The 64895-nt window shown below is 39.3% G+C and overlaps 4 protein-coding genes across 4 annotated transcripts; 3 read left to right on the top strand and 1 right to left on the bottom strand.

Moving 5' to 3' along the window:
- Nucleotides 1-22900: 22900 nt before the first annotated feature.
- LOC149962992 (speckle-type POZ protein-like) lies at nucleotides 22901-23575 on the bottom strand. Its single transcript, XM_090164485.1, has one exon. It carries the CDS (start codon nucleotides 23573-23575, stop codon nucleotides 22901-22903), a length of 675 nt encoding a protein of 224 aa, XP_090020611.1.
- Nucleotides 23576-26696: 3121 nt separating this feature from the next.
- On the top strand, nucleotides 26697-28276 carry LOC149962991 (speckle-type POZ protein-like). Its single transcript, XM_090180315.1, has one exon. The coding sequence runs from the start codon at nucleotides 27145-27147 to the stop codon at nucleotides 28123-28125; it is 981 nt and encodes a 326-aa protein (XP_090036441.1). The 5' UTR covers nucleotides 26697-27144; the 3' UTR covers nucleotides 28126-28276.
- An 18607-nt stretch (nucleotides 28277-46883) lies between these two features.
- LOC149962990 (uncharacterized) lies at nucleotides 46884-48195 on the top strand. Its single transcript, XM_090164484.1, has 2 exons — nucleotides 46884-48139; nucleotides 48186-48195. Exons 1-2 carry the CDS (start codon nucleotides 46884-46886, stop codon nucleotides 48193-48195), a joined length of 1266 nt encoding a protein of 421 aa, XP_090020610.1.
- On the top strand, nucleotides 48191-49844 carry LOC149962989 (uncharacterized). Its single transcript, XM_090180305.1, has one exon. The coding sequence runs from the start codon at nucleotides 48204-48206 to the stop codon at nucleotides 49746-49748; it is 1545 nt and encodes a 514-aa protein (XP_090036431.1). The 5' UTR covers nucleotides 48191-48203; the 3' UTR covers nucleotides 49749-49844.
- The last annotated feature ends 15051 nt before the right edge of the window (nucleotides 49845-64895 follow it).

Here is a 64895-nt window from a genome sequence, read left to right as displayed (position 1 = left end):
GCGCTCTTCTCTTTTTTCCCTAAGAGTGGAGCTCGCGCTCGCGCTCTTCTCTTTTTTCCGGAAGAGTGGAGCTCGCGCTCGCGCTCTTCTCTTTTTTCCCGAAGACTGGAGCTCGCGATCGCGCTATTCTCTTTTTTCCCGAAGAGTGGAGCTCGCGCTCGCGCTCTTCTCTTTTTTCCCGAAGAGTGGAGCTCGCGCTCGCCCTCTTCTCTTTTTTCCCGAAGAGTGGAGCTCGCGCTCGCGCTCTTCTCTTTTTTCCCGAAGAGTGGAGCTCGCGCTCGCGCTCTTCTCTTTTTTCCGGAAGAGTGGAGCTCGCGCTCGCGCTCTTCTCTTTTTTCCCGAAGAGTGGAGCTCGCGCTCGCGCTATTCTCTTTTTTCCCGAAGAGTGGAGCTCGCGCTCGCGCTCTTCTCTTTTTTCCCGAAGAGTGGAGCTCGCGCTCGCCCTCTTCTCTTTTTTCCCGAAGAGTGGAGCTCGCGCTCGCCCTCTTCTCTTTTTTCCCGAAGAGTGGAGCTCGCGCTCGCGCTCTTCTCTTTTTTCCGGAAGAGTGGAGCTCGCGCTCGCGCTCTTCTCTTTTTTCCCGAAGAGTGGAGCTCGCGCTCACGCTCTTCTCTTTTTTTCCCGAAGAGTGGAGCTCGCGCTCGCGCTATTCTCTTTTTTCCCGAAGAGTGGAGCTCGCGCTCGCGCTCTTCTCTTTTTTTCCGGAGAGTGGAGCTCGCGCTCGCGCTATTCTCTTTTTTCCCGAAGAGTGGAGCTCGCGCTCACGCTCTTCTCTTTTTTCCGGAAGAGTGGAGCTCGCGCTCACGCTCTTCTCTTTTTTCCCGAAGAGTGGAGCTCGCGCTCGCGCTCTTCTCTTTTTTTCCGGAGAGTGGAGCTCGCGCTCGCGCTATTCTCTTTTTTCCCGAAGAGTGGAGCTCGCGCTCGCGCTCGCGCTCTTCTCTTTTTTTCCGAAGAGTGGAGCTCGCGCTCGCGCTATTCTCTTTTTTCCCGAAGAGTGGAGCTCGCGCTCACGCTCTTCTCTTTTTTTCCCGAAGAGTGGAGCTCGCGCTCACGCTCTTCTCTTTTATCTCAGAAGCTGAAGCTCGTGGTCTTCTCTTTTTTTTCAGAGGCTGATTTCGCGCTCGCGCTCTTCTCTTTTATTCTTAGCGGCTGAGCTCGTGCTCACACTCTTCTCTTTTTTTACAAAGGTTGGAGCTCGCGCTCGCGCTCTTCTCTTTTTTCCCGAAGAGTGGAGCTCGCGCTCACGCTCTTCTCTTTTTTCCCGAAGAGTGGAACTCGCGCTCACGCTCTTCTCTTTTTTCCCGAAGAGTGGAGCTCGCGCTCACGCTCCTCTCTTTTATCTCAGAAGCTGAAGCTCGTGGTCTTCTCTTTTTTTTCAGAGGCTGATTTCGCGCTCGCGCTCTTCTCTTTTATTCTTAGCGGCTGAGCTCGTGCTCACACTCTTCTCTTTTTTTACAAAGGTTGGAGCTCGCGCTCGCGCTCTTCTCTTTTTTCCCGAAGAGTGGAGCTCGCGCTCACGCTCTTCTCTTTTTTTCCCGAAGAGTGGAGCTCGCGCTCGCGCTCTTCTCTTTTTTTCCGAAGAGTGGAGCTCGCGCTCGCGCTCTTCTCTTTTTTCCCGAAGAGTGGAGCTCGCGCTCACGCTCTTCTCTTTTTTTCCCGAAGAGTGGAGCTCGCGCTCGCGCTCTTCTCTTTTTTCCCGAAGAGTGGAGCTCGCGCTCGCGCTCTTCTCTTTTTTTCCGAAGAGTGGAGCTCGCGCTCGCGCTCTTCTCTTTTTTTCCGAAGAGTGGAGCTCGCGCTCACGCTCTTCTCTTTTTTCCCGAAGAGTGGAGCTCGCGCTCTTCTCTTTTTTCCCGAAGAGTGGAGCTCGCGCTCGCCCTCTTCTCTTTTTTCCCGAAGAGTGGAGCTCGCGCTCGCCCTCTTCTCTTTTTTCCCGAAGAGTGGAGCTCGCGCTCACGCTCTTCTCTTTTTTTCCCGAAGAGTGGAGCTCGCGCTCTTCTCTTTTTTCCCGAAGAGTGGAGCTCGCGCTCACGCTCTTCTCTTTTTTCCCGAAGAGTGGAGCTCGCGCTCTTCTCTTTTTTCCCGAAGAGTGGAGCTCGCGCTCGCCCTCTTCTCTTTTTTCCCGAAGAGTGGAGCTCGCGCTCGCCCTCTTCTCTTTTTTCCCGAAGAGTGGAGCTCGCGCTCACGCTCTTCTCTTTTTTTCCCGAAGAGTGGAGCTCGCGCTCTTCTCTTTTTTCCCGAAGAGTGGAGCTCGCGCTCGCGCTCTTCTCTTTTTTCCCGAAGAGTGGAGCTCGCGCTCTTCTCTTTTTTCCCGAAGAGTGGAGCTCGCGCTCGCCCTCTTCTCTTTTTTCCCGAAGAGTGGAGCTCGCGCTCGCCCTCTTCTCTTTTTTCCCGAAGAGTGGAGCTCGCGCTCACGCTCTTCTCTTTTTTTCCCGAAGAGTGGAGCTCGCGCTCTTCTCTTTTTTCCCGAAGAGTGGAGCTCGCGCTCGCCCTCTTCTCTTTTTTCCCGAAGAGTGGAGCTCGCGCTCACGCTCTTCTCTTTTTTTCCCGAAGAGTGGAGCTCGCGCTCGCGCTCTTCTCTTTTTTCCCGAAGAGTGGAGCTCGCGCTCGCGCTGTTCTCTTTTTTTCCGAAGAGTGGAGCTCGCGCTCACGCTCTTCTCTTTTTTCCCGAAGAGTGGAGCTCGCGCTCTTCTCTTTTTTCCCGAAGAGTGCAGCTCACTCTGAACGGCCTTGAAAAACGCCAGAGGGAAACGGGCGCGTAGACCTCTATAAAAACGCGGATTTACAATGTTGGAAATTGCGGGGGTCCGTATACGCTGCCTAAAAAACCTTACTTGGAATTAAATATAACTTTCATGAAAATCGGACTTAAATTAAGGAACGTTATGTCGACTTTCAGGCGGAAATATAAAACCACGAAAATTGGGGTCCCGTAAATTACCCTGAAAACTGTACTTAAATTTAATATTTACTGATATAACCGAAGTTGTAGTTCAACTGAATCCTAACCTATCCAATAATGTTTTTTAACGTTATCGGACTTAATTTTAAATAAAATATCTACCACATAAAGCGAAACCACCGAAAAAAGTAAATTGGGCAAATGCCCAACTTCTTGGGATCCGATTTGAAAACTTAATGAAAGGCTATCAATGGCGATGCATGTACACTCGAACGAAATATCATTGACTTTTCTAGCCCTAACCGTTGAAGAGATATGCGCGACACCGTGGCCTCAGCATCGGCATCGGCATCGGAATCGGCTACACTGTACGTGAGACTAATACACACAAATCCTTAGGATTGTGTGTAAAAATCGATAACAAGGTATTGTTTATAAATTATATCATTATTTCTTATACGTAGTCACAAGAATCCATTTAGGTACCATAAGAATATGGGAGCATAGCTTTAGCCTCTGGTATCGTCCTCGCAAACTTTGTAGCGAAAATTCGTCTGCAATTTTCACACCACGTACACAGCGCACTCAGGCGTTAGAATCTGGAGTTTTAATATTTTTTTTTCATTTCGTTAAAATGGCGGAAAAAGCAAATATCTGTCCAAATGGATTTAAATCGGATTTATTCTCTTCCTTGGCAGAAATTAGTGTAGATAATTTTATTAACGACAATGGGTTGAAAGATCTTAATACTAGTTTGTTATTAAATAATAATTCCGAAGGTAATTTTTCTCTAATAAATAGAATTTGCTTCAATAATGGCTTTTGATTTCGTTTCCTTTTTAACATTTCTACGCGTAGTTTTTTTTTGGTCAGCTACATTATCAATTTCTCAAAAAATAATATGTCAAGGTAGCGCGGGTTTATCATAGATGGCAGAAGTGAGTTACTCGAAATATCGAAGCAGACGAACTTTCGCTACAAAGTTTGCGAGAACGGGTATTGAATCGCGGTCCTCCCATATTCTTATGGTACCTAAATGGATTCTTGGTAGTCATTATAACAATATTTATATTCTACGGAAAGATGCCACCGAAAGCACCGAAGAACGTGGGCGACACAGTGTATTGCACAGTTCCTTCCTGCAGTTATAATAACAACAGAAGTGGCTTATCTTTCCATACTTTTCATCGAATGAGGGTCTTAAAGCGTGCGAAAGCGGGAAACTCGGATCAAAAGAAAGCTATGGGAGTAAAATTTCTTCCTGTAATCCCCTAAAAATTCTATCTCCAGCTCGCTCTAGTAGCAACCAATAAACATCAACCTATCTCTAACGTAGACAGTATGTGATAAAAAAAGTTACGCTATCTTTCTATTTTATAATTTGAAATTAATCGTGAATATTTATATTTATACAAAATTTTTTATAACTATATTTTTCTTTAATATATTTTTCAATAATTGATGAAAAAACTTCATATACGTAGAAAATTCTGACACTATCTCTTTAAGAATGGTTTATCCGATTAATTAATTTTTTTAACGGAATCTTCGTTTGAGAGTAGGTTGTGTGCTTTTGTATATTTTATTAAATTAATTGCCAAATAAGTCTTTAAAAATTAATTTACAAACGTTCTTGTAAAAATTAATACCACCAGATGTCGATAAAATTACAGCTCCCAATATTTTAACCTTGGTTGTCTAGCCTCTATTGATTATGTCTCTACTCTATCATAAAAATTAAAATTGCGTATCGCGGCTATCGCCACGATGCACTAGCTCGTGTTTTTCCTAAGCCTTACACTTCGATTATTATTTTTTTTTTACTTTCATGTATGTTGTCCGTGCGTGGTCGAATGGTTAAATGAGAGATATCTGCGCTTAATGCGGTTGAGGGATTAACGAGTTCGAATCTCGCCAAAAGATAATTAATGTTTTTATATTAAAGATTTTAATTTGATAATACATATTAATTTATATCCTGTTTACTATACAAGACGGAATAATATTATTTTAATTAATTATTGTTCCGTGTCGTAGGCAAGGGGGTTTTCGAGGTCCAGACTCCCGGTCCTTGGGTCTAGCTTTGACTGTACTACATTTTCACCCCCTTCTCGACTTAACATTCACATACTTAGACCCCCTTTGTCGGATTTCTGGCTACACAGTGTTGGGTAAAATACTTTCATTTCGGTATTAAAAAAAAACTGAATACTCAAACGATAAAGTATTTAAAATAATAAAATACTTAATACTCCTACGGTAAATGATTCAAAATATAATACTAAATACCCACAGCATAAAGTATTTAAAATAAATAAAATACTTTATTTTAGTATTTTAATATACTAAAATACTCAAAATGCTGTGATTTCTTGAAAAGCGGTAAAAATGAAAGACTGTTCGAAAGATTGAAAATATTCCACTTTTATGCGCGATCTAGGCAGATTGTCTCGTAAGTCTCGAGTCGTCGCTACTCCAACGCCACGGAATTTTTCACCAGTTTTTGCGTGAGTATGAATTAGGCGTATTTCCTCCGCTTGATGATGTTGTATCAAAGATAATTTAAACTCGTATCCTAGATTCGAAATCACTCTCTCGCGCGTTGCCGATAGCGTTTACCCACTCCCGCTTTAACTCAGAAATAATCCGCTCCATGGTTTTGCGCCTTACCGCAACCGATTGTACCACGGGTTACATGCTGTCACATGGAGTAGTATAAGATAGGTTAGGTTAGGTTAGGTTAGGTTAGGTTAGGTTAAGTTAGGTTAGGTGACAGGGGGTTCCCGGTAATAGACTGTTTTGGTTCTCTACCCAAAGCCCCTGTTTTTATCCCTCCTACGAATTTTTTTGATATTAGTACATATTGAACTAATAAAACAGCTCTTCGTCAGTTTTACTTCGCCCAATTTTATTGTTTTTGTAACACATAAAGTATAAATTGAAATCCGGCCAATTTGGCGAGGTTTTCGATCGCACGGGAATCGATTGAATGGGATTCGGTTGAATGGGCCAGGAGCGTTTCTAATGCAGTTAAATGCATATTTATTAACTTTTTTAACTGGTAAAAATCAGAGGTACCAATGCCCTCCTTGCCCCACCCGAATGACATCCCTGTACATATGATACATTCCCTATTGAAAATAAAGTGGCGTAATTTAGTAGTAGTTACGGTATAGCGACATCTTTTATGGCGTTAAAAACCTACACTCAGTAATTTGCCACTTGGTTTTTTAATTTTTTTTTTGCTCAAGTGTTGGGACGGGCTAGGGCTAACAAGCCATACATAAATTGGAAAAGTTATAAAGTCTAGATTTGATAAAGTCTAGTTCAGGTGATCATGACTGTTTATAAAAATAAGGAGATTCCTCTTGAAAAGGTTGACAGAGGCAGCACTAACAACATCTGCCGGGAGGGAGTTCCAGGGGATAATGGTTCTACGGAAGAATGAGTATTTTAAGTAGTCCCTTTTAGAGTGAGGTAGATGGAGTTTCCTGCTATTCCCACGAGTGACAAGTGTAGGAGAAGTAAGTCTGACCAGAATTGCGTAACAGTTTGTACAACAGTACCAAATCCAAGTATAGGCGGCGAGACTTTAAAGGCATCCAATTTAGGGTAGCAAGTCTGTCAGAACGAGATAAAGTCTGGAGAAGGAAGGGAATTTTAAGGGCACGAGCTTGAACATTTTCGAGTAGATTGATGTGGTGATTTTGATAAGGGCTCCAAAGACAGAATGCAGACTCCAAAAGCGGACGAACAAAGGTGTTAAAAGCGTGGTTAGATTTTTCAGTGAGAGGCCAGGCAGTTTATATTTTATTACAGCCAAAAGACTGTTGGCACGATTACAGATATTGGAGATATGACGATCGAATTTAAGATCCGAGGGGATAATGATGTCAAGGTCCCTTTGCTCTGTAACACGCTTTATATTGTTGCCAAATAAATAATAGGGAGAGGGGATGGAAGGGTTTGGTTTCGCCCGTTCTATGCTGAGAACGACGGATTTAGACTCGTTGAATATTAACCCATTTCTCTTTGACCAGGACTCCAGGGTTGTTAGGTCAGATTGTAGATAACTTATGTCAGAGTATGCTTCAATAGTACGAAATTTTTTCAGATCATCAGCGTATAGACGTAGTTGGGATACAATAGTGTTGTGTCTCCATATATGCTGAAAACGTTCTCTTCCGGTTCCGGATTTTCGAAGTTGTCCGACGTCAACGGAAGTCTGCTGAGGGCGTCGGCATTTGAATGTAGCCTGCCTTGTTTGTAGTGAATGGTATATTGGTATGAAGACAACGTTAAAGCCCAACGCTGCATTCTGGATGCCGCCATAGCTGGAATGGCTTTATTTTCTGAAAAGATGGTGACTAGTGGTTTATGGTCAGTTACTAACTTGAATTTTCTTCCCAGCAGATAATTTCTGAATTTGGTCACTCCGTAGACGATGGCTAGCGCTTCTCGCTCAATCTGTGGGTAATTTTTTTCAGCTTTGGAGAGCGTTCTAGATACAAACGCGATTGGCCGCTCGTTTCCCTGCTCTCCTTCATACGACAGTACGGCTCCGATGCCGTAAGGTTTCAACTGATCATAATGTACTAACAAATTTGAGTTTTTTAGCGCTAGTTTCGCCTTTTTGAACGCTGTTCGCTGTACATCCGTCCATTCCCAGGCCTTTTCCTTCTGTAATAACTGATACAAAGGTGCGAGCGTAGTTGAGTTGTTTGGAAGGAAACGTCCGTAGTAGTTTAGCAGGCCAATGTAAGATCGTAGTTGGTCTGGGTTCTGCGGTTCTGGAGCATTGGTTATGGCTTGCATTTTATCTTGGAGTGGGTGAAGTCCTTCAGCGTCGATTTTGTATCCCAGATACTCCAGTGCTTCTTTAAGGAATTCGCACTTTTCCGTACGTAATTTTAAACCCGCTCGTCGAAGCGTCGTAAGTACTTCATCCAATCGCTGTAAATGTTCTTTACTGGTTTTGCCACCGATTAGTAGATCGTCTTGGAAAGCTGCTGTACCATCCATACCTTGGACGACCATATCAATGTGACGTTGGAAAACAGCGGAAGCGGACGATACTCCGTATGGTAATCTGTTAGGTTTAAAAAGACCTTTATGAGTATTTATAACGACAAGTTTTTTTGATTCCTCATCGAGTTCGAGTTGAGAATAAGCCTCTCTTAGATCGATCTTCGAAAAATATCGACATCCGGCCAGATTGGCGAAGATATCTTCAGTCTTCGGCAGTGGATACTTTTCGACATCAATGGCGATATTTGCCGTAATGGAAAAATCCCCGCATAGACGTATTCCGCCATTTGGTTTTGCTGCGGTGACAATCGGTGCGGCATATTCTGAATGTGGGACGCTGGTTAAAATTCCGGCGTCTTGTAAGCGCTTCAACTCTTTGTCAACCTTGTCTTTGAAGGCGTATGGTACGGGTCGTGCCTTACAGAAACGTGGTACTGCATCGGGTTTCACATGCAGGTGAACCTTTACATCCTTGGGAAGGCCAATTCCGGGCGTGAACAATTCCCGGTTCTTTTCCAAGATTGACGCCAAGGAGTTGCTGTTTTTCTCCACATAGTGTACGGAAAGTTGGTGAATTTCCCGAATTTGTTCGATGAGGTTCATTTTTGAGAAGATCCACTGGCGTCCGCACAAAGTCGGCCCTTTGTCGTCATAAACTAATAATGGAAGAGTATCTTTAGTGTTTTTAAATTTTACAGTTACTTGTACATATCCCAGAATTTTCACTTGGTGACCAGAGAAAGGGGTTAAGTTTTTATCGAACGGTTTGACGGACGTCAAATCCCCAATGCTTGAGTAGGCTCCTGCCGGCATTAAAGAGAACGCTGAACCTGAGTCTAACTCCATACGTGTTGCGTGTCCGTCAATCGATATATGAACGTGGATTGGTTCCAGTCCTCCACGTTGCTGAAAAGGATCTACGTGCTGAACGTGAAAAAGCGCGTATTCCGCCTGGAAGTTTGCGCCTTCTGTCGGAATACTGGAAACTGGAACGATGTTATGAACGGTGTTATGTCTCGAGCTTACATTTTTGGTGGTTCTAGCCCTTTGTTTACAGGCTTTGGCTATATGTCCCGACTTCTTGCAGAAATGGCACTCCGATTTAATAAATTTACAAGCGTCCGACCTGTGTTCCGTGGATGAACATCTATAGCATCTGGCGTTTTGGGTTGTTGAGCTGTCTTTTTGCGTCTCAGATTTTGCCGGTTTCTTTGCTCCACCACGCCTGTGATGACGAATTTGATTCACAGGGTTTGATACTGATACGCCTTGACCTTTCATGTCAATTGCGTTTCTTGTAGCTGCCTCATATCCCAGAATTTTCACTTGGTGACCAGAGAAAGGGGTTAAGTTTTTATCGAACGGTTTGACGGACGTCAAATCCCCAATGCTTGAGTAGGCTCCTGCCGGCATTAAAGAGAACGCTGAACCTGAGTCTAACTCCATACGTGTTGCGTGTCCGTCAATCGATATATGAACGTGGATTGGTTCCAGTCCTCCACGTTGCTGAAAAGGATCTACGTGCTGAACGTGAAAAAGCGCGTATTCCGCCTGGAAGTTTGCGCCTTCTGTCGGAATACTGGAAACTGGAACGATGTTATGAACGGTGTTATGTCTCGAGCTTACATTTTTGGTGGTTCTAGCCCTTTGTTTACAGGCTTTGGCTATATGTCCCGACTTCTTGCAGAAATGGCACTCCGATTTAATAAATTTACAAGCGTCCGACCTGTGTTCCGTGGATGAACATCTATAGCATCTGGCGTTTTGGGTTGTTGAGCTGTCTTTTTGCGTCTCAGATTTTGCCGGTTTCTTTGCTCCACCACGCCTGTGATGACGAATTTGATTCACAGGGTTTGATACTGATACGCCTTGACCTTTCATGTCAATTGCGTTTCTTGTAGCTGCCTCATATCCCAGAATTTTCACTTGGTGACCAGAGAAAGAGGTTAAGTTTTTATCGAACGGTTTGACGGACGTCAAATCCCCAATGCTTGAGTAGGCTCCTGCCGGCATTAAAGAGAACGCTGAACCTGAGTCTAACTCCATACGTGTCGCGTGTCCGTCAATCGATATATGAACGTGGATTGGTTCCAGTCCTCCACGTTGCTGAAAAGGATCTCCGTGCTGAACGTGAAAAAGCGCGTATTCCGCCTGGAAGTTTGCGCCTTCTGTCGGAATACTTGAAACTGGAACGATGTTATGAACGGTGTTATGTCTCGAGCTTACATTTTTGGTGGTTCTAGCCCTTTGTTTACAGGTTTTGGCTATATGTCCCGACTTCTTGCAGAAATGGCACTCCGATTTAATAAATTTATAAGCGTCCGACCTGTGTTCCGTGGATTTACATCTATAGCATCTGGCGTTTTGGGTTGTTGAGCTGTCTTTTTGTGTCTCAGATTTTGCCGGTTTCTTTGCTCCACCACGCCTGTGATGGCGAATTTGGTTCACAGGGTTTGATACTGATACGCCTTGACCTTTCATGTCAATTGCGTTTCTTGTAGCTGCCTCCATTGACTGAGCTATAGACAGAGCTGTTTTCAACGTCAACGTTTCTTCAGTGAGAAGGCGCTTCTGTGTGGTGTCACATCTTATTCCCCAAACAAATCTGTCACGTAATGCTCTTTCTAGTGACTCACCAAAATTACAGTGCTCGGACATTTTGTGGAGTTCTGCAATGTACGTGGCTATGGACTCCCCTTGTTGTTGATCACGTTTATGGAATCTGTATGTTTCCATGATCTCGGATGGTTTCGGGCTCAAGTGATCTTGCAAGGCTTTAACCAAGTCCCCGCTAAGAACGGGAAGGGGGTCACTTTAAGTGTGTTCTACTCGCATCCTTTGTAGACGGGAAGTTAAGAAGTGTGATATCCAAGAAATTAAGTTGTTATTGACCCCGTACATTTTTAGTTTAGTAATAAGACGACTGTGAGGTACAGTATCAAAAGCCTTGGAGACATCCAAATAAATGACATCTGCACGTTTCCCATTCTCAAGAGAGTCAAGCCATAGTTCCAAGCAAGACAACATATTTGTAATGGTAGATTTGTTATTTAGAAAACCATGCTGGTATGGAGTGATATATGGTTGGAGGTGATTAATTATGGCGAGACGAATACATTTCTCGAGGACTTTGCAGATGGTAGAAGTAAGACTGATTGGCCTGTAATTCACAGCACTTGACTTTTTACCGGAATTTTGGTAAATAGGGGTAATATGACTCATCCGCCAATCAGCTGGAAGAATGCCTTTATGTAGGGAGGAAGTGAACAAAGCGTGAAGAGGACGAACGATTGTAGAAGAGCAGGATTAAGTAGACGATTCGGTATTGCATCCGGGCCAGAGGAGGACTTTACATCCAGCTCTTTAAAGTTTGGCGGACATCAGATAGGGAAGGATAAAAATCAGCCATATGAGGGATTTTTAGATCAGGAAGATCGGTGTGCGAAATATTGTCCTTGTTAAAGTTAGTGGTGAAAGTCTCATTAAAGCAGTTGGTCATTCTAAATTCAGAGTCTGTTAAGTGATTATCATCCACCATAATGTTTAACCGAGATTTAGGGACACGAATTTCCTTCTTCACAAAACGATAAAAGGCTCTCGGGTTGGTTTTCAGGAGTTGAAATTTCTTCTGAGTTTGCAGAGAACGAGCTCGAGAGACCAGAACTTTGACCAGCTTGACCTGCTCTTTATACTCAGGAAGGACAGAGTTGTAGGCGTCTAGAAGATTAGCCTTAGATAGTGTTGTGTTTGTTGATCAAAATTATCAGGCAGGGTTATAATAAATGATTAACGACATTTATTTAGTTATCATAAAACAAAAGAACTATTTACAATATCTTCGATATAAATCTGCGTTGCATATTACATAGTTACTGTCAGCTTTGCCTACCATCGGGAGAGGGAAAAAACTCTGCCTCTCTTTCCAAGGTTTATATACTCCTCACCCTAATCCAACTTATCTGGCGCCCTCTATTGTTATTCATATACATTTGGGTTTGGCGCGTACATTACTATATTTGAATTTAGTTTATAACAGATAGGTGGCGCAGTTTACCCCAGAGCTTGCTTTTCTTACGAATTTCGCGCTGAATGTTCCTTGGAAGTTTGATACGTTTAGATGGGACAGAGGTAGATAAAAGTGGGACACATTTGTGAACCAAATCAAATATTTTAAATTTAAAAAAAGACCAGGCATCTTCTATAGGTAAACTTCTTAGGGAGGTCCAATCCGATTAAGCAATCAAAGAGTTTAGTTTTACATAGTCCCCTTTAGAGTAGTCATAGTCTTTTTCAAAAGAAAGCGGAGGACCGCTAGTGGAAGACAGGGGAAAAATAATCTTCAGAGAGTGATGATCACTTCCACCGATAGTGGGAAAATGAGTAACTTCTGGAGACACCATATTGGATGTAATCACGAGATCGAAAATATTAGATTTGGAGTGGCGAACTTTGGCTTGAGTAAAACGAGTAGGGCAGGTAACATGTTGTGATAGGAGATTCTCTCGTAAGCAATCGACGAAAAGTTGGTGATCTTTGGTAGCTTTTTTGAGCAAACTCATTGCTGGCCATTGAATGTGGGGGAGGTTACAGTCCCCAATAACCAATATTTCAGAAGAATTTTGTGCAACAGTATTAATATCAGTAAAAATAACATTCGAATCTTCGGAGGAGGTGGACGGAGGCCGATAAATGCAACCCATAACAGTCCAATTGGTTGCCGAAGGCGCTTTTAAATTAATCCATATTGATTCCGGGAATTGGTCCTCTATTCCCAATTCATGAAAAATGATGGTAGATTTTATATATACAAGCACCCCACCACCAGAGTGACCAATCCTGTCCTTCCGACAAAGGGTAAAATCATTAATCGACAGAAGAGCGTCACTACAGGTGTTATTTGCCCAGGATTCAACTACACATATACAGTCTGCATTCCAGGTAGGCACAAGCTCCCGAAGTTCCGATAACTTTCCAAAGAGAGACTGGGCATTGAAAAAAATTACATTGAGAGAGGAGGCAGCGGGTGATATAACAGGAGAAAAGTCGGAATTTCCATGTTCGGTATAGATGGGTTGTGAGAAGGGACGAGAAAGAGGAGTTTATAAGTTTTTTGAAGCATGGGGGTTGGGGAGAGATGATGATGATGATGAGAATTCAAATGGAGGTGCCTGTGCACGAAGTTGGTTGGTGAATGCGCTTATTTGAGCCGAAGAAAGAACTTGGCATGTTGAAGCTTGAGCCTGGGAGTAGATAGGAACATTTGTTTGATCATGAAGTTCAGGTCGCCAAACAGACATTGGTACTGTCTGTGAGGAAAGTTTTGCAGGAGAATCAAAGAGATCTTTTGGAATGAGATGGAGAACAGTTTGAGAGGGGTGATTATTAATTTCCGGGTTGGATGAGGTAGAAGGTGAGTTATCCCGAGATTTTATAACTCCATTATTAATAAACAAATCAGATTCCCCGGCATCTCTCCTGCGTCTTAGCTCAATTACAAGATTCCGACGTTCATCTCTTTGGCGTTTTGTGCGATCAGGAACAACTGGGTAATCAAACTTGTCATGGGGGTCACGTCTTAGTTCCGATGGACAAATAGTTGACGATGGGAAACTTTACAAAATTTAATACGAAGAGGACGCCGGTTGGAGGATTCAGTGGAAAATTGACCAAGTCTGTCAATTTTTAGCCTCTGACAGTCAGAATGTGAGAAGGATTTGGAAGATCCATTTTTTATCTTCGGAAAGGTTATCATCATCAAAAACATTGAACATAATGGCGTTGAATTTACGGTCGTTTATTTCAAGGCGCTCATGAAGTAAACGAGTTAGAGCGGCCGGGTCCTGCTCTGGAAATTTTAAATGAGCGACATTCTCATTAGTCTCATTAGGAACATTAGATTCGTTAGGGACATTCACACAATGACCTTGGAACTTGGCATTTAGGTTTTGTAGATCCTGCGTGAGACTAGAAAGCTGATCCGGGGCAGACGATAAGAGCTCGACCCTTGAGTTCAAAGCCGATAATTCAAAGCGAACACCATTTAGAGCTTCCATATTAGTCTTCAAATCATTGGCAATAGCTGACATTTCCAATTTAATATCAGAATTGCCAGGAGGGATTGTAAACAAGCTTAGTTCATGGCTATCCACCGGTAAAGCAGCTAACTTTTCAAATTTATCGTTGAGGGCTTTGAAATTGTCAGTAAGCTTGGAGATAAAAGAGAGAACAGTTGGACCGGTTGAGCGACAGACTGTGCAAAAGAAAATAAAGTTGTCTGACCCAGAGTTGACATGTTCCTGATATAGGGAATCAGAAATATTAACACAGGCTATGTGGCACCAGAATCCACATATTTCACAAAGAAGCGCTTTATGATTGGCAGCAACAGTCTGGGAACACACTGAGCAGCTAGACAAAACTTGTTTGGCTTTTCGTTTTATAGGTTGTTTGGAAGACATGGTAGGAATCTTAGCTTTTGTAGACTTTGGAGGAGACTTTTTAATCAAAGGCTTCTTAGCAAGTAAGCGTGCAGAGTTTCGGAGAGTAAAGTGCACTGCAAAAAAAATTGCACAATGGTCATCCGAATTTGCCCTCTTCCTACAAAGTATGCACGCATCTCAAAATGACGCGCCAAGTTTGCACACTATATTCCAAATCTGCACATATAATAAACTGACTTGGCAAAATTGCATGGTTTTGATCGAAGATGCGCGGAAAGTACCGAGATTGCCCGCTTCTGATTAAAATTTCCCAACAAAATCTACAAAGTTTGAACACACAAAATTACCTACCAAGTTTGCACAATTCAAAACAATAAATACCTAGTTTGAGCGCTAGTGACCAAAGTTGCACAAAGTGAATGATTCGTGCAAATTAGCGTAGTACTAACCAAAGCTGGCCAAAATTAAATCAACTGCCAAGTTTGAACCCTTCTAAAGCTACCCCCCAATTAGATGAATAAGAGAAAACGTCCTGTCACTAGCGGTAGTGGTCGAGCTAGAGGTACCCGTTTGAAGGTTCTCCGTCTTCAAAGCACGACTACCAGTAAAATACATACGAGTTAAAAAAACCACTCGGCCCCAAGTGATTAATCACGGTCAAGATATGTGTTAAGCCCACGCCAACGGGGGGATATGTCGGGACAGGGACGGGGCACCCATGGCGGAAGTTTGATAACCACCCGTTGGGGGGTTGATGGTCGTCCTCACACAGCCTTCCAAATTCTCTGCCTTCCAGACGCATGGGATTACAGGGGCTCGCCACACTCCCGGCGCCCCATGACCTTCTTTCGGCCATAAACGAAAAGTATTAGATTAACCAACGTTACTGTCATACAAAGAGTTTACGAAGGGAAAACAATTTCATCAATTTACGTTGAGTTATTCATTTTATTGTTACTACACAATGCAGAATAGCATTGACTAACCGATTTCCTTCTTGTTGGCTCTCTCAAGAAGTAGTCACAAAACGTATCAATTTCTCAGGGTTTTAAAAATAGTGGTGTAGACGGGCCAGGGCGCCACACGGTGCTTGGTTTTTCCGTTTTTCTAGGGCGCGCCATGAATCCTTTTTTTCATCTTGCCAGGGTGCATTTGGTTTCGGTTTCGTAAATAATTTTTCAGGACTAAAGGGTGTTTGAATTTATTATGAATTTGATTCACAGGAAAGTACCATAGCAATTTTAAATCGTTTTCGAACTAAAATTTGTTTTTTTATTGAATTATTTATGTTATTAATTTTCCTTTTACATTTTTGAATGGAAGGGTAGTAGAAGTTTTTTGTGTGCGGGTAAAACGTAGAAAACGCCCAGGGTAGAAACAAAGGTTTTCGTCCTGGTAAATCAAACTAAACATTAAATTTGGAAAGCTATAATAATGTTATTTTCAACCTCGTTGACACCGTTCTAAACATTTAAAATTTGGGAGCTTTCAGACCGTGGTCCTTCGTCAGCCGATTCGTCGTTAATACAGTATTAACGACGAATCGGCTGACGAAGGACCACGGTCTGAAAGCTCCCAAATTTTAATAAACACATTTTATATACATGAAGTAGCAGCTCCTTTAATATATATTTTGTTAAGTTTTTACTATTTACTATTATGTTTTTTATTCAGAAACCAAAATTGTCTACCCCGATGATGGTATTTTCAAATGCAGACGTTTTAAGTGCTTCCGTCGCAGTCGAAATCGAAGGTGTTACATTCGACGTTAAAAGTATTCCTGACGCTGTGGTTTCCTTGTTTTCTGGTTTTTAGTTTTTTTACACATTTCAATTGGAATATCCTGTAAAACTGCAAAAGACTTAAGAGTATATTCAAAAAATTATATTTAATATTAGCAGTGAAAAAATATCTGTTGGCGTTATCAATGCTATGAATAAACTATGTTAAGAGTAGACTATTTTGGAATTTTTAAATAAAATTCATCTGGTTTCCTAGTAAAGTTGTTTGGCTTTTTGTATAAAACTGACCTCTTCTCTCAGTTATCTTTATCTGTTTTCTGTGCAAAGTTGTCTGACTTTCTGCACAGAATTGACTTATTTTCTGTGCAAAGGTATCTGTTCTCCGAGTAAAAGTAGTAGGTTTTCTGTGCAAAGTTTTCTGGTTTTCCAAGTCAAGTTGTCTAGTTTTCAGTGCAAATTGTGCTTGTAATCCGTGCAAATTTGTCTAGTTTTTCAAATAAAGTTACTCGTTTTTTAGTGCAGAAATGGCCTGTTATTTGTACTAAGTTCTGCGGTTTTCCGTGTCAAGTTTTTCGATTTTCAGTGCAAAGATGTTTGGCTTTCTGGGCAAATTGTGCTTGTAATCCGTGCACATTTGTCTAGTTTTCCAAATAAAGTTACTCGTTTTTTAATGCAGAAATGGCCTGTTATTTGTACTAAGTTCTGCGGTTTTCGGTGTCAAGTTTTTCGATTTTCAGTGCAAAGATGTTTGGCTTTCTGGGCAAATTGTGCTTGTAATCCGTGCAAATTTGTCTAGTTTTCCAAATAAAGTTACTCGTTTTTTAGTGCAGAAATGGCCTGTTATTTGTACTGAGTTCTGCGGTTTTCCGTGTCAAGTTATTCGGTGTGAGGTGAAACGTTGGCCGGTTATCTGTGCAAAGAAGTTTCGTTTTCTTTGTAAAGTTGGTCGGTATTTTGTGCGAATTGGTTTTGATTTTTATGCAAAGTTGTGAGGTGTTCTAGCTTTCTTTGTCTGGTTTAAATGTTCAACGTTACACAAATTTTATACAATTTTGCACACTCACATTTCTGTGCATTTTAACTCGTAAAAAATGCTGTGCATAATTGGTCGAAAAACTGTGCCCTCTCAGAGTCAGCCCTCTGCACATGATTTTGCGCAAAGTTGTATACATTTTTTTTGCAGTGTGCTTTCGATGTCTTGACACAGTTTTAGTAGCATATGGTAGTGGAGCAGATAGCAATTCTTGAGAGCTTGAAGAAGAGTTAGTTGAGGTTGGAGGAAAATTATCTTCCAGCTGAGAATGTAGAGTAGAATTTAGTTGAAAAACAGAACGATTTAGCGTTGTTTTAGGTTTGAAGGGGTCCAGCACAAAAAGAGGAGGACCAGGCGAAAACGGCACCAAATTGGACGGAACAGCGGCCGAGGCCATAGTTCAAAACACAAACTAGACCTATCCAATATTGACTAAAATACTAACTAGACCCTAAGAAATTAAATAAAATATCAAATAAAATTTAGCTAAGCCTAATACTTTTAACAGAAAATTCAAAAACGAAATTGAAAAACGGTGCGAGAAAACTTTCATGCGACTGCGCGTGAACAAATCTCAAAAGTGTTGGTTGCCCGAAAAATCGATAGTAATAAAAACGAATGAATGGGGGCTTGTTTTGAAGCCCAGGACGTTCTCTTTCCAAAAAATGTCATTGTCGAAACAAATTTGAGTCCGAAACTGACCTTTTTCGCTCCCCAAAATCCTGAAATTTTCGGCGAATTTTTCTCCTCCGTAGCACGAGCAATTTGGGGCAAATCAAAGCTGTAGTTTTATTCCTAAAATAGAAGGAACTGAAGTGGAGGGATTCTGTTTACTTGTAGAAGTTTTCAAACCAGAGGTTTTTAATCTTAATATTAGGCTTATTATCGACGTTTTAAGGAGAATTTACAAGGAGCCTTTGATTTAATATCGTTTTTCTACTACGTAGGCTTGTGTATGCCTATTTCAATTACTACTACTACTGGGTGTTAAATCAACCTGCTTTTAATCCCAGATGTAAAGAAATGTATTACAGACAATTAGCCAATGATACGCTTCGCATTTTCTGACGTCATGGGTGCCGAGAAGTCTGGAAATTCGCCGAGAAACTCGTTTTCCACCATTTCGACCTCTTTTTATAATAATTCAAAGACCAATTAACCGATTTTGATGAAATTTTCTGTACTTGCTATAAAATGTTTGCTCATCCTAATGAACCATTAATTAGCCATAGCTAAAATTTCGTGCAACCAACACTTTAAATATTTTTTAAAATGATAGCTTTGAAAATAACACTGGTGGTACGCTAAATAACCACACTGGTGGTAAAAGAAATAATCTTGATATTCATACGAGGAATGGCCCCAGTAGTTTAAATTCTGAGTATAATAATAATGGGAATTTTGAACGGATAGTTGTTCGCAATTCTAATGGTAATACAATGAACCAGGGCCGTAAATTTGTTCAGCAACAAATTTAACTAATCAAATGAAAACATACATAAAAAATTAACCTTCCATACCTTAAAAAAAGAAACTGACTTTAGAAAATCAATTAACGATTGAGTGTGGTCAGTGTCCTCTTATTGTAAATGCTGATGAAGGGAATGGTGAAAAACTAAAAGAGAACAAACATTGTGGCGCTATTTGTTATATTAGGCTTAAGTCTGTAGAAAGAATTGTAGAAATTTTCAAGACAATAGGTAATTCCAAAAAGGATGTTTGGCTTGAAATATTTAGCACTATTGACAAGTGTGCTGGTTCTCACCAAGTTAGAATGGGTCACTGCCTTGATTCTAAGAAATGTACGAGTTATTTGAGAACTCTGAGGGAATTAGCTCCACAGGTTAAAGCTTGGTCTGACCTTTAAAATAGGTAATTTTGATAAGCTACAGTGTCTAATATAGTACATTGCGGCGTTCAAGGTAAGTTTACGGAAATCGAATATTGAATCATTAGATTAGTCTGATCTGCTATCTAAGTATGGCAAGCAGTTAGTAAGTTGCTATAAAGATATGTACGAGTTTCATGATTCGCATTGCGATAGTTGTGAAAAGCTTTTTAAGAATGGCAAACTCAAATCTGTGGGAAATTGTTTTACACACATAATTTAGATAGCAATGAAGGCTTAATGCTTTTAATTGCTGCCTGGCAATTCAAAGAGCCTCAAATTACAGTGGCAGATATTTTAAAGGTTAATATTGCAGAGTTCGTTTTATGTTTGACGCAAAGCGATTATGCGTGTTATGTACGCAATATCTTAAATCGGGTAAAACACCGCCGCAATGTTTTCTTAATGGCCTTCAAGTAGATCCCGTGCCAAATGATATTTCTAAATTAATTTTTATTGAGAAAATGCTAATACAGAAAGTAAAAATGTTTCAAACTATTATTCGTCTACATACACTATTGGGGAAAAATATTGTTAACCATTCTGGATTCCTCTTCCCTTAACTGAAAATGTGGAAATGACTCCTAAACATTTACCTACTGATCATCAATTATTTATTATAGTGAATGGGCTGCCTACCAAGAATAAAACTGTTTGACAATCAGTGGTGGATATAAATTTAGTTAGGAATGCTTTACTAAATTAAAACCATTCACCCACTATATAATAATATAGATATTAGGGAGTTCACTGAAGAATTGCTTTATGGTATATAGCGCTAACGCTAAGGATATAACAATTTCTTCTAACGAGAAGTCTCAACCGAAATAATTATTTGACCGCTATTCAATACACCATGTACATAGCAAAAATGCGGAGGGTGTTTTAGATTATTTCCAAGTGAAGAAAATTGAAGAAAGTGGAATGAGCATTTGGGAAAAAGCTTTCCGGACTTATTTGTAATTGGTAATTATGGAAAATACTCTGAAAGACCATTTGCCAAGCTGTTTGAATCAAATTTTTGTCCTCAAAGAATTTTAAACAAGGATAGAAGGTTCTCTAAAAATGAACATTACCTCTTTCATCTTCTTTATGACAGTGAAATCAAAGGTTTGTCGAATAGTATCGAGTTGCCGTAACACGACATTTTCATAATAGGTTTCAAGCTGTTTGGCAAAATCTCATTATGCATGAGTAAAGAAAACCCAGTTTTGGGGGAAGTTGAACATTTTTTGGAGGGTAGAATATCAGAGTCGAGGTGCTCCTCATATTCATTTTATTTTATGGATACAAAACGCACCGAAAATTGGCGAAGCGCCTAATAAGTTCGTTATGAACTTTATCCAAAAACATGCCACTTGTGCGTTGCCAAACAAGACTAAAAGCCCAACGTTGTACGATTTAGTATCCAAGTATCAATGGCATAAATGCAATCGAACTTGTTTGAGGAGGAAAAAATCAGGTGATAAGTTTATAACGCATCGTCGTTTCAAGTTTCCCAGATCAATTACTAGTATAGGTAAACTGGATGAAGTTGACACCACTATAAGACATCATGTCTCCGGAAAATCGTCGAAAAAGCTCTATTCGCTGGCTAGAACAAAGGCTGAAATACAAATTAATGACTATAACCCTGTATTGCTTTTGGCTTTCAAAGGTAACATGGACATTCAGTTTGTAGCGGATGATAAAATGGCTATTGCACGTGATATTACTTCGTACATTACGAAAAAAGAGAAATCTGACCAAGATAATTTGTCGGTACGAGAAATCGGTAGTTACCAGCCAGCTGATCGTTTAACACATCAGCATTTGTATGGAAAGTCAGATAGTTTCGTATTCGTGAATACTGCTCCTAAAGAACACAGAAAGCGCTTACTTAAGCGATATAAAGATTTGCTATCTTTGAAAGAGAATGAGCCCGAAAGCACCGATATTTTTATGAAACAACAAGTCAAAGATATTTACCCTAATGGCCTTGACAGTCGAGAAAACACTTATTTGTATGATTGGGCGAGATTCTACTCATAGAAATCTCATAGGTAACTAGAATGCTGCGCCTACGGCCGAGCTTGACGCCAGTTCGCCTTGAACCTTCAGCCAATGAGAGGCCGTAGAGTGCTTCCGCCAAGGAGGATAATAATCCTCCTTGGATCCGCTACTATAGCGGGAGACAGGTGACGTCATTCTCTCTGGTGACATTAAATTCTTGGCAGAACCACTCTTTGAGCTCTGATTGGCTGAGATCTGGCTATCGTCTGCCACGGCGTTTGGCCCATTTGCCAATTACACGGCAGCATTCTAGTTACCTATGAGATTTCTATGATTCTACTATCGTGTGCCAACAAAACCGAACTCAAAAGGTCCTTCTGAAATATTAGAATTAGAGAAAGGAGCTGGTTTCGTGAAGCCTTTTCTAGTTTAACATACGAAACATGATCCAACTAAATCTGAATCATTACTAGCTGTATTGTACTCACGTGAAAATGTTTTCGAAAAAAATTATTTTGTACTACTTAAAAAATCATTGTATAGAAATATAATTGGAGAAATATGTCTACGATTTTACTAAACAGTAAACCTAGTGGAAAGAAATATAATTTTTGGTAATGTATTGTTAAATGTTCATTAAAATAGTTTTGGTATGATAAGTGTCAATGCATGTTTTAAAATATTTCTTTTCATTGTATATTTCTACGTTTAAATACGTTCATTTTAAATTGATTATCGTTTCTGCTCTTAGTGTGTATAGTTCTTAAAAAGGGACATATATTCAGGGCCGGATTAAGACTTTATGGGGCCCTAGGCTCAAGTTAATTTTGGTGCCCCCTTTCAATAGCGAGCGAAGCGAGCTAGGCGCTTCCTCAATTTATAATTGAGAAATGGAAGGAAAATTCATTTTACTGCCAGATTTAGTATGTCGTCAGGGGCTAGACGGCAGTCCGTCAGAGAACGGTTTTGGTTCATAGAGGAGGACGCATTTACTAAAATTACTCCGGAAAATATTTTGTGAAAAGCAAATGATTAAAGTTTTGTACTTTTATTTTTTTCGATCCATCTTGGTGCCCTAGGCCCAGGCCTATTCGGCCTATTGATTAATCCGGCCCTGCATATATTATAGGAAAAAGCTCATCTACGCTGAGTAAAGAAGGTAATATATAGGTAGACCAGAGTCATTCGTTGCGGCCAAGAAGGGACAGGTATTTGAGTGGATAATAAATAGTTTTAAATGTAAATAAATTCCAATTAAGTTTTTTTGGGGTTAAACACATACGTAATTTACGAGGTTACCGTATACCTTTAAAACTATGTAGCTTTTGACTATCGCCTTCTAGTGACCGACGCTGTATGTATATATAAAAACACACTAAAAACTACAAAACCGTAATGGCAACCACAATTGTTTATTACCCGTAAACCGCGTATTTGATTAATGAAAAAAAGTTTTAACAAAGTGTACAACAACAATGTACAAATGTCATCTTATGTATTGCTGTTTTCCTTTTCAGCCTATATATAGCGGCCATTTTTATTAACGATGCGCAGTATTAGTTACATGTATAAAGTACACAAAAGAGGATTATTTTATAATAATGGTTTTACTAATTAGAAGGATAAACTTTCAACGATTGTCAGTACACTATGAACACTTAAATTTTTAAGGTTTAATAAAGTTCGTGTTCGGTCTTGGGCGAGTACGCCGCCGTTCTCAAACACTTACACAAGTGTGTCTATTTTACACGTAATTATTGTAAAACTAAGTCTAATTTTTAAATATGTACTAGACAGTAGACAGTGTACTTTTACACTAAGTAACCATAAAAAAAGTTTTAATAAAAATTCATATTTAATCATAAATATATTTCACCAACTTACTTCAAAATGAAGAAGGGTGATCTGGCAGACAAGACGCATTTGTGGGCGTCGAACACCCGCCCGTCAGAGGCCTTCAACCGGACATCAGCGCAGATCCTCTCCCGATATACTTTCTTCAAGATGGTCGCTTCCAAATCTAGTCCATTGGGAGCTATTTTCTTAGTGGTGGTAGTGTACGCGGGATTTTTCAACTCGATAAAAGCGTGGACGTTGCATTCCAACTTTAAATTTCCACTCGGTAGCAATTCTGGTCGTTTCTTTACCAGTTCTTGACGACTGATAAACTCGTCCCAGCCGTAAAGACGGTTCTTCTTCAAATCCAAAGACGAGCATTTCTCACCTTCAACAGAGAACAGCCTGTCGCCATTTCCAGACACAATATGAACGGTGAAATACATCTTCACCGCGACGATAGTTTTGGGAAACTCTTGGCAAAGAAGAAAAACGCTGACGGTGTTTCGGGAAGCGACGGTCTGACCCCGAGGAAATATTTTCAAATACCATTTCAGTCCCGGATTGTCTTCCAATGTGCTTTGAAACGGTGGGCTGTAAATCGAAGCCCCCACTTCAGCGGGGTAATCGAGAAAATTTTCAATCGTGAAAATCGCTCTAAAATAATGTGGTTGGTTCGTAATTCGCATCATGAAACCGTAGTCACTACCGCTAGCCATCTTTAAAAAGAAATTTAAATCGGAATCGGAATCGGAATCGGAATCGGAATCGGAATCGGAATCGGAATCGGAATCGGAATCGGAATCGGAATCGGAATCGGAATCGGAATCGGAATCGGAATCGGAATATTTCACTATCACGATCTTAAATCTTTCGAAAATGAAACCAACGCTTGCAAATCGTTAACTTGCTCGACATATATAAGGCATACCAGCGTCTCAGAGTCAATATAGACCGAGCTGCGATAAATTCAGAGATTTTGATCTTTTAGATCAAAGATCGGAATTTACCACCAAAAAACTAAAAGCTTAGTTTTAAACAGGGTAAAAAACGTCCTAGGCCTAACGGAGATTTTTTGCGTCAACGCTTGGCACAGTAGCATTTATGCCCTAATAAAAACCAGTCTTCAGACGTAACAGATATTTTTTTCGTTGACAATCGCCCACGTTGAGGTTTGGCCTTAGTAATTTAATTGTTCCTCGAGAACTGTTTGAAATAGCTCTACCTAGCGTCAAATTAATAGTGTAATTAAGGGGGGGGATTAGACAGATACTGATCTAAGGTATCAAATGCAGGGCCGTATTAAGGCATGTGCCAAGTGTGCCATGGCACAGGGGCCCTCGAGGTTAGGGGCCCCCTTTTAGAAATAAATGTTTATATTGGCATTTTATGTTTATAACCACATTGGGTTTAATAGAGTCAAAAATTAAGGTTGGAAATGTTTTAGGGGTCCCAAATTATATTTTGCACAGGGCCCCCAATATTGTTAATCCGGCCCTGATCAAATGAATAATCGAGTAGATTGAGTCTTTTGCAATTGACAGGTTTATCATCAATAACATTACAGATGCGACTAAATAGTACAAACTACTACAATCGTAGTGAATAATATCAAAAGCGATATATGACCCAAAAGTGTGTCAACTCTACCTTTTCGCACATTGAAATATTAACTGAGAGCTAGTCTCACAATAGACTACATAGCCTACTATAGTAAGAATAGGACTACAGTAGCAACCTTATATTTAGTCTATGGCCTGGCGCGACGTTTTCTCTTCGTTTCACATACGTTCCAAAACGCCTCACTATGCGGCGCTGGGGTGAAGAAAATTTAAATTTCTTTAACCCGCTCTCCCACTCCATGGACGAATTATAAGAGGACTCTTCATGGGCCGCTTTTCACTTCACGCTAACGTTCCGTAGCAGCCCGAGATAGGATTAGTAGGCGATTTTCTCCAAAGGGCGCGTTGGCTTCGAATTCAGGGGCAAATAAATCAGCACGTGATATTGGAATTGCCACATGTTTCCGGCGCCTGCTTGCCGAAGTTGAATTCTAGCGGTCTTTAGGTTATGGGAAATTAGTTTATTTTAAATTATATAATTCGTCCATGCCCACTCCCTCTTTTTACTTCGCGACAAGCTCTCATTAAACATTTTACCGTTCTGACACACTTTTGGGTCTTATCTCGCTTTTGATAATACTAATTATTAAAATGAAAAAATTGAGAATAACAGCCTATGTTACATACCTTGTATATGCCTAAAGCCTAGTTCCCACTTTACGAAATATTTCGACGAATTAATTTTTGGCGTAGCGAAAGAAAGCGCGATTTTCTGAATCGCTAGGGGGTAGGTTCTGATTGGGCGCGAAAATTTAAAAACCATAAGGCTAATATCGCTAAAATTTCTATAAAGTAAATTTAATTTTACTTAATATCTTATTGGTTTATACAAAATATGATAATTTTTTCTCCAAAAATCAAAGACGTTTTAGGATTAGAGATATATTTCTAAAAAGACACGAACAGGGCCATTTCAATAACCGTATTCAAGAAATTACGAATTGTGACCGAAAAGGTTTTTTCAAGTGAGTAATTTGAAATAAACAATGTTTGACATATAAGAAATTAAACATTTATTTGCTTTGTAGGTTCTTTCGAATGAGCCCAGAACAATACTAAATCTAGTGAAAAATAGGATGGAAAGAAAAATACCATCTTTCGAAAAGCTATTTCTGCGCGATTTTGAAAAATTTCGCAAATTTTATTCGTGCGCGTCAATTTACAGCGCGAAAACTGCTTTTAGTTCTTTGATGAAAAAGAGATGGCGATGGAGTCTATCGCGACGTGTGCTACGAGCTATTCCAATCTCACTTCAATCTTTATTGCGAAAGTCGAACCTTAGAGTAAAAGTATAAGTGGGAAGGAATGAACTATACGCCCCAAAGAGTTAGAAATCAGTCACTTCAGGGGGCTGAAAATCCTCTCTCCGCTACCTTTGGCTGTACAGCATAGTTAGAGAAATCTCCGCTACTCTCATTGCCGCTACTATCTAATAGAAAATATTAAAAGAAAATAAGTAGTCCCGAACTCGACGATAACACAAATTTTGAGCTTGCGAGAGTGCGTTTAATAATTAGTATTATCAAAAGTGAGATAAGACCCAAAAGTGTGTCAGAACGGTAAAATGTTCAATGAGAGCTTGTCGCGAAGTAAAAAGAGGGAGTGGGCATGGACGAATTATATAATTTAAAATAAACTAATTTCCCATAACCTAAAGACCGCTAGAATTCAACTCCGGCAAGCAGGCGCCGGAAACATGTGGCAATTCCAATATCACGTGCTGATTTATTTGCCCCTGAATTCGAAGCCAACGCGCCCTTTGGAGAAAATCGTCAACTAATCCTATCTCGGGCTGCTACGGAACGTTAGCGTGAAGTGAAAAGCGGCCCGTGAAGAGTCCTCTTATAATTCGTCCATGGAGTGGGAGAGCGGGTTAAAGAAATTTAAATTTTCTCCACCCCAGCGCCGCATAGTGAGCCGTTTTGGAACGTATGTAAAACGAAGAGAAAACGTCGCGCCAGGCCATAGACTAAATATAAGGTTGCTACTGTAGTCCTATTCTTACTATAGTAGGCTGTGTATCTATTGTGAGACTAGCTCTCAGTAAATATTTTTATGTGCGAAAAGGTAGAGTTGTCATACTTTTGGGTCTTATGTCGCTTTAGATATTATTCACTACGATTGTAGTAGTTTGTACTATTTAGTCGCATCTGTAATGTTATTGATGATAAACCTGTCATTTGCAAAAGACTCAACCTACTCGATTATTCATTTGATACCTTAGATCAGTATCTGTCTATCCCCCCTTAATTAAACTATTAATTGGACGCTAGGTAGAGCTATTTCAAACATTTATCGAGGAACAATTAAATTACTAAGGCCAAAACTCAACGTGGGCGATTGTCAACGAAAAAAATATCCGTTACGTCTGAAGACTGGTTTTTATTCAGGCATAAATGCTACTGTGCCTAGCGTTGACGCAAAAAATCTCCGTTGGGCCTAGGACGTTTTTTAACCCTGTTTAAAACCAAGGTTTTAGTTTTTTGGTGGTAAATTCCGATCTTTGATCTAAGAGATCAAAATTTCTGAATATATCGCAGCTCGGTCTATATTGACTCTGAGACGCTGGTATGCCTTATATACGTCGAGCAAGTTAACAATTGACAAGCATTAGTTTGATCTTCAGAAGACTCCAGTTCGTGATAGGGTTCAATTTCTTTATAAATATGGCTAACGGTAGTGACTACGGTTCCATGATGCGAATTACGAACCAACCGCATTATTTTAGAGCGATTTTCACGATTGAAAATTTTCTCGATTACCCCGCTGAAGTGGGGGCTTCGATTTACAGCCCACCGTTTCAAAGCACATTGGAAGACAATCCGGGACTGAAATGGTATTTGAAAATATTTCCTCGGGGTCAGACCGTCGCTTCCCGAAAAACCATCAGCGTGTTTCTGCTTTGCCAAGAGTTTCCCAATACTATCGTCGCGGTGAAGATGTATTTCACCGTTCATATTGTGTCTGGAAATGGCGACAGGCTGTTCTCTGTTGAAGGTGAGAAATGCTCGTCTTTGGATTTGAAGAAGAACCGTCTTTACGGCTGGGGCGAGTTTATCAGTCGTCAAGAACTGGTAAAGAAACGACAAGAATTGCTACCGAGTGGAAATTTAACGTTGGAATGCAACGTCCGCGCTTATATCGAGTTGAAAAATCCCACGTACACTACCACCATAAAGAAAATATATCCCAATGGACTAGATTTGGAAGCGAACATCTTGAAGAAAGTATATCGGGAGAGGATCTGCGCTGATGTCCGGTTGAAGGCCTCTGACGGGCGGGTGTTCGACGCGCACAAATGCGTCTTATCTGCCAGATCATCCTACTTCACGGCCATGTTTCAACACCAGATGAAAGAGAACGAGGAAGGTGTGGTGGACCTCAGCGAGGAAATGAACGGACAGGAAGTGGAGTCTTTGCTGGAGTACATCTACTTAGGCACGCCACCGAGCAAGGACACAGCTCGGAAGATGTTTCAGGTGGCCGACATGCAAGGGATCCGAGGGTTGCGAGAACTCAGCGAAGAAGCTTTGAGCAGCCAACTGAACGACGGCAACGCCATGGATCTACTCAATTTCGCCAGCCTGCACGCAGCCGTTAAATTGAAGATAGCCGCGGCTCTCAAAATAGCTTATGGTCCCAAGTGATATTTTAAGTCATCTATATTTAAGTTTAAGTTTTTAATTTTAAATATATTAGTAACATAAGTCTGTATTAAAATTTATTTAATGTCTATATTTTTAAAGTTAAGTACTCTTATTTTTGGTCTTGTACCAATAAAATGTTTTAACTTCCTTATTTCGATGGTTATTATAATTATTTTCATTATTAAGTCTAACGTTAGGCCACTGATTTAAAAAAAAAATATCTTAACCCTAACTTCATCGCAGTCACCCGTTATCTACCAGGTTAAGGTCAACCAAGTTTGGATATATGGTTTTAAAAAAATCATGGAGTTTTTTTGTATGAAACAAAATGTAGAAATTGGTCGGTCTTATTTTTTTCTTTTTAGGATATACATTTTATTAAATCATAGAAAATATAGAATTGTAATAGCAAGTCTTGGCTGAAAGGGTGTAAGCTGTGCACCGATGTTTTATAGGTAATGGTATAGTTCCGGTCAATACCTATGACAATGGACGGGACCTAAGCAGGCCCGTAGCCAGGGGGGGGGGCAGTTTGGGCTAAATCTATAAAGACTGAATACTACTCGCACCTCCTAAATTACGGTTCGCTCGGGTCTACATCTATACACTCTTTTTCGCGCCTTCATTTGACCCCTCTTACATGCCTCCACCTCGTTGGCCATTGCCTCTTCCGTCAGCGGGGAGTCTAGCATCCACTCTTTGGGTATCCGTAATGGAGGATGGGGCTGAAAGGGGGAAAACCAAACATGGACGCGCCTAGGAAAATACCGCGAAAAGAGTGTATAGCCTGGCTACGGCCCTAAGTCGTAATAATAGCGGAAGTTACTCAAGTACTACGAGAAGATAAATTGTTGTTATTCATTATGGTTCTAAATATAAATTGTAGTTTTTAGACTTTAGCAAAGATATTTTATATTGTTTATCTTCATTTAATTATTTTCAAACATACCTTTTTTTAAATTATCGTAGCAAAATCCCAATCTAAAACATCATTAATATCTAGTCCTTATTGGGTCCCAACATGGTCCCTCAGTTTCTTAAATTTGCCATTAAACTGCTTTGGTAAAAGCATTTTCGTTTTAATATTGAAATATTACTTCTTGGCGATTTCTTGGGAGGATAATTTATTGAAGCGTCTATTCCGACCATAGAAATAGAAATGAGACTGGAAGCACGATTAGATTGTGGTGAGATGTACAAGTTAGAAGGCTACCATGAGAGTGGAATCGCCAGTATTCTTAGTGGGATTACGCCATCTATTTAAAAAAATTTAAAGTTTCAATTTTTTTTAATAGATGGCGCACTCCTGGGTGGATTAGTAACGATTCCACTCTCATGGCAGCCTTCTAGTATGCCCGTTTTCCTTGAGATTACCGGATAGCGCAGTGATTCTAGTCTCATTTCTATTTCTATGATTCCGACCCGTTTCCAGTGTTGCCAAAAACGTGGATTTTGTTGGAATTTTCATATCTGCGGGTATTTATCGTAGGTTTTTTTAATTTGACTATCAATAGAAAGCCCAAAATTATCTAGAGCAGTGTATTTTCGTGAATCTTGGCTTTTATTAATAATATAAAGCAAGTGCCTCCTAATACTACAATCAATCAATGCATAGGCCTAGCTACCAAAATGTTTAAACATTGTAATTTCAATTAAATTAAATTTTAATAATTGGAAAATTATGGCATTTTTGCTGTTGTGTTTTCGTTGGGGGTGGGGCTAAATAGGGGTGTGGGAATTTGTGGAAAATTTATTTCCACTTTCAAACATTTGGAACACTGCCCATTTATCCAGATTCATACGCAGGCTCGCAGCACTCGAAGCTTATTCGTTCCTTAGTTTCCTCCTATGGTTGGTCAGACTGAATTTTCCTCTTACTTTTAATGATTCAACGCGAGTCTTTCTCAAAACTAAATCAAGAGGCAACGGAAATGGCGCCAACAGGAATATTACAGACGACCTTCCTTTTTCATCCCTCGAGAAAGGTGTTAGTATCTAATTAATAACTCAATGTAAAGTGGGAGAAAGAAATAGCGTGCTTTATTGGTTTACAATATATGGCGGAACTGCCAGAACAAAATATAAATTTCCTTAACATGCGGCCAACTCTAACACTCCTCCTGGATCAATGATCCCTAACATTTTTAGGTGATTTTTCATCTTTGGACTAGGAATGATTTTGGTGAACTGATTCGCTAGGTTTGATTCGGTCTTCACGTACGTGAGTTTGATCAGTTCTTCTTCGACTAGTTCTCGAACGTGAAATACTTTCAGATCTATGTGTTTTGACCTTTCTGATGTAGTGGGATTCTCAGCGATTTTCATTGCGCCTTGATTATCAATTTTTAATTTAATAGTTTTCCCAACAAATTCTTCCATACCTATTTCTTCTAATAAGTGTCTTATCCAGGAGCACTCTTTGGAAACTTCGCTGAGTGCAACGAATTCTGCTTCAACAGTGCTGAGGGCGATACATTGTTGCTTTCTACATGTCCAGCTCACGGCCGCTCCTCCTAATTGTATGACATTTCCGCTGAATGATCTGCGATCTACTGGATCCGATCCCCAATCTGCGTCGGTGTATACTTCTAACTGTTTACCAGTTTTCTTAAATTCCAGTGAAACTGTCTTCGTGGCGTTTAAATAGCGTAGTATGTGCTGCATTCCTACATAGTGTTTTTGCGTCGGATTTTTGCTAAACTGGCTCATGTAGGTTGCTGCAAATGCTAAATCAGGCCGAGTATGTGTTGCCAGATACAGCAAACTTCCTACAGCTTGTCGATATTTCATACTCTTTTCTTCATTTAGTTCATCGCCTTCTTTGCCAGGTAAGTACTTTACTCCTAAACAAAGGGGTGTTGCTACACTTTTCGAACTGTCCATTCCCATAGTCTTCAACAATTCGTTGACATATAGTGTTTGATCTAGTGTGATGTTTTTCTTCGTTCTTTTTACGGGAATAGATAGGATGTGCTTTATTTCTCCTAGGTCCTTTATCTCAAATTCTTCTTTCGCAGCTTTCTTTAGTCTATTTATTTCTTCTAAACTTCCGTACAATACTAGATTATCTACGTATGTTGTGACTATTAGTTCTTTTCCTAAAGCGTAGTACACGCAAGGGTCAGCTCTGGAACGTTTAAGGTCTTGTTTTTGTAGAAACGTGTTTAAATGCCTGTTCCACAGTCTTCCAGACTGGTGAAGCCCGTACATACTCTTCTTTAGTTTCCAGATGTAGTCGTTTTCTTCCAATTCCTTTCGTTCCTGTAGGTTCGACCACATGTTTCTTAAATCATCAGTTATTTCTTCAAAATATTCCGGTATTTCCATGTAAGTATCTTCGTCTATTTTTGCGTTCAAGTATGCAGCAGTTATGTCTAAGTGATGAATATGCCAATTTTTCTCTATGGCGATTCCGAATAAAATTTTTGTGGTCTTTATTTTTACGACTGGCGCGCAGTAGCCCCGCCAGGATTTTTTCGCGAGTAGGCACTGCGTGATTAAGAGGCCCCCATAAAAAACTTCTTTGTAAATTTTGTTGTTCTTTAACTAGCCAAATTGTATATAATTTTTAAAAATTTTATTATTATTAAATCAATAAAATTTTTATTATTATTAAATTAATAAAAATTTTATTATTATTAAATTAATAAAAATGTTATCATTATTAAATTAATAAAAATGTTATTATTATTAAATTAATAAAAAAAATTCATTATTAAATTAATAAAAATGTGATTATTATTAAATTAATAAAAGTTTTATTATTATTAAATTAATAAATTTTTTATTATTAAGTATATTATTTACAAATAAATATTACCAACTTTACTTTTAATCGAAGAATTCCACCCTACGATTACCTCTTTACCCAAATTCATCAACTACTTATTTAGGCTTGTCTCCCCCATTGTTAAGGGGGAAGATTACAGTGGCCATTGTCTAGTTTCGCGCTATTTCAAGCTGAACTGTTTTATTGTTGTGTTTCAACTTATTAAATTAATATTGATGTGTAAAACAGCCTCTTGTTTAGTGCTTAAAATAATTTTGACAATTTTAAATTTCAAAGTAATCTAATTATTACGTTTTAATTCGGACCCCCGGAGCTAAACACGTTGGGCAAGCGCCCAAACTACCCTATAGTAGTTGACCTCTTGAACAATAATTTTTCTCACTAAACTTGCTTTTAAATCATAACATTTTTTTTAAATATCTAATATTTCAATAAAGTTTCCCCTATTCCCAATATTGTCGGCGGATGTGTAAGTGTTCCCCTGAAGTGCTAAATCTTGATGGGCACATAAGATAATCACTTCCACGTGTGTAGATAGGACCTCTCTGTTTCTAATAACGTCTAGTCTATGCTGGTCGTTAACCTGGCAAACTATTGATCCACGGGATTTGGATTCCATGTAGTCTAAGTACATTTTGTAGGCTAGTTGGTGAGAAGATTTGTTGGAAGTGAAGTGTTCTTCGAATTGTGTCCCCATGTTTTTCCAATCCGAAAATCCCTTTAGAAATGCAGTGTTTCTACTGCCTAAAAAATGACGGCAACAAAAACAATACACTGCATCCTTTGCAACTGAATATTCAATCATTTGATATTTGTCATACCAAGAAGAATTGAAACCTCGATTTTTACTGCCAATTAATCTTTTAGGAAAAGGATTTAGTTTAGGCTGAACTGGAAGGCAATCTTTATCTAGACTAATATCCAAGTTATTCAACGCGTGTAAGCCCATTTATTTTGAATTGGACACGTTGTTTGATGTATTTTGTGCATGGTTAGAGTTGGGGTTTGCAATTACTTCTGCAATTTCTCCTTCATGAGTCAGTTCCATTTCCATATCAGTACTGACGTTTGGAAGAACTTCAGCAGTATTACTAAAACAGTGACTGTTATCAGTCTCCAAGGATTCTAAACCCTTTCCCAATTCTTTGACTAGGTTTTTCTCAGAACTATAGTTATGGCTTTGCGCCGACGATTTCAAAAAACGTGCCATTGCACCTTTCTGATTACTAACGAAACTATCTTCCCTTTTCCATTTTTCTCATTTTTGGGACCCAGATAAAAATTTTCTGGTACTCATATTTGAAAATGCTACTATTATACAGGGTGTCTCAATTTGCTCGATCAGGCCATTTTTCTCAAAATGTATTTATGCTAGGGTTCTGAAATTTTCAGGGTTTATTAGAGAGCTGCAGAGCAGCGAAAATACCATACCGTTTCCACTCCGTTTTGTTTCCTGGTATGGTACATATATCCGTTTCTGGTCCGCTTTGTTACTCGTCCGTTGTTTCCATCCGTTTCCGGTCCGTTTAGTTTATCGCCTATTATTTCCATCCGTTTCTGGTCCGCTTTGTTTCTCGTCCGTTATTTCCGTCCGTTTCCGCTCCGGTTTATTTCTAGCCCAATATTTCCGTCCGTTTCCGCTCCGGTTTATTTCTAGCCCATTATTTCCGTCCGTTTCTGCTCCGGTTTATTTCTAGCCCATTATTTCCGTCCGTTTCTGCTCCGTTTTGTTTGTCGCCTATCATTTCGGTCCGTTTCATTTATCGTCAATATTTTCCGTCCGTTTCCGCTCCGTTTGTTTCTCCAATATTATTTCCGTTCGTGATCCGCTCAGTTTCATTAATCGTCTATATTACTTAATATTCATGCTCAGTTTCCGCTCCCGTTTAATATTTTGCGTTCCCTCAGTATACACTCTTTTTAGAAACGTTTACTGGGCGCCGCCATTATCGTACAGACAACCAACGAGCCAGCCCTCTACCGCAGTTATTTCATCCCCCCAAAACCGGTTTTCTCATCACCCTCCCCGTAGACTGTAAGGTAATGGCGGTCGATTGGGAAGGCGCGTTTAAGAGTCTATAGTCTTGAAAAATGATAAAAAATTATTTTATTTTCCTGAATACAGAAATTTACAGAAACAATTATTATTTCTATTGAATTGAATGTAAAACTAAAACTTTACCGCAAGCCGGGTCACCCCGCCAATTTATTCCCCACTTTTCGCTAAACGGCCTTTGTACCTTTTGCGATTCTTCGCATTGATGTACGCAACTTAGTCGTAGAGAAAAATGCTTCAGTTGCAGTTATGTTTCCCACGAGCCGGTGAAGAAGGGGGATTATGATCTCACTGTCTGGAAAAGTGGGAGACCCAATCAGAAGCCAAGAGAGAAATGAAAACAGTGTCCATGCTTCAATATACGACGTTATTTTCGGAAGTTTGCTCCGATCCCGTTCCATTACAAAGATTTTGGAAAATTTTACTCCAATCCCGTTCCGTTACAACGGTTTTTCGGAAATTTGCTCCGATCCGGTTCCGTTACAAAGATTTTTCGGAAATTTGCTCCGATCCCGTTCCGTTACAACGATTTTTCGGAAATTTGCTCCGATCCCGTTCCGTTACAACGATTTTTCGGAATTTTGCTCCGATTCCGTTCCGTTACAACAAATTTTCGGAAATTTGCTCCGATTCCATTCCGTTCCTCTACTTTCTTATAAATTAGCACCGATTCCGTTCCGGCGCCGCGGAACGGAACGCTGTCCGCGGAAACGGAATAATTTCCGCTCCGTTGCAGCTCTCTAGGGTTTATGTGTTAGGTATGGAAGGCTTTGGTTACTAAATTTCAGAAAAATCGAACGATTTTGTGCCGTTTTGGAAAATTTATTTTTTCACCGGTAGGTGTCACGCAAAATGTTTCAATAGAAAAGTTGTAGGGCATAGTCGAAAGTGTAAAAATAATTTTGGTTCGGTTGAAAAAGACCTATTTTTCACTGAGTTTGGAGGTCGGGGGAAAAACAAGTTGTACTAGCAGGCAATAGCCTTTAACGTAAACAATCGTACATAATCACAACACACATGTACATTTATTTTAGGGAACTTATGCTTTCAGCTATGTAGTTAATAATCAGATCTGCAAAAAGTTATTGTTAAAGAAAATTATTACGTTCAACACCTAATTAGACAAAGTAGACAAAGACCGCGTCTTCCATTTCGACGTGGTTACGAGTAAGATCATCAAACAAAGATTTGTAGACCAAAAATTACGCTTATTTTACTTTTGTTGTTTTTTAACGTGAAATATCAATTGTCCGAGTAGTATTTAAAGCGTTTACATTTCAAAGTTAAAACATTATCTCAGCTTGGCCGATTGTTGTCCAGTATGCCTCTTTACACTCAAGATCAGCGCGCTCATATGCTAGAATTATTTTACGGAGAAGGTCGTCGTAATGCTACTCTAGTAAGTCAGTTATTTAGACGAAGATTTTCCAATTGTAGACCAAGTCATACGACGGTTCTTAGAGTGGTCCGCGACTTCGACAACTGGGGTAATATCAATCCGAGGTTTCGTGGTCGTGGTCTCCAGGACATCGACATGGAAAACACCATACTTGCTTACTTCGGCGACTATCCTCAACCGAGCGTCAGGACTGCCAGCTTTGACTGAGGGTTGGATCGAAACTACGTTTGGAGAACACTCAAAAGACACCATTTTCATCCTTATCGAGCGACACTTCACCAAGGACTGCATGACGGTGATAGACAGCGACGACTCGACTTCTGCAATTGGTTTTGCCTCATGGCTGACGCACACCAGGATTTTCACGATCAACTACTGATGTCCGACGAATGTTCATTCGGAAGAGATGGGCCTTTCAACCGTCAAAACCAACATATGTGGGACTACGAGAATCCACACTGGGGATTTCCTCACCGCCACCAAGTGCAGTTTCGCTTAAATGTGTGGGCTGGTCTGTTATGTGACAGAATTATTGGCCCGTTCTTCCTGTCAAATCGTCTTAACGGTCAAAACTACTTGGAGTTCCTTCAAAATGAAATATCCAACGTGTTGGACGACATTCCTCTGGCCGAGTACAGACGCATCTGGTTCCAGCAAGATAAGGCGCCACCTCACCAATATCGTGACGTGGTTGCATATCTAAACGACGAGTTTCCTAGAAGATGGATCGGAAGAACTGGTCCTGTTCGTTGGCCTGCAAGATCCCCTGATCTAACACCACCCGACTTTTTTCTTTGGGGATTCGTAAAGGACCACGTATACCAAACACCTGTGACGAGCGTTGAAGATTTACGACAAAGAATTATCGAAGCATGTCGCTGGGTGACTCCAGAAATGGTTCGGGGAGCATTTCGCAATATGCAACATCGTGCATATTTGTGCATTGCATCAGAAGGTGGCATTTTTGAAAACATTTTGTAGAAGTCATTAAAAAACATTTGTCACTTGGGCTAATTATTATTTGTTTATTTTTCGAAATCTTATAACTGAAATGCATGTTACCTACAATTCGTTAAAGGCTATTGCCTGCTAGTACAACTTGTTTTTCCCCCGATCTCCAAACTCAACCGAACTAAAATTATTTTTACACTTTCGGCTATGCCCTACAACTTTTCCATTGAGACATTTTGCGTGACACCTACCGGTGAAAAAATACATTTTCCAAAACGGCACAAAATCGTTCGATTTTTCTGAAATTTAGTAACCAAAGCCTTCCATACCTAACAAATAAACCCTGAAAATTTCAGAACCCTAGCATAAATACATTTTGAGAAAAATGGCCTGATCGAAAAATCTGAGACACCCTGTATACTAATAGCGAAATAACCTTAAAAAGGTTTAAGAAAATAAAGCTTAGTTAAAGCTTTGTAGTCTTCAATAATAATAATACCAGCTATATCAAAGCCCTGAAAAAAGCGGTTTGAATATTTTTTCTAGAATAGCTAATTAGCCTTGAAAAAGGCTTTTTGAATAATTTAGCTAGAATAGCTAATTAGCCTTGAAAAAGGCTTTTTGAATAATTTAGCTAGAATAGCTAATTAGCCTTGAAAAGGGCTTTTTGAATAATTTAGCTAGAATAGCTAATTAGCCTTGAAAAAGGCTGTTTAAAAATTAGCTTAAAACAGCTAAATAGCCTTTAAAAAGGCTGTATTGGCAAAGTTAGTCTCGGAAGAGACTTAGAAAAAATTTGACTGGGAGAGAATCGAAATTGAGAACTACCTGTTAGTTCAGGAGCAGAAAACGAAATGAAGAAACGCGCGTTATCAGCTTGGCTAATAATCAGCTAGGCTAATACCCAAGGCACCACCTTAGGCCTAAGTCATCATGCGACTTTTGAAGCCCTTAAGGTCTAGGTCCTTTCTCTACGATCAGTGGTCACTGATATCACGTGATTTCGCAAAAGGGACAAGGAGTAAAAAAGAAAAAACCCTAATCCCCAGGACGCTCTCTATTCAAAGTAGTGACTGGTACGATGCTTTACGCTTCGACTTCAGCTCCGCTGGGATTTCCCTTCGTTTAAGCGTTGCAACGGTTTAAGTCGTATTAAAGAAATCCAGTTTCTCACTTTATGCCCCTTTTTGTAGAATTCCTAGAAACTAAGCTTATGTTTATTGTGTTGGTTGGAGCTAAGTTATCACTGAGGCGAACAGCTGGTTTTTTTTTTGCTGCTTTCCTTGCACGACGGACTTCCCCATCCCGCCAGTCTTTTGTCATATACTCTATATCAATGTTAACAGAGTACACTACCAAAAGCAGAAACCACAGAGTTCGCTGCCTTTGTTTGTGTACTCAAGTAATATTGATTTCGAGTATAGGTGGTTCAAAAGGGAACGTTTTGTTAGGGCCATTTAGGACTCTTGGAAATTGGAATTGAATGGGAGTTCTTTTTTTAGGGGGCTAGATGACCAATTTTTAAAAGTAAATAAAATTTAAAAATCACATTTGGAGGCCCCAGAGGCAATTTTTTTAAACTTTTAGAGGCCCCTAAAATAGGCCTAAAATTTTTGAACATAGGCACGTGCCTACTTGTGCCTACTGCTGGCGGGGGCACTGCTGGCGCGTACGTCTTGTCAAAATCAAGTCCAGGTCTTTGAGTATGGCCCATTGCTACCACTCGCGCACGATGTCTCATCGGGTTTCCATCTTCATCACATTTTGTTTTATAAATCCACTTCGCCTTTATTGGCTTCTGATATTTGGGTCGTGCTACAAATTCAAACGTATCGTTTCTTAGCATATTTTCTATCTCTTCCTTCATCGCTTCTTTCCAACGTCCACTGTTCTTTGAATCTAATGCTTCTCTCGGTGTTTGTGGATCATTTAAGTTATTTTCATTAACGATCGCTTGTTTGCATTGTGAATCTTCTTCACTACCATCATTTTCTACCTCCTCTGTATAGTCTTTCATCCAAACAGGAGGTTTAATTTGTCGCCCCGATCTTGTACGTCGTTCCCTTTGATCTTGAGTGTTATTATTTGCTGCTTCCAGTGGGTGTGCTTGGTCGTTTTCGTGAAGACTTTCTATTACTGTATCGTCACTATCGTCGTCCTGGCTGTTTTCTCTTTCAACTTCAGCCGCATAATCTTCACTTCCTTCCGAGTTGTCATCCGATTCTGAAGATGAATGTTCTATTTCGGGTCTCACATTTTGTTTCATAGCACACCACATCGAGTCTTCTAATGATACATTTCTTTCGGATGTTTCTTCGCGTTTCTCTTTCATTGGGAAAACGTTTTCCTCAAATGTGACGTTGCGACTGATGAATATGTCGTCAGTTGAAGGATTCCACAATTTGTACGCATTCGCATAGGTGTCGTACCCAATATAAATACACGCGAGTCCTTTCGGAGAAAACTTGCTAGCTCTTCTTTTATTATAGGCCCAGGCTCGGCACCCAAAAACCTTCAAATGTGATATATTTATTGGTTTCTTCTTTCACAACTCTAATGGTGTTTTTCCTTTGTTGGCATTTGTTGGGCATCGGTTTCTCACGTATGCTGCCGTGTTTATAGCATCGGCCCAACATTCTGTAGGCATCCCCGACTCTATAATCATGCATCTCGCCGTATCCAGAAGTGTTTGGTTGGGGAGTTCCTGGGATTGTTAGTTGCCTGTCGATTCCATTATTCTTGAGCATTTCTTTGAAAGAATTGCTAATATATTCTCCACCATTATCACTACGCAACGTCTTGATTCGGGAAGTATGATAATTTTCTACCCTTTTTCGGTAGGTTTCAAAACGTTCTTCCACTTCATTCTTTCTTTTCAGCATATGTACTTCTGTATACCGTGAGTAGTCATCTATAAAGGTGGCGAAATAACGGCTTCCTCCCTTCGAAATTGGTTTTATCGGACCAACAACATCCGAATGAATCAACCGTAAAGGTTCATTTTCTCTCGTAAAACTCTTATTTGGAAAGGGTTTAGTTTTCAATTTACCCGTCATACAAGTTTGACAATTTCGAGTAATTATTTCGTCGTCCAATGTAATTTTAGGGCATCGGGCTTTTGCATTTGTTTTATGGCTTCTATATGCAAATGCCCTAATCGTCGATGCCATAACTCTTCAGTTTTAGACATACTTTTCGCTTGAAATGCTTGTGTTTCCTTCAGTGTTGGATGTATGAAAATTGTCTTTGATGGGGTTTGTTCATAAAAATAGTACAATCCTCCCTCTTACAATCCTTTCACTACTAGCGTTCCATCTTTCAGTATTTCAGCTGACTACTTATTTAGCTTTATCTCTAGATTTTTGTCGGTCATTTGTGTCGCTGACAATAAATTTCCACGTAATTCCGGAACATACAATGAGTTTATTAAAGTAAAAGTCCATCCTCCACATTCTTCATTGAACTGAATTACTATACTTCCTTTACCTTCAGCGAGTAGCGACCCTCCACCTGCTACTTCAACGGTAGTTTGACAAGGTTCAAATGTGACGAATTTTTCCTTGTGCGATGTCATATGTTCCGTAGCTCCACTATCCATTACCCATATGCCTTTAGAAATATTATTAGAACTTCTCGCTGCAAGCAACGTGGCTTGTCTCACATATCCTTTTAACATGGGTTGTTGGCTTACGTCTATGTTCTTTATGGCTACTGCTGCTACATGTTTGCGTGTGGTTTCTAATCTTGGGTTTGGGCTTTTCTCGTCTTTCGGTTCTTCTGGCTTTGCATTCTTCTTATCTACGTCATATGAACAATCCGCCGCTATGTGTCCAAATTCAAGACAGCGGTAACATCTTTTATTTTCGGTTCTTCTTCTGTCTTCAGCTTGTGACGAATTTCTTCGAAATGTATTTCGTCCTCTTTCATATCTTCCTTGTCTACCTCTTTGATTCCTGTTATACGTCGTCTGTGCTTGAAAAGCTTTGGTATGTTCTTCGGAATCATTGGTGACGCCTATTCTTCTTTCTTCTTCCATTAATTTGGCTTTCAATGTTGTCAATGTTAAATCGTCTTTATCTAACCGTAAGCTTCTGCACATAAATTCGTATTCTTTGGGCAATCCCAAAACCGCAAATCCAGCTAGAACTTTTTCTTCGAATGTGAAACCAGCATTTCTTTACCTTGTGGTATAAAGAGTTGCGTCTTGTTAGATATTCACTTATAGATTCATTGACTTTCTTCTCTGTCTGTACGAAATCTTTAAGCAATAATAGCCCATGCCACGTGTCATAAGTGGTATGTATATCGTGCAATGTTTGCCAAATTTCACTTGCATAAAAGCAATCTGCGATATCATCAAGGCATTCGTCATTTACAATCATATAAAAAATTTACTTAGCCTTATGGTTCAATGCCGTCTGAGCAGCGTTCATCTCCACTTCTTCAAATCCCGGTTGCACAGCGCCCCAACATCCTTTGGCTTCTAATAACCCTTGTGCACGCATAGACCAATGTCTATAATTGTTCGCATTCAATTTGTCAATTCTGTATTCGTCTCCCATTGTTTTTCAATTCTTCGCGAGTTCGCCTACACCGCATTATTTCACTTTCTCTAACAATTGACTGTCTCGTCTCTCGAGCTATTTTTCCTCACTCAGCCTTGGTTTCAATAACTACGCAGTGCACAATGAACCTTTAAAGTATTCAATGACATCGAACGTTATTAATTAATCAACTATTCTACGACTTCTTCTTTCGCGCAGTGGAAGCGTGCTGGGCCCATAACCTGTTAGTATCTAATTAATAACTCAATGTAAAGTGGGAGAAAGAAATAGCGTGCTGTATTGGTTTACAAAATACGGCGGAACTGCCTGAACAAAATATCAATTTCCTTAACATGCGGCCAACTCTAACAAAAGGCAGCCTTCATTAGATCTCTGTCACTCGCATCAGGCGGTAATCAGGGGCGGATTAACCCTGATAATTTTCCGCCCCTGGGCATTGTCTAACGGGTTGGTCAGCTAAGTAGGTGCAACCAACGTACTTCGATCGTGGGGCTTTATCACAGTTTTGGCGAACCTAGAAAAAGGGCGCCCTAGGCACGTGCCTACTCGGCCTAATGGTTAATATGCCCCTGGGGGTAATTATATTTTATAAGTTCGTTGGTATTCCCTTGGACTTGACACTCACCCTTACCCGGAAGTAGAATGAATGGACGTTGAATTTCCACTGTAATTTTAGCTGCTGAGTTTCTTCATTGGTGCATCCATCCCCGTGAGTAAAGATTTTGTTTTACACAATCCAGGGGCGTAGGAACCGGGAGGGGCAGGGGGGCAATGACCTTCCCTAGAATGTTTCTGGGAGGGGCAACTAATGTTATTGCCCCCTCCAACTTTTTGGTCAGTTGATATCTTCAAAAGGCTCAAATTATCATTTTGAAAGCATATGAAGCTTGTATAGAGCCTCAACTGTGTTTAAATTTCAGTCTTTTCCTGTCAATTTACACAGTAGTAAAATGTACACATGCATACGAAGAAGGTACACTCCATTAAAAATTCAAAACCATTCTCCAGACATTTTTTCGTTTATCTTTGCCCCCTCCAACTTCTAGAACGTTCCTACGCCCCTGACACAATCACATATCCAACCAAATATGCTTAGTTGCCTTGTTCGATCTTAAGACATTGTACAATATTAACGCAATAGTCTCTATGAAAATCAGCTGATACTGACTTTTATCCTAACATCGTTTGACGACGTATATACAAGCTAACAAGGACGAAATCGAATTTTAGTGGTATGAATAGTGTAGCGTTGTGCATCAAGCAAAACGGGTCATTTAGTGCAAATTGTCCTTGTAGAAAAATATTTATAAATACTTAAGGCAAAAGCAGAAACTCACAACACTTTTATATTATTTATTGAAATGATCTCATACTAAGCCACTAACTTATGAAACCACACGTATACTAATGTTTTCACTTAAGTGGTGTTCACACGCAAAATATTTTCATAAACATTCAGTATACAACTACAGAAGCGTGGTAATTGAGATCAGAAATACACGCAACCATTTCTAGATTAGTTAACTTCTTAAAATACCAAGAACCGTAAAAACATGGGCAAACTACTACAGGACTCACAATTTAACAGCCTTTTAGAAGATTCATTACGAGGGCTATTTTGTGCATCCTCTAGTTTTTCAACCTCAAAAATATCTGATATTCAAAAATACGTATCATAACAGTTAATAAAATAGATTAGTATAACTTAACATGAAAATTCGGCGTTAATTTTACTTTTCAATAATCTAATCTCCAACTCAATGGACGCTGCAATCTTGTCCCAAATTTTTAAATTCAAAGAACTTCACTAGGTGGCGCTGCCCGTCGCGTAAAATTTAAACGCGACATTTGGAAGACGAAGTTTTATAGGCTTACATGGACACTATCACTAAGAGTGTCCTTGCTTACATTAAGAGTCCTGTAGTAGTTTCTAGGAATATGAATGTCCCCTGGAACGGAAAAATGTATTCCCCCAACACGGGCTCTCAGTTCTAGCTATGACAGCGCGTAATCCTATACAACCTTAGACATACTTCTTTGCGCCAACTTGTGAAGAACAGATAAACCTAGGATACACTATGAGAATTTATTTTTGTTGATATGATTTTTCTCAGTCACTCTGGTATTCCTTGGTTTAAATGAAACTTCTAGGATAAACTACATTTATATTTTATTTCGTCGGCTAGAAACGGTAGCAACGGTTTTTGGTATATTCCCGTTGGATAGAATCCTATTGGGTGGAATTCCCAATGGATCGAATCAAAAAATATACTTTCCCAATTGATCGAATTATAATTTTGCAATCCCATTTGGTCGAATCCCATTTATACGAAAAAGTTATATCGGACGCACTCGAAGTAATCAGCAACTACGCCACCTACAGACGACAAAATGCGGAACTGACTGACGGCGTTAAGCCCAGTTCCGGCTTAGACATTTCCGCTTTTCAAGTCTGTAGTTCAGAAGATTTCAGGTTACAGACAGAGAAACGGCGCGAGGGTGCAGGAATTTGAATTTCTAAAATTGAAAGTCTATAATATACCACCCACGAGAGGTATTATTATATTTTTAAAAACAAGTAAATATCACCACGGGTGAGGCTTCCACCATGTATGTCAAAAAAGCTACATTTGTTTAAAAGGAAACACTTGTTGCATACCGTAAAGTTTCCGTTATTTCAACAAACAGAGACTTGCAGGTCCTGGCTTTCGGAAATATTACTTCTTGGCAATTTCCTTGAAGATGTTTTATTGAAGCACCTATTGAAAAGTAGAAAACTACGCCCTCTAGTGTTCAGGTTTTTCTAGCATTCAATCAGAAAAAGGCAAATCCAGCATTTAAAATATATCTATGAAATAATTTAACATAGTGAGTTTTTCGCTGAGTAATAGGCCTCAAAATTCGTAATGCATTTTTGCTTCTCCTATTACGCAACGCATTATACGCGTTTCCGAAATTTGTGATCTATACGAGCAGACGACTTTTTTAATATCTAACAACGCAATATTATTCGGATGATGCGTTTTGTTAAACAAAATGTGTTTCTACGGATTATTTTCGTAATTTTTGGGTTGCGTATCTCAGTACCTGTTAGGGTTAGAATTAAACGCACTTCTGATTACAAATGTAGTGCTCTCGAATAAAAAAATTCGTATTCAAACACAAAATGTCAAAATTGGTTGATGATGTATTTCTGAAAAAGACTAGGTAGATTTTGTAGATTTACGTGTTTCAGAGTCTAAGAGATGAGATTCACAGATTTAACATATTTGTTTTAAGTAAATCATTAGAGATTTTTATAGCGACTTTTTACAATGTAATTTTCGTTCGTGAAAGACAGACGCAGAGAGCGACCAACGTAGCCACCCTCAAAAGCCGCTCTCTTTGAAATATATCCGGTGACATCACTGGTTACTTTCCCTCAAAAGCGTTCTTGTGATGTGCCCCCGCTACTACCGCTAGTCGGTGACGGGTTAATGACGTCGACTGCCTTGAGTGCCAAACTACGAAACGGTGGCTGCGGTTCGCCGACAAGGTTGTTAAAGCTCGTCGTTAGAAAACCAATCTTGATTTGCGACTGGTCTGGGAAGAGCTGCTAAGCAGCGCTCGATCTGTAAATTTTCGAAAATGTGAAACCGAAAAATAAACTTCGTTAACGGTAACAGTCCGCGAGGATAATGAATTTCCTCGGGAGAAAACTTGGTAATTAATTTTAATTAAGGAAAAGATTCGACAAGTCAACTCGAATTGTCGTGACAGCGAAGATTTTACCAGCAATTGTATCAAAATTGAAGGTAAGGGAGCACACGCACCAATTTCGTGTTTTAAAGCAGACGACAAAGGGGCCGTTCACAAATTACTTTAAGAAAAACAAAGAACTATTTCTACGAAATGATTTTTCGATCTAAACTAATAAATATTACTAAAAGTTAATTTAAAATTAAATTACCGTATTTCAATGCGAAATAATTTTTTCCATTTCCGAGTTTCATTTAAAAACATTCGTTTCTGGCTTTTAAAACATGACGTAAATATTTAAGCGATTTCCCCTGACCTCATTTTGGGAACGACCCCATATTCTAGTCATTTCTTTACTATTACGTAAAGAAAAATTAAAGTTGAAGAAACAAAGTTACTATGTTAAATTTCCACGTTTAATAAAAAACATCGGTATTTACAATGATCTTACAAGAACTTAATTCTTCATCCTTAAAGACGAAACTGTCGGATAGTTATGTGATATATTAATAAACAGGAAATCCAGTCATTGTTTAATCTTTGTACATGTACCTCCGAGAATTGTTTTTTAAAAAATGCTGGAGGGCTGCTGTTCGGATCTGGGAAAACCACAAGTTCACCTCTCCAAGTTTAACAGGAAAATTCGTTTGAAAAAATTAATAATTCCGGGTTTTGGCATTTTTAGTTTCTTAGCGCCACCTACGCTTTTTAATAGTTATATTTCATTTATTATTATCTAATTTTACGTAAATTAAAAAAAACTACACAAAGTGGTTTAATTTTAGAAATTTATAATAGTTGCTTTATATGGGTATTTCGAGTATACTATACCAGATGGCGCTATAGCCGGTCCCAAACTTGTCGTCAAGCATGGTATTTGATATCTTGGCGGTAATTTCGTTTACAATTTTCAAGGTTTATTCGAAGGTTGAACTAATAATTGTTTCGCTTCTAATTTTATTGCATGTTTAGCTATAGATAAAATTTCACACTGGGTTATTTTGTTATAAGCACTCTGCGCAGGTGCGAAAGTATTTCGCCTACTGTCTTATTTAAACATGGCCGCTCCTTGTGATACTATCTTAGGGTTTAAAAGGAAAATGACACATCAATCGACAAGCTATATCGTGCTCTAGCTGTCCTTGTATCAATTTTGGCCAACTACTAGCCAGTCCGGCTCTGGCTGCCTCTCACACTGTTAGCGATATTATATTTTCTACTTCAGTGGCCCTTAACGGTTCAAGGGTTGCAATAACTGATGGCTTTACCATGGTGTCGGGGTCCTTGGTCAAATGGTCCTACCCCCCCCCTCCCTAACGGGGGAGGTCCACGCACTGTCAGCGCTCTGGTGGAGTTGGTTGGGTCAAGTAGGGGCTGGAAACTGGGCTTCGTCAGAAGTGGGGAATGGTTGTCTAATTGTCGTGCCTTTTGGATGGGTGAGTGGATTGCGTTAGAGGTACGACTGTCAGCAGCAGGGTTCTCTCGCTGCATATGGCTATTGGTGACATATTCACTCGTAAGTACGCCATAAGCATTTTTCCTAATGAAACCTTGTTTTCGGGATATGAAGTAAATTATGTTAGTTAGAGACCAACCTCTTCCATTTGTGGCTCTTCCAGATATGGAACTGGATCAACGTTATTCTGTCCTTTGACCGGCGCTGGGACACACTAATGGCTAAGACTCCACCAACTACGCCATTTTCACACGACAGAATACGGAACTGATCGAGGACGCTGAGCTCAGTTCCGGTCTTCAAGTCGTCTCAAATGCGGAAGTTTTACGCTAAAACCAAGTGCAAGAGTGGAGAGAGTCGAATCCGAAGAATATAATCCCTTTGGAGAGAGTCGAATCCGAAGAATATAATCCCTTTGGAGAGAGTCGAATCCGAAGAATATAATCCCTTTGGAGAGAAGTATTCATCTTAATAATGTTATTTGTTGAAACATGGACCTTCTAAAATGCGTTTCCGAAGAAAAAATAGTACAAATGGAAATACATATATATTTTTTAAAACCATTACATTGGCAAAATATTATTAATGCATAAATATTTCTAAATAGTCTATTTTATACAGTTCAAGTCATCATGCTTTGTGATACATTTAGAAATTTACTAAACTTTGTGCGGTGTATACCTCCGCGGTTAGCTCCCTTTCAATCCTGGCTCGAGCCTGCGAAGGTGCATGTTTCATTTTAATTTCCTTCAAGAATTCTTCTCTTGATGAACGTCTGGTATTGGTATATTGTTCAATAGAAAATGAGTGAACCAGATCTGCGAACTTTATTAGCAAAATGTTCCGAGGTAGATGCCACGGAAAACGGAAAACGGTGGGTCAACGCCATCTCGGACAAGAATGACAGCAAATTCGTCCTCGGCTTACTCCAAAATGGAGCCAACGTCAACGAAATATTGTGTTACGAGAACTACTCATTCCCGGGTCAGCTGATTACACCGATAATTTACACCCTCAAAGAAGGTTCATTCCGCAAAGGGACACCGTTGCTCTACGCCTTGCTGAGGAATAATGCGCAAATCGCCGAAACACTAATTCGGGCTGGGGCTGATGTGAACGCGACTGACGACCATGGTTTCACTCCTCTGCAATACGCTTCGGAACTCGACTGTAGTATTACTGAGCTTCTGATCGAAAAGGGTGCTAATGTGAACGCTACTAACCGTGACGGGCCGACCCCGCTGCATCTCACTCTCATGTTGAACAATCCAAAAACCTCCGAAACGTTGATTAACGCTGGCGCTGACGTAAACGCGACTGACAAAGATGGTCGAACTCTATTGCACGCGGCTTCGAAGTTTGGCTGTGACGTGATAGAGCTACTTGTCGAGAAGGGCGCTGATGTGAACGCTCTGGACGGTGACGGCTTAACCCCACTGCACATCGCTCTGAGAGAGAACAATTCAAAAATCCAGGAATCATTGATTAACGCTGGCGCTGACGTGAACGCGACGGATAACTATGGTTTCACTTCTTTGCATGTTGCGTGCTGGCTCAACTGTTCCGTTACAAACTTAGTAATTGAAAAGGGCGCTAATGTAAAAGCCGAGGACAATTACTCTCGTTCCCCGCTGCACATCGCTTTGCTCTGGAATAACCCAAAAGTCGCCGAATTAGTAATTAAGGCTGGCGCAGATGTGAACTCGCTCGATGACGATGGTCTCACTCCTTTGCACGCTGCGGCTCGGAGCGGCTGCGATATTGTAGAACTGCTCATTGAAAAAGGTGCGGATGTGAACGCTTCTAAACGTCTCTGGTATACCCCATTGGAGTTCGCCTTATTGTACAATAATCCAACCACCGCCGAATCGTTAGTTAACGGTGGCGCCCGTGTGGCTGGAAATCTTAAATACTTGAAATATGCCGCCATCTATGGGTATGAGAACGTAATTGCGAAATTACTGCAATTGGGGGCAAATGTGAACGCTATGGATTCCTTCGCGTACACGCCACTTCATTGGGTCTGTAAAAATGGTCATCTAGGCTGCCTGAGATTATTGCTAGAAAGTGGTGCTTCTCTTAAAAAGCTAAATGCTCGGTGGCAGTCGCCTCTAGATTTGGCCATGATATACGGTCACCACAATGTCGTTGAGCACATTGAGTGGTGGCAGTCGCAGAGGGGCTTCGGACATTTTCTCTCCACTTTGCGACCTCGAACCAATGAGTATTTACAAACGAAGATTGAAGTTCTCAGTCGGCAGTTGACGGAAAAAGAAAACCAGTGCGTCCTCCTGCGACGAGAATTAGGCACTGCCGCGGTACAAATTGAAGAGTTGTTGTCCAAAATGGACGCTGCCGACGACACTGGGAAATTAGAAATTAAAACTAACATGAAAGCGGTTCGCCAGAAAACAGACAAGATAGACTCGCTGCATTCTCAGATGGAACAAATGATGGCTTCAATTGAAGAACTGAAAGCGGCTAAGTTGTCACATATCTTCAAACCTTCAGTGGCTGATAATCAGGAGACCTCGTCGGTGAAATCTTTCGTCACCGCGTCATTTAAATCCATCGTGGATTGTTTCAAAAAGAAGTCCTGTCTCTTGGAAGCGGTCACCGCTGGTGACGTGGAACTGGTCGTTCGACTATTGGGAAAGAATCCAGACTTGAACATGCGAGACAAAGACAAGCAGACCCCGTTATTCCTGGCGTGCAAGTACAACCGACACGATATAATTAGACTTTTAATTGACCGTGGTGCGGACATTAAAGCTCCAAATAAAGACAACGCCACGCCACTCTACATCGCTTCTGAGAACGGGTACGCTAACGTGGTCGAGTTATTGTTGGAGCACAAAGCTGACGTAAATGCCCAGACCAAGTTCAACGCCACTCCTCTGCTAATCGCAGCTGACAATGGTCACGTGTTTGTCGTTGAGGCTCTCCTGAAGAAAGGTGGCCTTATCAACATGCCCATGAAGGGCGGTTACACTCCCCTGTACGTGGCAGCGAGGAACGATCGAAGGGAAGTGGTCGAAATGCTCTTGGAACACGGAGCGGACGCCAACGCGTCATCCCAGAAGAAAATGAGTCCGTTGCATCGCGCCGCTGTCGAAGGCCACCAAGAAGTCCTGGAATTGCTCTTGGAACACGGGGCCGACCCGGATGCCTTGAACGCGAAGAATGAAACGCCAGTAAGTTTGGCCGAACAACACGGGAAGAAAGAGGCGCACGATTTGATGGTGTCTTGGAAGGGCATGTCCCAAAGCGAACGCAGCTCGTGGACCCAAATGAAACGGGGGGAACGTCAAAAACTCATTGAACGTTTAATGCGAGTGTCAAAGTGCGCTGGTTCTTTTGACCTGATCGATCTCACGGTTCATTTGGAAACAGAGGCCCGCGAAGTGAAGGAACTTCGCGACAAAGCGCGGTTATTGAATACGGCACTGAACACTATTCCTAAAGAAGATGGCGTCTTAGAAGCACCTTTGATCACCGAAATCATCCAAGAACTGGTTGTGAAACAGGAACGCGTGACGGACCAAATGACGAACAACGATCGAAGTGAGAACGTTACGAAGAATTTCATAATTATCAACCAAGGCGTCGTTCACGGATCCATCGCCGGGAACTGTCGAGACATTTACGTAGGGCCACCAGACTCATAACTTAAAGTTCAAATTCACCCTTTGTTTTTCATAAGCGCACTAAAGGTTGTGTAGGATCAGTAATAACAATAAAGGTCTTTCCTCGGTTAACTTGAATCTCTTTGCGTAAAGTATTATTACCTCAAAACAAAATGTGTCTAAACTGCGAACGAAATCCTCCGTGCAAGGCTTATACTTTTCTTCTCTTGTGTAAAATAGTAATTATCTATTAACTTTTAATTGAAATTCACTCTTGGATTTCCCTAGGACTATTAAAGGTTGTGTAGGTATGGGCAATAAATTCAAAGCTATATACGTAAAACAAATTATTGCTTTAAATTAAACATTTTCAAGGAAATCACCAAGAAATAATATTTCCGTGAGCCAGGACCTGCAAGTTACTGTACTGTTTATATAGTGCTTGTTGAATTAATGGAACTTCCTGTTCCATTCGCGCTGGAGATAAACTGACACTAAATGTCGCTGTGAATTTAAAATAGTAAGGAGATGATTTGAATACAGTGTTACTTATTCGTCACTCGTCTCTTTCTAAGCTAATCAGCTAGGCTAATACCCAAGGCACCACCTTAGGACCAAGTCATCTAGCGACGTATAATGTCTTTAAACAGGTGGCCAGGTTACAATGCGTAGGAGGGTGGTGGCAAGCCCTTCATGCCACGAGAGCCAACAGCTCGCTACACTAACTATTACCGATTTTTAAAACTATTGTAAGATAGCTGGAAATTTAATTTAATGACTTTACTGGAGAGCGTGGTGCCATCTATTAACGACAAAGGAGGCTTAAATATACTTTTTCGGCCGAATTCAAATTTCCCGCCTTAAATAATAAGAGTGAAAGCAGTGACTTTGACTAATCTCACTTTTTGGGGAAGAGTGCACTCGGCGAGTGACGAAAAACGAGAGCTGGAAAGAGTGAAGTTTTTTATTTATTTCAAATCTCTCTCTTGAGTGAGAGTGAATCTCTAAAAATCACTAGCTATTTTGCCGATGTATGTAAATTGAATATCATATAATAATGATTGTATTTGTGTGGAAAATTGTATGTTTGTTTGTAGTTGAATAAAGAATTATTCTAAAAACTGTTTAATAAAAAATATTACAATTTATGAAGATAATTATTTACACACTCTTCATACTGGCATATCCAAATATATATTTTAAATTTCTAGAGATTGTTAATTGAAAAACATTGTATTTAACAGGAGACTTAAATTAGAGTGTTAATCCGGTATACGTGTGCAGACTGTGCCCAATTAAAGCTATAAGTGTACCCTCCTAAACGTTCTCTCTAGACGTTTTCTAGCGCCAGTTTAACATCTCAATACACCACTTAGGCTTTACGTGCAGCGCTCGCGGCGGCAAGTTCAAGAAACTCTAGTACGGGAATGTGTATTGCGGGAAGCTTAATTAGCAGGCGATGTCTGACGTAAGGTTGGTGTCTAAGGCTTTAAGCCGACACCATTTTGGTTTTTTCAAAAACATGCCTGACGTGAGAGAAAACATTTAGGGGCCTTAGACAACCACCAACTCCCAAGGCTTAGAAAACAAAGTTCGTTAGTATGGCAACCGCTGTATCAGGCAGTTATTCTTGTTGTACTGTATTTGTAGAAATATAACAAAATTAAAGGGACTGGCAACCGGTGAATCTTTTTGAATTTGAAAAACGTCATTATGAAGTTGAAGGGGTAGGAAAGAAGGGCAGAGGGAACTTCTTTTTTTTTGTGTGCGTCACGCGGAAGCGTAATACACAAAAGGAAGTAAAACGTCTTCCTCCTGCTTTTGTTGGATAGAAACCATTTTTATTTCTACGTTGCACTCCGAGTAGTAAAGACGGTCACCTTAAGCTAATATTTTTACCACGTGGTCCAATAATGTTTTGCAATTGTAAAAGTAATTGTTTGTCGGAAAAACGAAACAGTTGTCCTTGTAGGGTAAAGGGAAGTAAGTGTACTTCTGATTGTCAATGTGGTAAAGACGACGGAATTCCCTGTTGTAATGGTAAAGTGGATATTTCTGAAACCATCAATCAATCAAGAACAATTCAGAGACCACCAGTTTCAATTGTTAAGGCAATTTCCATGACTTCAAATAAAAATTTGAGGAAAAACAATCTGAAGGGCAATCAAGAGGTAAATTTTTAAACATAAATTACTTTTACTCCTACTTTATTAATAAATGTAATTTAGATATCCAAGATGACCCGAGCCAAACTACTTAGCATACTGAATGCAATAGTAAGAAGAAATCCACATTTGAAAGTCCAGAGTTATTTGGACGCAGAACAGGAACCCCTAGAACTGACTCAAGATGTACAAGTAGAAGAAAAAGGCAACGAAGTTTCAGAAAACATTTCAAATGCACCAAACCCTCCGAAACCAGCTCGAGATCCTAACGACACTCCGGGTTGGTATTTTTGTGGACACTGTAAAGAAATGCCTACTCCAGTCGAAAGAGTGTGTTGCACAGACAGAATGTAAGTTCATTTGACTAATTTTTTTTAAGAATGATATTATACCTTCCAGTTGTTTTTAGAAATACTGGCTGCATAACTGATGGACAGTTTAATGCATTAATCCTAAACCGTGCAGCCTTGCACATTATTATGGAAATTCGGCACGACGATGGCAACGTCCGCTACTTGGATAACAACAGGTGCTATAGGCACTCTGCCTATAAAGCCTTCACAGCGTGGCATGTGGGGCCATTGGAAAGAGGTAATAGAGAAATAGTTCCCTCTTGCGCTGTCACTGAAATTAGGCAGAGATACCCTAGTGCTACTGGCTATTACACAGGCTACAAGGAGACAGCGGAAAATTTAGCAAGAAGAATCAGAAGAAGAGCTGGCCGTGGAAGAGGGGCTCAGCGTGGAAGAGGTGGGCGTAGGTAAAATTTGTCCTAGCTGCATATGGAAATAATGGGCGATTATTTTCAAAAAAAAAACACTGTCTAATAAAATGATTTATTCAATACTGAAGTCGTCTTTCTGTAACAGTTCATCTAGCTCTCCACTTTCTGTTTCGAGAGAAAACCTTGAATTAATTTCTCTCATTTCAATTAGTTCATGTTTCGAGGGTCCACTAACAGCAGGGGGCTTTTTGACTAACACTACATCATCAAACATATCACTCGCATGCCTAACAATTTCTTTAGAAAGTGTTAATTCCAAAAGATCTTCAGCAGGTTTGGTATTCTTTGGTACTTTAACAGGCACAGCAGTTCGTTTTGCCGTGGATTTAGAGTACTTCACTTTATATCTATTTACATAAATTATAACCACATTACATGTAATGGTGAAACAGTTCTTCATATTTTTACTAGGCCTGTGCGAGTATTCTAAAAACGCGAGTACTCGAGGCCAGTCCGAGTCAGAGTACTCGGACACGGACTCGCGACGTCCAAATCTATTACTCGTACGAGTACCCGAGTCCTTTGCCAAGGCTTAAAAATTACTCGAAATAGACTCGAATCAGTAAATATTCCACCAAGTCCTTTATTTTTTTTTGACGATTCTTATGAATCCTTAATTTTTGAATGAGTCTTAGGAGTTAGTTAAATTTTCTTTATTTTTTAACGCGAAGTTGCATTTAACGGCTCACCTCCAGGTGAAATCCCGTAATGCGACTCGAACTAAATCTCGAGGACTCGAACTGGACTCAACCAGAAAATTAAGACTCGAACGAAATCTTAAGGACTCGAGGACTCGAACGAGTACTCGGGTATTGGACTCGTGAGTACACTTTTCCAGGACTCGAGACTCGACTCGAACTCATAAAAACAGGACTCGCACACCCCTAATTTTTACCTTGGAACTCCATTTTTATCCAAAGCTTGCGGGCGGTTAATGTTTGCATTATGATCAAAAACTGCTAGTAAATTTCGGGCAATGTAAGACTTGTAGCTGTAAAAAAAAATGTTATTTAAAGAACTTACATCAAATTAAAAATATTGAAGCAGTTTTACCCAAATGGTAGCTTTTTTCAAAGCATATGCTAATATTACAGAGTGGAACGACTCTAGCGAACCTGTGTGCCTAATTTAAAAAAGTATATATTTATCAAGGTCAGTACTTTTATTACAGCAAGAACAAAAATACCTAAAATTTTCATAAAAATGAAAATCTTTCAGGAAATCTTTATCAGCAATCACAGTCCGAAGCTTCTTATATGCCACACTTTCATAATCTATCCACTCTTTATCTCGAGGTTCTTCAGCATCCAATTCATCGTGGGCACAGCCTCCTAGTCCCCACTTGTGCTCATTAGATGGAGCGATGTTAACCAAAGTTTCTATCACAATGAGGTGATAAAGGCATCAATTCATTTTGAACAGTATCTAAAATTTATTAATATTACCTTCATTAGATCTTCATTTTGTTCGCAATTCTCCGCTGACCACCAAAAATGTTTGATAATATGATCAATCCATGGCTCAATACTGTTACACCCCTTTTCTTTACTTATCTATAATAAAGAGACGTTAGGTATGGAAACACATTTATATATTTATTATTTACTTTCACTAATCGTTTTCTCAATTTTTTAGCTGCATGCCATATGTCGTGAGAATGTTTTATGTGCGGATATTCTTTTCCTGTTAAAATAGCGTAATGACGATTGTAAAAATTGCAAAAAAAAGTAAGGTATCTTGTCTTACTTAAAATGCATTTGATTTGGATATGAGCAACACCAGCAGGACAACAATTTTCCAATTTTTGTAATAACCTCCGAAAACAAAGAGGTTCCATGTTAACACTCTTATTTTCACTTTCACTTTTTTCAGCAAACTCAATCGCAATAATTTTATTAGTACTCGCACAAATAGCTGTGTATGTGCAAAATTTCGAACAGTACCCCGGGGAGTCATTACCTAAAAGAAAGACAACAGTAAATTTCAGTGTTTTATATAACTAGTAGAAGAAATTTCAAGTACATCAACTTAAAATTAGTAAAAGGAGTTCACGTGATGCTCAAGTCAATAAAATAAATTTGAGCACCACCTTTTACTAATTTTAAATTTTACACTGTGACAATAGTTTTTATGGATTTATATGAACTTATTTACGTGCATCACAGCAGATTATTAAGGGCTCTTTAATTTTGGAAAGCAATGAAATTTGCTCAGAGTCCCAATACTGTAAAATAGCTGGATAGCAAGACTTTTCATGGTGGTGGTACAGGGATGTGTGACTTATAGTTGCAACGCCAAGTTGAGAGAAAAAGGTTTGTAACTGTTTAAAATAGGAAATATTAAGACTTAGGCCTAAGGTGGTGCCTTGGGTATTAGCCTAGCTGATTACTTATTAGAATAATTATGACACGCATTTGAATAGCACTTACTTTAGAAAATGAGCTACCGGAATAAAGGGCACATGAAGCAAATTTTAAGTTGAAATCTGTATTTGCTGAAGTCCATAAACGTTTATGATAATTTGATTTGCTGTTGCACTTCCAAGATACGTGCAAGTTGGCCCCTTTAAAATATTTCTTAATGTGAACCTTCCTTCCACAACCATTAATCCCACACACTTTACTAATTGTAATATTTTTTCAGTCTCGACAAAACAATAAGGTTTAAAATCCGTGGATTCTATTGCGATATCACTCTCCGATGTGCATAGAGAGTCATCATCAAGCTTAGAATTTGGATCACAAGGGCTTCCATATGTTGCACTGAAGTAGAAATATATAAATATATTTATTAAGTTGCAAGTACTGTTACCAAATTCAAATTGTATACAAAAAATTACTTTGAAATGAAACTAGAATTTAATTTCTTTGCAGTTGGTGTTGCCATGGGTATCGCATCAGTTTTTTCAAGTTTGAAATATATCAAAAGATGCTAAAAGGCTTACTCTAGTTCTATTGCTTTCAACTATTTTACGTTTTCCACCATCAGACAATTTAGTATTCGAATATTCCATTATTAAATAAAAATTGTTAATGTCCACGATTCCAAATTTAAAATAAAAACGAAGTAACAGAAATAAATAGTACAAACGCCGTTGAAACGCGGAATGTTTCAATATAAACCTGCCGCCGATTCTTTGGTGCCACTCGCGATAAACCGTGGAGTTAAACGAAAACCTTTCGTTCTTTCTACCCCCTTCTACTTCATCCCCTCGCTACGTCATAACGACGGTTACCAGTTCCACCACTTGCCAGCCCCTTTAAACAAAAGCTTAGCGTGGCATTCCTTTCCAAACGATCGTCCATTGAGAGATATTTGGTTGAGTAAAGTAAAAGGACAATTCAATGTTAATATCAATACAGTATAACGAAGCATACTAGGGTATGTTCATAATATTTTCTTGAAATAATAAATGTCAAGAAAAGGTTACTAAAAAAAGGTTCTGTACCTTGTTTATTTTCTTTGAATACCAATGTAAGTTATTTATAATTATATCTTGTAATGTAAACAAACCGTTAACTTTTTGTCTCATATTAGTTAGAAGACTGTTCCGGTACCATTGGTAGTTTTGGTACACAACAAATCAGTGAATCTGCTCCACCACTGACACTCACCCCAAATTCTCAAGAACTACTGGTAATAAGGGGAGAGATTTATTTCTTCTTGAAGAAGAGTTTTAACTTTCGGGTTATCGATAAGTAAATCAACAAGATAGTTGTGTAAATATTTAAAAACCATTGAAATATATTTATTTTGATTACTTTTCAACATTTATATCTTGATAAAAATGCATTTAAGTAGTCCGTTTTGCTAACCTTCTTATACGGTATAAATACTTCATTCCCATACAGTGGTTCATTCTTTTTAACTCATTTTAAAATTATCTCGGGTATAAATGCATTCATGAATAAATGTTAAACTTAGAACCATGCACTCACAAAAAATGTCATCTTTCACTATTCTGATACATATTTGTTAATCTTTTTGATTTCCAGTGTACACGAAAAAATCAAGGGCTTTCAAAAGTTGTATAATAGGCACATGTGTTATTATGAATCGCTAAAGTTTTAAATAACTGAGCTCTTTTGCCCTCATCGAGAGATCTACGGTTTATTGGTCTTGGGTCGTACCGAATCTTGAGCGAGTTCTTTACTTTTGTAGGTTTTCCTGGCACACGTTTAGTTATAATTAAGTCTTTTATTGACTTGGGGTATGAAACACTGTTCCCTCCAGGGTTTATCCATTTACAGAGCCTCTTTAAGTACAAGTGACGTCCTCAGGCAACTCCTTTAAGCTCATGTACTCTCTTAACGCATTGCCTGTAATGTTGTAATAAGTTTTGATTAATGTTAGTCTCCCAAATTTAAGAAATGTTGTAATTGTCTTACCCCGCAGGACATTCGCAGTAGCTATGCAGCATTTGCCCTTCTGGCTTGGACAATCCGATTACAATATTGTAGTTGCCCTTCTTCATTGACGGAAAGAAATTTGAACGAATTGCACATACCCTATTACCTTCTTTAAGAGGCTGGTCATTGTACTAGAGTTTTTGAATATAGCCTACTTCAAAGAACCTAAGCCCTTTAGCTTTTCTGTTTACATCGAATAATTTGCTAAAAGAATCTTCACAAGTTCCAGCAAAACGAGGAGGGAAACCGTTTAAACATTTAACCCACGATTTATTCTTTTTATAATTGAAACCTGAAGTCCTCCATTTATTTGTGTCTAATACACAATCTGTAAAACTGGTACTCGCCATAGAAAAAAGGTTTAAACTAAACTTTAATTTCTTTAAATAACTAAGCCTTGGTCAAATTAAATTTTCTGAAGTCGACGTTTACTCTAGAGAGCAACACGCACAAATGAGGGAAAAAATTTTAATAGCAAATTCCCGTACTATAGCTTCACTTTATAGGTTATAGATGGCGCTCGTGTATTTTGCGCATGCGCAGAAGATAATTCCGAATCGGTGTATTATCTCTGTCGTTATAAAGCAAGTGTCGGCTCGACGTGAAGTAGCTCTTTTTTCAACCGATGTCACTAGCGTCAAAATAAAAATAAGATGCTTAAGCTACATTTTGACCCAAAAGGCGGGACATAAAAGTTCCCCTCGCTTTGATTGGCTAGATTTATAAATTTGATAATAACTTAAATTGTAGTAATTTTTAACAATATATTTCATATGAGATTTTTATTTTGTGTTTAAGTCCACTAACAAGTAGAGTGTTAGTTGTTTAAATATAATACTCTACATTGGTTCTCTGACGAGATTATTGTTTTGCTATTTTGAATATTAGCTTCCTTTGCCATAAATAGAAGGTAAAGTATCTTTTTCCGAAGAATCGGATAGCTTCCTTGCCATCTCTAATAACAACGGCCTTATCATCATGCAGGTTGAAATTTTAAATAAAGCATGATAATGGCGATAAAATTTAGTTTGCAGCACAACGGATATTCACTCTTCATCAAAATTATTTTTCGAAGAGCTGCTCGATAAGGCGCGGATTATGTTATCGGGGAAAATAAATTTATAATTGAGCTTCAAATAGGTGTGTCAGTTTCCTGTTTTCCGCGCGTTACATATTCTTGAATTTTTATTGAGATTAGTTCTTAGAAGGACCACAAATGTCTGCTAGAATTTTGACGATGTAATTCAGGGTAATACGGGCTCTTAGCATGCAGGAAACCGTGACGAGGTAGAGGACCGGCGCGTGATAACTCCTAATTCAGTTTCATAATATTATCGTTAAATTATGACGCCACTCCGCGCGTAGCTATCAGTAAATTTTATGAAATGTGTAGTTACAGTGCCCTGAATACCTTTTAATTGTAACGCATCTTTGTGGTAACGCGCAGGAGCAACAAACACAAGGAGCACGCAGCTAACCTTTAAACGCAGTGTTGTGTACAAATTTCATTGGACGAGCCTTTACACTGAACGTTTTACGGAAAGGGGGAAGACAATTTCCGAAATTTCCCCTTCCGACGACAGCAGGCGCTAAAGCGTCTAACCAATGAAAACTGTACGCACGAAAATGTACGACTTTTGACGGGTTGCATTCTCCTTGAATGAGGTGCTGTGTTTGTTGCTCCTAGCTGGTAACGTATCTTTGTTGGTTGGACGATGAAAAAGCGCCAGATTCTGTGGTAATGCACTTAATTAATAATAATAATAATAATAATAATAATGAACTAGGCTAATATCGAAGGCACCATCTTAGGCAGGAGTTCATCAATGCTCTAAAAATTGATCAGATATAAAAAAGGGAATATGCCTATTCGACCGAATATTTATGAAAACAATTTCAAAGCATACACTGAGTAATAAAATGTAAAAACCTTTTTCAGTGTTTTTCTGTAAGAAAGACAAACAGTAAAGTCGTATTTACTACAGACAGTGTATGTCTGTAACTTTTAGCCAGGGAACTGTACTTTTTACTATTTTCTGTAAGACTTACAGAACGATTTATACTGTTAATATCACCGATATGCTTCAAAGGTGAACTGAAGTTTTTACGACACGCTGCAAACATGACAGATATAACACTCTAAAATCCATAACACGGTGTTAATCTGAAACATTTACAGAATGTCTTGCAGTAATTTGGTTGCTATAATATTCCGTATTATCAGAAGAAAATAGGGGGAAGTACGCTTCTAGTCAGCTTTGGAAAGGCGTCACTTTTCACGAATTTTCGCGCCAAAACGGTTTGGCGGGAAATCGCGGATGAATACATCGTTTAAAAAGTCATTTTTCTTAAATTGAACAATTGTAACATATTGCCCTTCTCATTCTCTGCTATTTGAGTTAAGGCGTATTTGCTTTCGTCGATTATAGCCGTGTTGAATCAAAACAAAAGTAGAACTACTTTTTCAGTTTGGTTTATTATGCGTAAAAAGGCGTTTTCGTGGGTCACACGACGACTTCTACGGCTCAAAGCTACAGATACGTACTTCCCCTATTTTCTTCTGGTATTATTGAGTCCACAGATTGGCACACGTGAAAACTAATTTAATAAATGAAAATATTTTACAAAGTTGCTTGAAATATTGATTGACCTATAATTTCACATTCTTCTGTGTGCGTAAGAAACCCTCTGCAAGCATTGTTTCGTGCCAAATGATCGTTTTGTAAAGTAACATTCCATTTTAAAGTCATTTTACCAATATAATTTTGTTATATTTCGAAATATTTTCATCAATATTTGTAGAACAAATGTATAACTATGTTGCCCTATGTGTGCGCGGTCCATTGAAATTTATAATGAAACTCTTCACAAGTATCGCATGGCATCAAACAACTTTAATGCTCGGGCATTTGTCGCAGTAGCGGCGCTAAGGTTTTTTCACAGGTGGGCTAATTATTTTGTGACCCCTAAGAATTTTGTGGCCCTTACAACCATGGAGTGTAGCTACACTCCATTTTACAAATTTAGTGACCCCTTATAAATTTTCCAGGAAGCGAGAAGAGCAAGGTCGTTTTCTTGGTGCGGCTCTCGTCACGTTTACTGGACCCCCTATGACCTTGTATCCGACCTGGAAGGGACACGTGCGTGCCCGGAGTATTTCCCTAAATTCCCTTTCTTTTCTTTCTATTGTGCATTCAACTTTTTCTCAATTTCCGCTCCCTTCCTCCCGAATCTATCTGTTTATGGTCTACTATCTGATTGAGTAAACAAATTGATTTTGAAAGTTTTTTTTTCAGAAAACTTTTTCTTGGCTAAAAAACCAATTTCTAGATAAAGAAAATTCATTAATTAAAATATGTGGCCTCTTAATTATAAATATGTGGCCCTTTTAATATAAATATGTGGTCACTCTCAGAAATGCAGGGGGGGGGGGGGCTAAAGCCCACTTCAGCCCACCCTTAACGCCGCTACTGATTTGTCGAAGTCCGATGTTCGGATAAAAATTCCGAAGTAGAAATTTCAGCCAGAGATTCTAATAGACCGATACTGTGAAGGAACCCTGGCTACTCTAGGAAACTGGCAGTATCAGTAGAACTGAAATACAACAATGTTGCCTATAAGTGATTATTTCTTAAATGATGTAAAAGTGAAAGCAACTAACTCTTGGATATCGGAAATAAACAATAGACGATTCAATAAAACATCTTCAAGGAAATTGCAGAGGAATAATATTTCCGAGACCAAGGACCTGCAAGTTTCTGTTTATATAGTGCTTGTTGAAATAATGGAAACTTTTCACTTGTACAGTATGCAACAAGTGTTTTCTTTTAAATAGGAAGCTTTTTTTGACATAATAAGGCTTAGCAAAAACATGATGTAACAGTACAGGTGAAAAGTTTCCATTGATGATCTTTGTTTACGATAGATCAGATACCAGATTAACTGCAGTTACATTCTGATATTGTCAGATCAGTTGAAAACGAGTCAAAATACAAACCAGATAATTTAAACACAAAATTATTTAATTCATCGTAAACCGACTGACAAAGTTATCGATTAAATTCCTTTCGAAATTTTAATTATAATATAAAAAAAATATTAAATATGTTTATACTTTTTCTAAATTTGGTCTTAAATTTGATTTTGTGTTGAAATTGTCTAAAATAATTGATAAATAGTTTAAATACAAGATGAATTGAACAATGTAAAATATGATAAATAATAAAAATGAATATGAAAAAAAAATCTGGTTTGAATTATTTTAGACAATTTCAACACAAAACAAAATTTAGGAACTGTTAATAAAAATACGAATTAAAATAACTGAATTGCTATAAAAAAAACTTAACTACATTACACTACTTTTTAATATTCTAACATTGCATTTCTAAGGGTCTTTTTAATAGAAGTTAGGGGTTTTTTCAGGATTTTTTTTTATATATTTAATGGCAAATCTTGAACCCGGCGTAAAAAAAACGATTGAGGTTTTAGTGGTTTTACAAAAAGGATATTCTAATATTTTTAACGATCTTCTATTTGTAGTTATCATTTCTTTTTAAAGATTTGTTAACTCTGCAGTCGTATCTTTTGCGTATGAATAATAAACAAGAATATCTGTAAATTTGCTCAATGTTTAGTAAAATACTTTTAATAAAGATAGCTTTTAATCAATTAAAGCTATAAATACTTCTTAAAATTATAATTGCAAAATTTTGTTACGTGCGAATAAAAGGAACTGTAGTATAATTCGAACAAGATTTTTCTGAGAAAAAACTCAACATGAGGTATGTTTTTACTAAGGTAATTTATGTATTCCAGTTTAACAGATGAAAAAAATTCCTATATACTTAATTTCATTATCTTTTAAATAAATTTTACTTTTTCTTATCTTTTTACCAGGGTTTCTGAAGAATCTGTTCCATTGCGCCGAATCCGATTCGACCGAAAAAGCCGCACTTTAACGGATTTAGGATCCGGTCTAATGGGATTGTCCCATTCGACCGAAAAACCCGCACTTCTCCGGGTTTAGGATTCGGATTTATCCGTTTCAGCAATTGTCGGAACAGCATGCAGTGTTACCTAACCTAACCTAAGCTAACGCAACCTAACCTAACCTAACCTAACCTAATCAGGCAATTTTTAAAGTGGTCAACTCTTTTGCCCACTACCACCACAATTTCCTTTCCTTTCCTAAGCCTAACTATTTCCACTAAATTTTTTAAAGCAGACGAAAACTAAAAATTGTTATTATTTAGACACCCAGTTTTTGTACTACGCTATTTTATAAAATTTTATTGAATATTGCGTCGGTCGATTAGAAAAATACAAAACCCGCCTTGGGGCTAATTTCATCAAAAACATTGGCGGAATTCGGTATAATGGGAATTCGGTCAAATGGGATTCGGCGCAATGGGAAGATACCGTTACTGAAAAGGTCTTCGATTTATTTAGCTGATGTCCATTCTTTTCAAGAATCTTATTAATATTTTCTTAATTAGAATTTCAAAGTTAAATTTTCAAATAAGAGAATAGTATCCCGGACGTACTAATATAGCAACCCTGAACTTGGCTAACAAACCTGAACCTTAAGGTACACCAATTCAGATTTTCTTTTGTTTACTATTGTTTTACAATGTCTTAGCCATTTTAGAACTGACCATCGAGTACCTAAACACCTCATTTTATTAAGCAGCCTTTTATGTGGACACTTTCGAATGCTTTTTAAAGGGGAACGGTCAAGCTTTAACCAGATAGATAGCCCTATAGCCCATTAAAAACTAAAATTTATGGCGAAAACCGCATCAAAAAATATTGAGTGGTTAATTTTTAATAAAATAAAGAAATTTCGGGAAATTGAAAAGCGCGTGTCCGCCGCGACACCTGGTGAGAAGTCGGTGAGACAGAAAAACAACGTAAACGCGAAACTCCGCCGAAAACCTGACAAAAAAATGCAAGCATCAGCGCCGCCCTTCGGCCGGAAGGAAGCGCAAAAATTGTAAACAACGGTAACAATCCTAGGATCTCTGCGATTACTCCCCACGTATAGGCGTCGCTGCGATCGGCAAAAATTTGAAAAAAACTGGTTTGCTTAGGGTATATTGAGTTTCGCATCTCTATAACTGCCAGGATCTCTGGTAAAAGCGCGCGCTGCTCAAGACGCAAAAAATTTGTTTTGCACGCGCGGCGCGTTCCAGTTATAAGAGACCTAATCCTAAATTGCGCGATTTTAAAAGTTAGGATAGTTCGCAAATCGCTTATACGGGGTTAGGGGCTGCCCCTAAGATGGGGCCCTAAATGGGTTAGGGTGTGCAATCACTGGTGGCTTTACCGGGGAGTCGGGGTCCGGCTCTTGTAACCCATAAGGGCGGTGGCGCACTGGGAGATGTTAGCTCTGATCAAATGGTCCTCTCTCCACCTCCGACTTCGGTCAGGTTTCGGCTGGATACTGAGCTTCGGCTCAGGCTAACGGACAGGGTCCGTGCAAACTGGCCGTCTCGGAAGATTGGGTAGCCTGCTGTGTGCTCGTCGTTCCCCTTTAGGAGCTCTCTCCAAAGGGTTTGGCTCCTTAGCTTCATAGGTAGGGTGTCGGCTGGAGTTGCTATAGCATCCATTCTAAATCCCACTGCTGTGTGCGAAGTGGGGATTGGTCCACCCATTGCTGCACCTTCTGCTGGGTTGAGTGGCTTGCGTCAAAGGTGAGACCATCAGTAGTAGGGTTCTGCTACCCATGCTGGATTTGTCACCTGTCCGGGCTAGGTGACGCTGGCGTAGGGCACTATGATGATAGGCCTCCGGTGGTATGGTCTCTGTTACTAGGTACACCGGGCTATAAATTCTGACACACTGCCCCTAAGATGGTGGCGAAAATTCAAACCCAACACCTGGCGTTATTTTTCGTTTCAACATTTTGGGCCAAAGGCCATTTTTTCAAGACAATAAAAGGTACGTGTTAGTATATTGAACGTCTTGTTAATCTTTTGATACGGAAATAAGACCATATTTGGAAAAGCTTGGCCGTTCCCCTTTAAGGTTCAATAAAACACCGATACAGTATTTCGAAAATTTTTATAAACTGTTTTAATGGCCTATTTTGTTCCCTAAAGCCCGTTGCACACTGTCAAAACATGTTTTTGAAGTTTTCGCAGGAATCCATAACGCTACTTGGAATGAGTATCTCCCCATATCCCCTGTGGTATTTTGTGGCGGAACATTGTGGGAGGGGCTAAAAACGCTTATACCGCCTTAAATGACGTCAAATTCAGTGACAAACAAAGGCTTATAAGCTCCGCCTACTATGTTTCGCCACAACGGCGGGGAATCGAAGCCGTTATTCATTCCAAGTAGCGTTATGGATTCCTGGTTTTCGCCATAGCGTAAACCACTCACATAGAGTGGAAGGCCCTATGGAAGCGCATTAGACATTAATATTAACGGGCCAGCTGGTTGAATAAATATTGTCCGAAGAGCGATGGTGTTGATTTTACATTTTTTAGAGTATAAACTTATTTTTATCCAGATATCATACACGACCTTTAGCCTAACTAATTTAACTTGAAATAACACGTTGAGTACGAACAGTATTCACAAGTTTCGCTCTATGTGAGTGAGTTACTCTATGATTTTCGTACGCAACGATTTGTTTTCGAGGCAAGAAATAAACAAACTGGCCTAAAGTTCATATACAATATCTGGATAAAAAAGTCAGTTTATATTCTAAAAATGTAAAACCAACACCATCGCTCTTCGAACTATATTTATTCACGCCTCGAAAACAACAGTGCCTGTTAGTATTAATGTCTAATGCGCTTCCATAGGGCCTTCCACTTTATGT

This window comes from Leiobunum rupestre, chromosome 1, assembly GCF_980474605.1.
Source record: "Leiobunum rupestre chromosome 1, qqLeiRupe1.1.hap1, whole genome shotgun sequence".
In the NCBI taxonomy this organism is placed as follows: domain Eukaryota; kingdom Metazoa; phylum Arthropoda; class Arachnida; order Opiliones; family Sclerosomatidae; genus Leiobunum; species Leiobunum rupestre.
Note: the sequence above shows the minus strand (reverse complement) of the source record. Positions and strands in the feature narration are given on the sequence as shown.

What these genes read in the sequence shown, in the direction of transcription:
- LOC149962992 (XM_090164485.1), bottom strand. Translation starts at nt 23,575, where the DNA reads ATGGCTAGCGGTAGTGACTACGGTTTCATGATGCGAATTACGAACCAA.
- LOC149962989 (XM_090180305.1), top strand. Translation starts at nt 48,204, where the DNA reads ATGATATACGGTCACCACAATGTCGTTGAGCACATTGAGTGGTGGCAG.
- LOC149962990 (XM_090164484.1), top strand. Translation starts at nt 46,884, where the DNA reads ATGAGTGAACCAGATCTGCGAACTTTATTAGCAAAATGTTCCGAGGTA.
- LOC149962991 (XM_090180315.1), top strand. Translation starts at nt 27,145, where the DNA reads ATGGCTAACGGTAGTGACTACGGTTCCATGATGCGAATTACGAACCAA.